Below are 72,089 nucleotides of genomic sequence, written 5' to 3'. Positions count from 1 at the left end.
AAGATGAATTGCTCTAGCATGACATGAACTCTTTCCACAGTAGAATGACTCTGAGAAGACATCGGGGTGTAGTTGTTGAAGAAAAGCTCTTCCTTTTTAGTGACTCAAAAAAGCCATTTCTATTTACAGCACACATTGAATGGGAGCCACTTTGGACTGAATTCACTGAGATTGCTAGAGTTAGCTGACCTTCAAACTTTTTATATTTAATAATATTACTGTAATCTAATGCAGAAGAGAAAATGTATATCTGACCATTTAAATGTTCTTGGATGTGTTATGAGTGTCTTATAAATATATAAGGAGAGAATCACTGCCTACATTCCTAGTCATTCTCCATCCTAAGCCACATCTACCTCTCAACCATCTCATCTGCCTCATCCCTTTCTGTAGCCTGGAAACACTGGTCCTGTTGAATGGAGAAGTTATGGAAATGACTGAGTTCTCTGAAGAAACAGCCAACATTCTCATCCCAGATGAACCCCATTTTAACTTTATTACAAAGGGACCACTCACATGCTAATTTCCACATAGTCCATCAGATAGGGTCTCATGATGCATTGTTTAATGTAGGGTTCACTCACTCTGGATAATAGACCTCAGAATCATGGACCTTGTTCCCAAGAAGATTTCGGTTCTTCCTCTTCTTGGGGACAGCTCTCAGAGGTGAGAAGCTCAGGTATTGAAACATGAAGGTTTGTGGGTGCTTTATTTGTGCACCTGGCTCACTGTCTCTAGGTGCAGCTGCAGGGCTTGAACCAGGCTTGTAAAACCCACAGATGTTGTGCTTCACCTCTTCTGTGTCTAGATTCTCTTAAATCAGCAGTGGGTCGGTGTGCTATGGCGTGGTGAGAGCACAGACTACACTCTTACTCTGATGTCCTGAGTGCACATCCCCATTAACCCCTTTCATAGTCAAGTTCATTGAGCGCTGAGCTCCATTGCTGCACAGGCCATTTTACTATGTATCACTGTGAAAGGAGGTGGGGAGAAAGCAGTGCGATTCCAGAAATCCAGTAAAAATAAGGAATCTCATCTGCAGTATCCTCCATTATGTTCTCATTGTGTATTCTTTGTTTTCTTTAAACATATTTTGTATTATGTTAATTATGATGCTTTCATTTATGAACTGATTATGACCTGACTCCCATTAGACATATTTTCAATGTTTGTGAATATATAGTCAGGGCTCCATTTGTTTTTAACTGTATGCAATCTCCATCACAGATAAAATTAGTGTTTATTAAAAATCCAAAAGGTATCAGATTCCTCTATAAAACAACTTTAAAAAAATTTATGTTTGGGTATGTCTTCCCTTGAGCTAAATCATGATTTTAACTTCCCTGATGCACTTGATGTTATTTTTACTGGATGATGGTTACATTGTGGGAGGGTTTGGGCCATGGGGCATTTCTCTGGTCTCTTGCTGAGCCTCTTTGTGAGGCAGGCATCCTGAACTGGGATCTGAAAAGGTATTGGACTAGAACCTCTGCCTGCCCTTTCCTGTGGGACAGAGCACCTTTTCTTCCAGGTTATTCATTCCCTTGCTACAGAAGGTTTCCACAGTACCTTCAGCTACAACGTTTTATGTTCTTCCTCTTCAAATTGAAGATTGTATGCCTAAACAAAGCAAAGAGCATTGGTTCTGGACACGATGTTAGACTTGTTCTGTTATATGTAGATTTTGATTAATTTATGCCTAGTCTTTTCGTCATTTTGAGTCAGGAGAGGGAGGTCATGTTGCATTTGAGCAGTGAGGACTCTCGTCCTACCCTAGCCACTCAAGGGAAGAGAAGGAAATCTAGTTTTGTTATCGGCATCTTAAGGGAATGCTCTGCTGTAAAACAAGTTTTATCTTAAGTTGGTGCTCCTGCGAAATCCTATTCTCTTTAACACAAGAAAGTTCAAACTATTTATTAAATGTTTCAGGCTAACTTTTGTAAAGTTTAAATGTCAATCAAAGTTAAGACCCTCGTCTTTTTCCTTCTTAATGGCAACTCTCTCTTTCCCAGAATATGATGTTTGGTGTTGTTGTTTTTAATGCTACTAAGTTTACCATTGTTTTGAAGAAAATTTTATAGAATGTCCATGTTTGTTATTGAGATTTAAATATAAGAATGTGAATGCCCTTTTCTCTTCTCTCTTTTTGTTTTTCAATCTGAGTAGTAGTTTCATTATAAAACACCCTGAAATTTTAAAAAAGAATAACACTCTGAATGTCTAAAAACAGATAAATAAATTGCGGCATACATGCATTCATGTTCTAAGATGTTGAGCATTAAAATAAATTCACGCTGGTTAGATATTAATTTATAGGTCTATGCCCACATAAACAAAATTAGTTAAGAGACCTAAGCTAAGCAAATGAGCATACATACTGTCTGAAATCATTTAAATAATAAATAACTTATGATATATGAAATATATGAACAGGACTGTGTTCTGCATATCATGATCACATACCAAGAAATCATTCTCAAATATTATTCCCATCAAATCTTTCTAGGATTTCACTTATGCGTACACTACACATGTCTAAAAACACTGGAGAAATCAAAAAGCTCATCATGACATAGACCTAGAAACATTATGCTGAGTGAAGCGGTCAATCTGAAAAGGGCAAATATTGTATGACATCACTATCAACAAAGACAAAAAGGCATACGCTGACAGCTGTTCTCAGACTATGTAATCATTTATTATGAAACCCCAGGCAATGTTGTGACATGACTTGTTAGTGCTAATGTACTGGTTATCACTTGCTCAGTTGTACATCTTAAAAGAAATACACCTCGTATGGGGACATTTTGTCACTTAGCAGGAAATAGAAAAGACCAAATAACTCCTGTCACTCAACAGCATCTCCAGGTTACCCCAACTTAAAAGACTCCCCTAAAATGCTATTATTAAAGGAACTGAACTATTTTGTTAAACTTAAAGCTGAAACTCCCTGGTAGGGGAGGCATAGATGACTGCTACACCAAACTCATGTCCTTCAGAGTATGATCCACGGATTCCAAATGATAAAGCCAAGATCAATGGAGAGATGGTATTAGAGGTTCAATTCTGTGACTATCAGTGTTGAAGTTCTCTCTTTGCATTTCTTGGCTTTGGACTCCACTCTACCACCACCCCCCATCCCCCAAGACACAAACCCCAAAACCCTTCCCCTGATGTTTGAGCACTCTCAGGTGAAATCCAGGGATTATGATATTCGATTATTGTTTGTTATGAAATGGGACTTTCCTAAAGGGAGGAGTGATTAATCTAATTTTCTGACTTTGCATCCTTTTTACGGGGACATTTTGAACCTATTTCTGGGGTGTGGCCTTAAAAGCATCCATGTTTCTCCCTAAGAGGAAAGCATGGACCCGCGAGAAATGTCTGACCCTCTTCTAGGATATGGCTTTTCTCTCCCTCTCTTTTATATTTTTAAACCTCATCTGTTTTAAACCTCATCTCTCTCCCTCTCTTTATATTTTTAAATCTCAGCTGCAGTAGTTAACCACGTGTGACCATAACTTGCTGTCTATCTATATATGATAAGCAAGACAAACAACCCTGAGGAGAAAACAATGGGACTGACAGTTCCTGGGGGAAGGAGAAAGTTGGGGGAAAAAAAGTGGGGGCAGGAGTCAACAAACCAAAATCAAGGGAACAACAAGAAATCTAAAAAATTGATGGCGCTGATGGTGTGGAATACCTGGTGGGGTTTGATCAAGTGCAATGTAGCAAAGAGGAATTACCGAGAGCCAGATAAAGGTTGAGCATGATAGTGGGATAGGAGTAAAGTATAAGGAAGTAGAGGAAAGAAATAGGAGGACAAAGACAATTATAAAGGTTAAATATAGGCAGGTAGATATATAAATATATAATGATAGGGATACAGGTCTATTCATATATTTATATGCAACATATATTTATATGTTAAGTACTAAGAAAGCAGACAGACATTGGTCCTTTACTCAAGTCCTTCCTCAAAGCAAGAACACTTTGTTCCAATAACCTGGCATTCTACAATGCCCACCTTCCTGACTCAATCGCTGAAGACAAAATGGATGCATAAGCTAATGTGCTGAAGAAAGCTGATGGTGTGTGAGTATTACAAGATATAGCATCTGGGGTCATAAAGGCTTAAAGTTCAACAAGTGGCTATCTAGCAGGGAAGAAACAAGGCCCATATGGAAGAAGCACACAAGCATGTGTGATTATGAAGTGGTGACAGCATCAAATATCAGACACTGAAAGACCCCCAAACAAACAATCATACCTATGAGAACAAGGGGGTTTGGAGTGAAGAGTCAAAGCCCATCTGTAGACAATTGGACATCCCCTCAGAGAAGAGTCACAAGGATGGGACGAGTAAGGCAGGGTGCAGTATAGCACCAATAAAATACACAACACTCCTCTAGTTCTTTAATGCTTCCTCCCCTCCACTATCATGACCCTAGTTCTACCTTACAAATCTTGCTTAGACAGGAGCATGTACACTGATACAGATAAGAGCTCTCAACACACAGAATCCAGGACAGATAAATCCCTCGGGAACAATAATTGAAGTAGGGATACCATAAGGGTAGAGGGAAAGTAGGGGGAGAAAGAAGAGAAAGGGGGAACCTATCACAATGTTTGATGCATAACACACACACACACAAACTGAAACGTGGGTGAAGGGAGACAGCGGACATTGTAAGAGATGAAGATAATAATTTATGATTTATCAAGTGGTCATAGGGATGGGAGGTTGGAAGAGGTATGGTTAAAAAAGGAGCTGATAACAAGGGCTTCTGTAGAAAGAAAATATTTTGAAAATGATGATGGCAACATATATATAAATGTGCTTGCTACAATTAATGTGTGGATTGTTAAAAGAGTTGTAAGAGGCCCTGCTATAGTTTATTGTGCCAGCCTGGCTGATAAACACAAGTGGGATTAACTGAAGGGCAGAAGGATACATGGCTCGGTGAACCTCACCTTGGTTGTTCTGTGCCTCAGTTTAAAGGGGTACACTACCTGTGGGATGCCTAGCCTGTGGAATGTGTCGCTGTAAGTTGAGGTCCCTTTAAGCCCACACGATTGGAATGTTCATCTCTGGAGCTGGGGACTGACAGTTGATGACAGTTGGGGACCTGCCTTGCTGTTTGCTGCCTGGGTATGTATAGCCCAGTTCTCTCTACAGAAGGGGACTGGCAAGTGGGAGCTCTCAAAACTTGAAGGTCTGCTAGTGTCTCAGTGCTTTATAATTTAACTGTTAGTTTCTTGTATTATCTATCTGTATATTAATTAACGGTTTATTTCTTGAATTATATATCTATCTTTATAAATATATTTATATATAATTACTAGCAATCTGGTTTGTCTCTCTAGAGAACCCTGTCCAATACATTTTGGTACCAGGAGTGCTTCTAGAGGAATAATCTATAAATATGGATTTCTTAAATTGATTTTCCAACCTATTTAGTCTTGACGGGGATATGTCTACTACCCGTACTAATCCATGGTGTGAAATACAAATATAATACCTAAAGTAGCACCTAAAGTAGATGACATGCTGGATAAAGGAGATGCTCTAGGCAATCGCATATTTGATATTTTCCAGGAGTTTTGTGATAATGACAAGTATAGGGAAGTTGGTTGGCTGGTCCTTCATACAATGGAAAGTGTTACTAAGGAGAGGGATGATCTCAGAGCCTCAAAAGCACGCCTCAGGCGCAGACTAACAGATTTGAAAACTTCCATCTGTGCTACAAAGGAAAGCCTTCTCTCCTCTAGTAAAAGAGCTGACATTGCTGAGAACCAGGTCCAGAGTCTCATTATATGAGTGGCTGAATTACAACGGCAGCTGAATTGCAGATCTAGAGTAGTGTCTGAAACCAAAGTAAGTGCATTAATTGGGAAAAGTTGGGACCTTGAAACATGGGATGGGAACATATGGGCTGATGATCCAGAAGAAGAGGATATTGAGCCCTTAGAAACACCTGGGCAGATTAGCCAAACTATTCAAGTTGATAGGCCAGGTGGGGCTGCATCAGTAGCATTACCTGAGGAAGATGCCTCGCAATATATTGCTGAGAGCACCCAGGAAACACCCTCACCACCCATTATTTCCGCTAGACCTGTCACTAAAATTAAGTCTCAGAACCCTCCTAAAGGTGAGGTTGAGAGGATTATCCAAGAAGAAGTGCGCTACACACATAAAGACCTGCTTGAGTTCTCAAACACGTACGAGCAAAAGCCTGGAGAATACCCCTGGGAATGGTTACTAAGGGTGTGGGATACTGGTGCACGAAATGTAATATTAGACCTGTCTGAGTTTCTGGATATGGGACCCCTAAGCACAGACTCTTCTCTCAATGTCTCTGCGAGACAGGCTAAAAACGGATCTAAGTCTTCATTTGGCTGGTTCAATGAAGCATGGACTGCCAGATGGACTAGATTAGACCAACTTGAAGTACCTGACCTACCTTGGTACACGGTAGAGGAAGGCATCCAAAAGCTTAGAGAAATTGGTATGTTAGAATGGATCTATCAAGTTAGTCCCATATATCCAAAAAGGGGGTGTCCTGAAGACATACCCTTTACCACAATCATAAGGAACAAGTTTGTGAAGTGGGCCCCAGCATCTCTTAAGACTCCTGTAATTGCTATTTTATGTGCATCAGGATTAACAGTGGGCATTTCCCTAAGCGAACTCTGACATTTGCCCACAATGGGGCTGATTGGTCCCCGTGATGGTAGAGGGCAGGTGTCAGCACTGAATCAACAGAGACAGGGTGGGCATGGTTATAATAGACAATTTTTCAATAATAATCAAAACAACCTGTCTCGTGTGGAATTATGGCATTGGCTACTTAGCCACGGTGTCCCTAGGAATGAAATAGATGGGAAGCCTACTAAATATTTACGTGATCTGTACAGGCAAAAGAATGGTAGATCAGGTGAACAGCAGAATAGACAGTCACGATCACTCAATCAATTCCCAGACCTGAGCCAGTTTACAGACCCACAACCCCTTGAATGAAGGGGAGGCCGGGTGCCTTGTAAGGAGGACCCTGCTATGTCACTGAAGGTTTATACTGTTAGTCTTTCTTCTAGCCTTCCCCAAAGGGACCTGCGGCCTTTCACAAGAGTGACTGTTCATTGGGGGAAAGGAAATAATCAAACTTTTCGGGGATTACTAGACACCGGCTCAGAACTGAAACTAATTCCAGGAGACCCAAAATGTTTCAAAGGCCCACCAATCAGAGTGGGGGCTTATGGAGGTCAAGTTATCAATGGAGTTTAGCTCAAGTACGCCTCACTGTGGGTCCTGTGGGCCCCCGGACCCATCCTGTGGTTTTTTTCCCCCAGTTCCAGAATGCATCATTGGAATAGACATACTTAGTAAATGCAGAACCCCCATATAGGATCCCTAAAATGTGGAATAAGGGCTGTCATGGTAGGAAAGGCCAATTGGACACCATTAGAATTGCCGTTACCTAGGAAAATAGTAAACCAAAAGCAATACCGCATTCCTGGAGGGATTGCAGAGATCAGTGCCACCATCAAAGACTTGAAAGATGCAGGGGTGGTGATTCCTACTACATCCCCATTTAATTCACCAATTTGGCCTGTAAAGAAGACAGATGGATCCTGGAGAATGACAGTGGATTATCATAAACTTAACCAGGTGGTGACTCCAATTGCAGCTGCTGTCCCAGATGCGATTACATTGCTTGAGCAAATTAACACTTCTCCTGGTACATGGTATGCAGCTATTGATCTGGCTAATGCCTTCTTCTCCATACCAGTCTCAAAGGATCACCAGAAGCAGTTTGCCTTCACCTGGCAGGGGCAACAATATACTTTCACAACTCTCCCCCAGGGGTACATCAACTCTTCTGTCCTGTGCCATAATTTAGTCAGAAGGGACCTTGACCACGTGTCTATTCGACAAATGTCACACTGGTCCATTATATTGATGACATTATGCTGATTGGACCCACTAAGGAGGATGTATCAAAGACTCTAGATTCATTGGTACAATATCTGCGTACAAGGGGTTGGGAAATTAACCCAACAAAGATTCAGGTACCCTCAACATCAGTAAAATTTCTAGGGGTCCAGTGGTGTGGGGCATGTCGAGATATTCCTACCAAAGTGAAGGATAAGCTATTACATTTGGCTCCCCCAACGACTAAAAAAGAGGCACAAGGCCTCGTGGGCCACTTCGGATTTTGGAGGCAACATAATCCTCACTTGGGTGCTCTACTTCGTCCTATTTATCAAGTGACACGAAAAGCCTCCATTTTTGAGTGGGGCCCAGAACAAGAAAAGGCTCTTCAGCAAGTTCAGGCTGCCGTGCAAACTGCTTTGCCACTGGGACCATATGATCCAGCTGACCCAATGGTGCTAGAGGTGTCAGTTGTAGATAAAGAGGCAGTGTGGATTCTTTGGCAGACCCCTATTGGTGAATCACAGCGTAGACCATTGGGATTTTGGAGTAAAGTCTTGCCATCCTCTGCAAACAACTACTCCCCATTTGAAAAACAGCTGTTGGCCTGTTACTGGGCCTTGGTGGAGACTGAACGCCTCACCATGGGCCACCAAGTCACCATGAGGCCTGAATTACCTATCATGAACTGGGTATTTTCTGACCCACGTAATCATAAAGTTGGACTTGTGCAGCAACACTCCATTGTTAAATGGAAGTGGTATATACGAGATTGGGCCAAAGCAGGACCTGAAAGAACAAGTAAGCTGCATGAAGAAGTGGCCCAAATTCAAGCAGTCTCCACTCCTGTCACATCGCCTTCTTTCTCCCAGTCTGCACCTATGGCCTCCTGGTGAGTTCCTTACCATACTTTAAGTAAATACCAAAAAAGTCAGGCTTGGTTTACGAATGGCTCTGCACGATATGCAGGTGCCACTCATAAGTGGACAGCAGCAGCACTGCAGCCCCTTGCTGGGATCTCCCTAAAGGACAGTGGTGAAGGGAAATCTTCCCAATGGGCAGAACTTCGAGCAGTGCACCTGTCCGTTCAGTTTGCATATAAGGAAAAATGGTCAGATGTGAGATTATATACTGATTCATGGGCTGTGGCTAATGGCTTGGCTGGATGGTCAGGGAATTGGAAGGATCATGATTGGAAAATAGGTGACAAGGAGGTGTGGGGAAGAGGTATGTGGATAGACTCTCTAAATGGGCCAAGAAAGTAAAGTTAATTGTATCTCACGTGAATGCTCACCAAAGGATTACCTCTGAAGAGGAGGACTTTAATAATCAACTGGATAAGATGACACGTGCTGTGGAGACTGGTCCTCCTCTTTCCTCTGCCACCCCTGTTATCGCCCAATGGGCACATGAACAAAGTGGACATGGTGGCAGGAATGGAGGTTATGCATGGGCACAGCAACATGGACTTCCACTCACCAAGGCTGACTTGGCCACTGCCACTGCTGAGTGTCCCATTTGCCAGCAACAGAAACCAACATTATGTCCAAGATATGGGCCAATTCCTCGGGGAGATCAACCAGCAACTTGGTGGCGGGTTGATTACATAGGACCACTTCCATCATGGAGGGGACAGCGTTTTCTTCTTATTGGAATAGACACCTACTCTGGATATGGATTTACCTTCCCTGCACGTGATGCTTCTGCCAAAACTACTATTCGTGGATTTATAGATGCCTCATCCACCGGCATGGCATCCCACATAGCATGGCTTCAGATCAAGGAACTCACTTCACAGCAAATACAGTGTGGCAATGGTCCCATTCCCATGGAATCCACTGGTTGTATCATGTTTCTCATAATCCTGAAGCTGCTGGCTTGATAGAATGATGGAATGGGCTCCTAAAGACACAATTACGGCGCCAAATAGGTGCAACAACTTGCGGGGCAGGGGCAATGTTCTCCAGGAAGCTGCATATACTCTAAACCAGTGGCCAATATGTGGTGCTGTGTCTCCAATAGCCAGAATCCATGGGTCCAGGAAGCAAGGGGTGGAAGCTGGAGTGGCAGCACTCACTATTCCTCTTAGTCATCCCCTTGCAGCATTTTTGCTTCCTGTCCCAGCAACCCTGTGTTCCTCAGGCCTGGAGGTCCTGGTCCCGAAGAAAGGAACTCTCCCACCTGGAAACACAGCATGGATTCAACTGAAATAGCAGCTGAGTATGCCCCCTGGGCACTTTGGGGTTCTCAGGCCTTTGGATCAACAGGTCAGGAAGAGTGTCACTGTACTGAGTGGTGTGATTGATCCTGATTACCAAGGAGAAATTGGACTGGTACTACATAATGGAGGTAAAGAAGAATATGTCTGGAATCCAGGAGATCCCATAGGCCGACTCTTACTGTTACCATGCCCTCTTATTAAAGTAAGTGGTAAGTTGCAACAACCCAATCCTAAATGGACTTATAATGACCTAGACCCCTCAGGAATGAAGTTTTGGGTCACCCCGCCAGGCCAAAAACCACAGCCAGCTGAGGTGCTTGCTGAGGGCAAAGGTAATACAGAATGGGTAGCAGTAGAAGGAAGTTCTACCTATCAATTACGACCACGTGATCAATTGCAAAAGCGAGGCTTGTAATTGTCAATGTATTTTCTTTGTATGTGATTATTGCGTATATTTCCTTTGTTCAAATATGTTATAACAGATATAATTTGACTCAGTGTGTTTTCATTTATATGTATGATAAATGATTGATGATAAGTATAAGTGTGATTTCATTAATATCTGGAAATTATATAAGTATGTATTGGTAAAGAATTGTGTAGAGGTGCCCGGCTGGCAAGGGGTAGATTGCTATAGTTTATTGTGCCAGCCTGGCAGATAAACACAAGTAAGATTAACTGAAGGACAGAGGGATAAATGGCTCGGTGAGCCTCACCTTGGTTGTTCTGTGCCTCAGTTTAAAGGGGTACACTACCTGTGGGATGCCTAGCCTGTGGAATGTGTCGCTGTAAGTTGAGGTCCCTTTAAGCCCACACGATTGGAATGTTCATCTCTGGAGCTGGGGACTGACAGTTGATGACAGTTGGGGACCTGCCTTGCTGTTTGCTGCCTGGGTATATATAGCCCAGTTCTCTCTACAGAAGGGGACTGGCAAGTGGGAGCTCTCAAAACTTGAAGGTCTGCTAGTGTCTCAGTGCTTTATAATTTAACTGTTAGTTTCTTGTATTATCTATCTGTATATTAATTAACGGTTTATTTCTTGAATTATATATCTATCTTTATAAATATATTTATATATAATTACTAGCAATCTGGTTTGTCTCTCTAGAGAACCCTGTCCAATACAGGCCCCAAATAAAATGATTAATAAATATTAAAAAAGAACTTAAAGAGATACACTTGAAGAGTGTGAAGAGTAGGTTATAAATACTTAAAATATTTTCAAAAACTACAAATTTATCTTTAAAAAAAGAAGAGAAAGAAGATTTACTGTTTTTGAAGATTAAGTCAGTTTGTAAATATCCAGGTTTCCTGATCATGACAAAGAAGGAGGACCAGAATCCCCCCAAACAGAAACCACGTAGGAGGCACCATTCCACAGTGTTTCTGGGCAAGTTTTCTGATCAGCTTCATGCACACTGTTTAAAAATATCCCTGAAATATGGAAATTCCTTGGAAAACAACAACAAACTCTAACAATGGCTCCACATAAGAAACAGGTAACAGAGTCGTCTACTATCACCATGTGTATTTACATCTTCAGGGGAATGAGAGAGGATGCACTGTGAGCTCTCATATGACAAAGATTTTTGTGTATATAATATAAAGTATATAAATTAAAAACTCCATTAAAATATTGATAGTATGTAACAATTAAAGCAATGCTTGACAATAACCTGTTTAAGAGCTCGGTTTTCCTTTGACAGTGCTTGTGTTTCTCTGAGTCTGAGGGAGAACTCTTGCCCATGTTCTCTACTTACTTGCTTCTAAATATCAGGGGACATGCAAATGAACCTCTCTGCCTGCTGATAAACTGGCCACAGCCCATGATGTGGGAGATCTCAGGAAAGTCCCAGTCTCTGGGGTGTCTGCTGTGTCCATTTGTTCTCAGGAGCTAGTCCACAGGACATAGTATGAATTTTGCAACAACCTTGGCTTTCATTTTGTCCATTTTACATTGTAATCATTATAGATCCTCCTGTGTGTGAGTATAATTGTGAGTGCAAGTGTTTGTATATGTGTCATCTAATCATGGTGCCTCTATGTTTGCAGGCGTCCAGTGTGAGGTGCAGCTGGTGGAGTCTGGGGGTGATCTGAGAAAGCCTGAGGGGTCTCTGAGACTTTCCTGTGCAGCCTCTGGATTCACTGTCAGTGCCTACTGGATGATCTGGGTCTGCCAGGCTCCAGGGAAGGGCCTGCAGTGGGTCTCAACTATTAATCCTGATAGTGATGCATACTACACAGGCTCAGTAAAAGGCTGATTTACTATTTCTAAAGGCAACACCAACAACAGACTCTATCTTCAAATGAACTGCCTGAAACCTGAGGACACAGCTGTGTATTACTGTAGGAGAGACACTTTGAGGGGAAATCAGTGAGAGCCAAGACTCAAACCTCTCCTGCAGAGAGGAGACTGGTCTCCAGAGGGCGCTCAAGCCCACGGAGCACAGGACTCAGCCCTAGGAGCAGGTGCAGCTGGAGTTTCAAGGCTGGTTTCCTTTGATGATCAGATGATGCTTCTAAATATGTTTCCCTAAGGAATCTCTCACTAATTTAGAAAATGATTCTGAGCCTGCTCTTGAGATCTCTGAATACAAAAGTTATATTGTAACAGGAGAATATAGTCTGTTACAAAAACAAACAGACTGTGCCTTAAGGACAAGAGGTAATTCTTCCATGGATCCCTGCGGAGTTCTCATGACGCTCAGATAAATACTTCCCAATCAGATTCAGGGGAAATGGGGGCTGGGTAAACATAACTATTAAGTTTTTGACTCTTGGCTCAAGGTTTGAGAGTGTATTTTTCCACCACACTTTGTTAGGTTCTCTGACAATGATTTAGTTACAATCTAAGCAGTCAACCTATTTTTTATTGAATTGTTTCTTCAAATGACACAGATGTTGGTTTTGTCGTTGTTTGTTTGTTTTTTGTTGTTGTTGGTTTATTTAACCATGGTGGCCATGGTTGTATCTGTCTATGCTGCAGAAACGGTAGCCCATGATTGCCAAGACAGACACACACTTATCTGTGTGAATTCAGGATTCAGGGAGATCTCTAGACCCAAATGGGATAATTCAGTTATTCATGCCAGATGTTGTATCTTCACCTTCACAATCCCACAGAAAGTTATCCCACTGATTTCATCTAGGGGTCCTAATTTGTCCTGTTTCCCTGATTATTTGTCATGATGACCTCACCGTATTTCTGCTGGCTTTGCTACTAATTTATTGTATGATATTGGTAACATTTCCAGTATCTAGTGACACACAACCTTATGTGATGAATTACAGATATTTCAGTATAAGGTTTAAGATTGGATGTGAATGACATTATTATTGACAACTTTCTAGATAAGAAATATCTCTCTGTGTCAAAGGTAAATTGCTCTAGTGTGACATATACTCTTTCCACACTGGAATGACTCTTGAGTAGACATAGCAGTGCAGCTGTTGAAGAAAAGTTCTTCCTTTTTATTGGCTCACAAAATCCATTCCAATTTACATCAAACATTGAACTGGAGTCACTTTTGGCTGAATTCAGTGAGATTGCTAGATTTAGCTGATTTTCAAACTTTTGAATATGTAATGTTACCATAATCAAATGCAGAAGAGAAAATGTGAGTCTGACATTTTAAATGTCCTTGGATTGTTGTGAAACTCTTATAAATATACAAATCCATGAGAGTACATGATCACTGCCTTTATTTGTGAAGTCATCCTCCATCCTAATCCATGTCTGCCTCCTCAACCATCTTCCTCATCGCTTTCTGTGGCATGGGAAAACTGGAGCTCGGTCTTGATGAATGGAGAAGTCATGGAGAGGATTGTGTTTTCAGAGGAGACAGTCAACATTCTCATCCAAGATGAACCCCTTTTTAACTTTATTACAAAAGTACCACTCACATCCAATGTTCACATAATAATCAGATAGAGTCTCATGAAGTATTTATTTAAGTTTAGATCTTACTCACTCTGGATAATTCACCTGGGAATCATGGACCTCGTTCCCAAGGCATGTCAGTTTCTTCCTCTTCTTGGGGGTAGTTCTCAGAGGTGAGCAGCTCAGGGATTGAAACATGAAATTTTGATAATGCTTTATCTGAGCACCTGCCTTACTGTCTCCATGTGCAGTTTGCAGGGGTTGATCAAGGACTTGTAGAACTCACAGACATTGTGCCTCACCTTTCCGTCTCTCAATTCTCTTTAACCAGCAGTGGGTATGTATACTATGGAGTGGTGAGAACACAGACTACACTCCTACTCTGATGTTCTGAGTGCACATCCCCAGTGACCGCTTTAGAGTCAAATTCATTGAACACTGAGCTCCATTGCTGCACAGGCCATTGCCATGCATCCCTGTGAAAGGAGGTGGAGAGAAGGCAGTGTGACTCTGAACTCCAGGTGAAGAAAGAGGTCTGAGCTGCAGTCTGCTCCATTATGTTCTCTTCAGTGTATTCTTTGTTTTCCTTAAACATATTTTACAGGATTTTTTAGAAGTGTTCTTTATTTTTCAATTATAATTGTCTCACCAAAATAAATACCCACTTTATGTTTTTCTTTTCATTAGGTCATCTTGTGACCTTGATTTATGACACATTTATTGGCAATTTCCTTTAGATTTTTTTATATAACACTATTTTAGTTCGTTTCATATTTAACCTTATGGTACCCATCTCTGTGTCAAGTGTCAATCTCATATTGATGTTGTATCAGTTACAACCCATTTCTTACTATGTTGTATCACCCATATTTTTTGTGGATAACTGGGCATGTTCAATATGACTGCACATTGTGTTATGTATGAAGTTTTCTCCTGAGGACTGATTGTAACCTAGGTCCTGCTAGACTTTTATGGTCAAGATTTGTGAAATATAGTTAGGGATCCATTTTTAGCAAACGAGAAGCAAAATACATCACAGTTAAAAATGGATTTTTATTTAAAATACTAAAGGTCTCAGATTCCTCTATAATAATTCATTTTAAAGTTTGTTTGGGTTTGTCTTCATTTGCTCTCTCCCTAAAGAGAATATTGATTTTCACTTCCCTGATGCACCCTGGTGTTATTTTTTCTGGATGAGGGCCATTGTGGCAGGTACTGGGCCATGGGCATTCCCCTGGTGTTTTGACTAAGCCTCATTCCACGGGACGCATCCTGAACCTGGCATTGAGATATGGCTTTCTAACTGTTCCGTTTCCCCTGCACAATGTCTATTAGTCTAGAAGCTCTGCCTGCCCTTTCCCATGGGACAGAGTACGTTTCCTTCCAAGTTGTTCACTCCCTTGCTGCAAAGGTTTTCACCAGTACCATCAGCTACTAGTTTTTAATGTTCTTTCTCTTTAGATTGAAGACTTCATGCCTACAAAAAGAAAATAAAAGCAAAGAGAGGTGGTTTGCACATGATCTTAGACTTGTCCTGTTAGATATATTTTTTTAACAACTTTATACTGGCCCTTTCAGTCATTTTCTTCTGTTTAGAGTCAGGAGGGGTAGGTCTGAGGTCGTTTGGGTCAGTGACTACCCTCCTTCTACCGTAGCCACCATCAACGGAATAGAAGGAATTTGGTTTTGTTGATTATCTACATCAGGGGTTCTCAATACATCGATCGCGATCTTCCAGTTGATCGCAAATGTAGTATGGGTAGATGGCATGGCATTTTAAAAAATACATGTAAATCTATCATCAATCCAATCACTTAATTGATATACAGCACAGCTAATCAGATGCAATACTAGGTGTCAAACGCACGCACAAACAACTGCACTAAGTGCAGCAAAACGGGCAAGCGAAGTGATCGCCAATTTTTAGACCTTGTTTTTTTCTCTCTTAAACATAAGAAAGGGTATTAAAATGAGTGGAGGAGCTGGACCCAGTAAGAAGACAAAAACGTATCACTTTCCTATGGAATGGGAGACTTTGGCACTGCAAGCTTATATTCAGCTGAAGTCCAGAGCACGTGAATAGTTCTGAAACTTACTTGCTGAGGGAAAGTACCCAAACTTGGGAAAATGTGCTACCACCTTGACTGCATCATTCGACTACTTATTTATATGAGTCAGCCTTTTCCCTCATAAAGATCATTAAGTCCAAGTACTGTTCCACCATGCCTGATGATTATTTGGAAGTGTGCTTGAGGCTGACTGTCAGCGGCTACTGTCCGGACTTAGCATCCCTGACTCATTTCATTCAGTGCAAGTCATCAGAGTAAACTATGCATATAGTTAATTGTGTTTTTTTGTGCAATATGGACTCAAACAGTTATGCAAAGTACATAAACATACATTGTACATATAAAGGAACCTCAATGAATTTATGAATAAATGTAATAAATAAGTAAATAAAAATAAATATGTGTTTTGCATTTTTGTAATTGGTAGATCACTTTGACTTAATCATTTTATAAGTAGCCCGCAGGCTGAAAAAGTGTGAGCACCCTGATCTACATCTTAAGGGAATGTGCTGCAATAAAGCACCTATTTTCTTAAGTCTGTGCTCCTGGGAGATCCTATTCACTTTAACACAAGAAACTGAACTATTTATTAAACGTTTCAGGCTAACTTTAATACAACTTAAGTCATCATCCAAGACATCTTCTCCAGCAAAGGCAAGAATTTTCTCTTTTTACTTCATAATAACAGCTCTCTCTCTTAAAATTCAATATTTACTGTTTTTTTAATGTTTTAAGTTTACAATTGTGTTTAAGAAAAGTTTACACAATGACCATGTTTGTTATGATGATTTGTGATAATAAGAATGCGAATGACTCTCCCCCCTCCCTTTTTGTTTTCAACTTGAAACTAGAAACCACCGAAATGTCCCCAAACAGATGAATATGACAAATAAATTGTGGTATACAAGTGTTCATGCTCTAAGATGTTGAGCATTAAAATCCATTCATGCTGGATAGCTATAAGTTTATGAGTCTATTCTCACATAAATTATATAATTTGAGTGACATAAGCTAAGAAATTGAACATACATACTATCTTAAATGATTTATATATAAATAACTATGGCATATGAAATAATATGAACATGACTATGCTCTATGTATCATGATCCCATAAAAAATAATTCCCAAATATAATTCTCATCAAATCCTTCTATGACATTCATTTATGTGTATGATATATATGTCTAAAAACACTGGAGAACCACAAAGCTTGTTGAGGTAGTTAGTTTAATGTGCCAACCTGGCTGATAAACACATGTGGGGTTAATTGAAGGGTGGAGGGATAAATAGCTCAGCCAGCCTTGCCTTTCTAGTTTTTGGGTCTCTTGTTTTGTGATGGTCGGAGCAGGGTGCATCTGGCTTAGTCAGTTCCCTGTTTCAGCTGGCAAGGCTCACTTCCTGCAAGACAACCCTGAGAAGAAGCCATATGAACCTGCTCCAATACAGCCCTGGGTGCTGGAGCAGCTGTGTGGAGACCCCTGCCAGTGCTGAGATGCTTACACATTAACTGATTTGGTTTTCCTCCTGCAGTTGATGTCATAGTGTGTGTTTTGTAAGATGAAAGAGGACTTTGTGGATTAGTGTCAGACATATGGGTTAATGTTGGACTTGTGGGCTTGGACAGCCCTGGATTGGGATGTTTTCTTGATGTGAACTTACCCTTTATATAAAACTCTCTCTTGTACATGAGTTTCTGTGGATTTGTTTCTCTATAATACCCAGTTTAACAGACTTGTCATGACATAGATAGACCTAGAGAACCTTATGCTGAGTGAAAGTATGCAATTTCAAAAGGGCATATATTTTGTGACACCACTATCAACCAAAACACAGACAGAGCCTGACACCTGTTCTGAAATTATGAAATCATTTAGTATTATATCCTATGTACTGCTTATCATTTCCTCACTTGTACATCTTAAAAGAAGTAACATTTTCTTATTGGAGACCACATCCCAGACAATTTGGACAATGTGGACAATTTGTCACTTAGCAGGTAATGCAAAAGACCGGATAGCTCTTGGCACTCAGCAACATCTCAAGGTTACCCCAATTTAACAGTATCCTGCAATGGTATCATTAAAAGAACTGACCTATTCCCTTGACCTTAGAGCTGAAACAACCTTGTGTGGGAAGCACAGATGACTGCTCTGCCAAAGCTTTGTCCAAGGATTTCAATGGTAACGCCAAGATAAGAGGAGGGAATAATATTTGAGGTTCAGTTCCATGGATAGCAGTTTTGACATTCTCTCTTTGCTGCTCTTGGCTTTGGACTCCCCAGACCTCATCCCCACCCCACCCCTCAAAAAATAAATCCCCTGATGTTTCAGCACTCTCAGGTGTATTGCAGGGGTCATTATATTTGATCATTGTTTGGTTTTGGGGTGGGGCTTTGTTAAGGGAGGAGTGATTAATTTAATCTGACTGCTCATCCTTCTTAAACAGGCATTTTGAACCTATTTCTGGGGTGTGGCCTTACAAGCAACTTTAGTCTTCCTCAGGGAAATTATAAACCCAGGTGAAATATCTCACTCTCTCAGAGATATAGCTTCTCCTCTCCCTCGTTATATTTTTAACCCTCATCTGTTTCCCCCTGAAACAGTCGTTCACCACGTGTGACCATGACTTCTTGTATGGGTATCATTAGCTTGTACACTTAGGTATTTATATGTTGTGGATGAGAGGGGTTATATTCTAATAAAAATCCTTATGGTTTCATCTGTTCCTCGTTGTCTTGATTGGGTTTCACCAGTAGAGTAAACTTGTATAATAAGAAATAAAGTATATTTTGAAGGTATTATAATCCTCACCTACTTCTCACAAGACACTCATATATACCCCTCGATATCTTTAAACTACATGGGCACACAAGAGAGCCCATTACTCTGCTGTTGAAAACCAGCCTCGCCTAACCATTCCACTCTAGGATAGAAGGCACAGCCATGGGATGCCCAGCTCTGCCCACTCAGTGAGCGGGTATAAACAATGGATAGATAAACAATGGGTATGTGTGATAGTTTCCTGGCCAGGATATCTTTGTGTTGGCAGATGTCCAGGGCAAAGTGCAGCCAGTGGAGTCTGGGAGAGACTTGAGGCAGACTAGGGCATCTCTCAGGCTCTCTTGTCCAGTCTCTGCATTCACCATGGCTCAGTTACTGGTGCTAATGTTGTTGTGTAAAGAAGAAAGGGCATTTTGGAGAGTGCGGGGTAGTGAAGATACCCTGGTGTGCACCTGATGCTTTCCCCAAACTCAATCCTGTCCACTGTGGCACAGGCATACAGGAGGCCATGGAAGAGCAGGAGCAATGAAGGGCTGGAGGAGAGAACACTGAGTTCATAAATCCTTGGCTTTCCTTTGACATTTCCCACACACATCTTAGATTAATATGAACATGATTTCAAAGAGTTACCCTACAATGAGATCAGAAGTTAGAGGGGATTCTAGTCTCTATCATTCTCTGTTTATAAAGATATGACTCCCTCACATGCAAATCAGTCTTTAGACACTAAGGTAAAATTCACGATTGGTCTGGGAAAGCTATCAGTTCTCTTCAGACAGGGCTGTGGGTCCCTTGGGAAAGCAGAACTGTGGTCTAAAGATGCTATTGCTGTGTGTTCTCCTGTGCCTGGTGACAGTTCCCCAAGATTGGAGTATTAGATATCTAATCTGGGTCTATGGAGATGGTTGTGACTTCAAGTGACTGACAGGAACCATCTGTTTTATTTGCAGGGAAACTTTCCCAGGTGCAGCTTCAAGAGTCGGGTCCAGGTCTGGTAAAGCCCTCCCAGAAGATGTCCCTCACCTGCACTGTCTCTGGTTATTCCATCACCACTAATTCCTACTGGAGCTGGATCCGCCAGACCTCAGAAAAGGTACTGCAGTGGATGGGATGCATATGGTATGATGGTGATACAAGGTATAACCCTTCCTTCCAAACCCGACTCTCCATCACCAGAGACACATAGAAAAATCCGTTCTCCCTGCAGCTGAGCTCCGTGACTGTTGAGGACACGGCCATGTATTACTGTGCAAGGAGCACAGTGAGGGGAAGTCAGTGTGAGCCCAGACACAAACCTCCCCTGCAGGGGAGACACTGGGAAGCAGGGGGCGCACAGGACCCACTGAGCATAGACACCCAGCCTTAGACAGGCACAGATGGATGACATGGAGGATTTCCTACTGGAATCTGGCCTCCCTCTCTTAGCTCTCAGCATCCACAGGGACAGTTTGCTTTTCTTTACTTTTTCTTTTTCTTTCTCAATACTGGCTCGTCTCTTCAATCTTGAGAAGGACTAGCATTCTCTGTTTGCAGTTCAAATATTAAAAATGATTCTGACCCTTCAGTATCATCCCATATGACCCCTTTTCCTTCATCAGAAAGAGAGTATCATTCTAATATTATCTGTTACTCAAAATATATTAACAATGCAATACAGGCATGTACAGATTCAGGAGTTAAATGCATGACTTTAAATGTACCGTGGCCATTGATCTATTGCAGCTCAGCGTCTGGTCTCTCAGGAGGTGTCTCTCTGGATTGCTCCCTATGCACTATGGGCAGCAATGGACTGATCTTCTCTGGGTCTGAGAAAATAATGTATAGACTACAGGGGTTAACTTGTGACATGTCCCCAGTGATGTTTCTATTCATTGTCTCCCATGATGCAGAAACTGGGTTTCAGGCATAGAGAGAGCCCTGACTCTGTGAACACATGAACTGGAATGACTCAACTCTGGCTGGAGGACTCGGTTCTGAGATCATTCATTGGGTCACAATGAAGGACACACTCATTGGAAGGACAACTTTGATTCTAAAATAAACAAGTGCACCACAGGGGAGGACACTCCAGGCATGTATCTCTGAGTGTTCTGTGGAATAGAGAATGGTAAATCTCTTCACATATCTTGAACATGTTATCAGGGGCCAATTTCTGGAGACGTACATCCTGTTTGGTAGAGTGTTAGCAAGAAAAAGGAATATGCTCAACTAGATGCTCAGATAGCGTGGGGGGCAAAATGGTCTCAAACATAGAAGTAAGTGCAAGGATGGTTCAGGACTGAGCCATTTTTCTTTCGGTTCTTTTACCTATGCCATCATTACGAGTAAGAACTGAATCAAAGGCAACTAACAACATCTGCTGAAGTGAGGTGCAGAAAATTGAAATTACTTTTTTTCAGCCAAATGCAATTACCTAAAATAATAATATAGTACCCCTATTCTAAATTCATAAAGTGTTAAGATTATTTAACAATTTTAATTCAATAAATATATCGTCCCTACTGAAGGGTGGTGGGGAGGAGATGAGCCAGTCAGGGTGCAGCGTAGCAATGATGAAACATATAACTTTCCTCTAGTTCTTCAATGCTTCCTCCCACCCCCTCCATCACCCCTCCCTCACTATCATGAAACCAATTCTATCTTACAAATCTGGCTACACCAGAGGATGTATATAGGTACAGATAGCAACTGGAAACATAGGGAATCCAGGACAGATGACTCCTTCAGGACCAGTGGTGAGAGTGACTATGCCTGGAGGGTGGAGAGTATGTGGGGTAGAAAGGGGGAACTGATTACAAGAATCTATGTATAGCCTCCTCCCTGGGGGATGGACAGCAGAGAAGAAGGCAGGGGGAGACGTCGGACAGTGTAACATATGACAAAATAATAATAATTTATTAATGATAAAGGGTTCATAGGGTATGGGGAAGTGGGGAGAGAGGGGGAAAATGAGTAGCAGATATTAAGGGCTCAAGGAGAAGGCAGATGCTTTGAGAATGATGATGGCAACAAGTGTACATATGTTATTGACACAATGTATGCATGTATGGATTGTGATAAGAATTCTACGAGCCCCCAATAAAATGATTTATATATATATTCCCAAATTAAGGTATAATTGTATGACTATCAAACAACTAGGAAAGAAAGTGTAATACATAAATAATAAAGACTATGTACAAATAAACACTAGATATAAATTCACTATCCCTAGTGGCATGATGGATACTAAGTGGAAGGTCAGGAGTTTGAAACCACCATTCACCCCAAGGGAGAAAGATGAGGCTGTTTGCTGCCCCCCAAACTTACACTGTCTGAAACCCCAAGGAGCCATTCTACTCTGTCTTATGAGATGCAATTCACTTGGTACCATTGGGTTATAGCAACTGAATTTCTCAATATGTATCTTAATTTGGTTCCTTATCTTCATTAGTTTGTTTTATTCTGTATTTGTTTAATCATATTTAATATTATCATCAGGATCTGTTGTATTTCACCCCATTATTCTGGTCTCCATATAATTTCCTACATCATGTTTTAATAGGCCACCTTTTTCTATGCCATATTTTATGATACCATTTATAATATATTTATTAAGATGTTACTCCTCATAGATGTCAATTATTTTTGTAACTTGCATTTATCCCTATGTTTGTAATCCATGACACAGCAATCCCTGGAGCCACATGTTTAAGACCATGGATGCTATTTGAAAAGTGAGCAATTACCACCCACCAGTTTGTCCCTGTACAAAAACAAAAAAGTAACAATCTGGGTCCAAAAGATTACAGTCTAGGGAGCCCTATGGGGGCAGTTCCAGTCTGTACTATTACCTGAATATAAGTCACTGACAATCATGTCTAGATGTGCCCAGAGGATTTGGGCCTTGGAGGAAGGACAATTCTGACTAGTGACTCAAGTATGATGTGGTCTGGATTCTCCCTAAATATATCACCCACATGTCTCCTCCCTGCTGCTTTGTATTCTGAATTCTAGTCTTAGTCAACCGTTTTGGATAATGATAAGTTTGCTATCTCTGATACTACTTATGTATCATGAATAATTTTCATTTTGTCTTTAAAACTTGACAAAGTTTACTGGGGCATCTGGCTTCAGGCATTACTTTCTTTTCTTTTTTTAAACATTTTATTAGGGGCTCATACAACTCTTATCACAATCCATACATAAACATACATCAATTGTACAAAGCACATCTGTACATTCTTTGCCCTAATCATTTTCAAAGCATTTGCTCTCCACTTAAGCTCTTTGCATCAGGTCCTCTTATTTTTTCCCCTCCCTCCCTGCTCCCCCCTCCCTCATGAACCCTTGATCATTTATAGATTATTATTTTATCATATCTTGCCCTATCTGGCATCTCCTTTCACCCCCTTTTCTGTTGTCCTTCCCCCAGGGAGGAGGTCACATGTAGATCCTTATAATCGGTTCCCCCTTTCCAACCCACTCACCCTCTACTCTCCCAGTATCACCCCTCACACCCCTGGTCCTGAAGGTATCGTCCACCCTAGATTCCCTGTGTCAGGCATCATTTTCATAATGTTTTCTAAATTGATTAATTTATATTTTTATTTGTTTTATTCATTGCTGCATTTGACTTAGGCTTCTCACTCTTTGTTTGCAGATTTCAATGTGTTCTGCAGAGCATTTTGTCCCACGGTCTCCTCTTCTAGGAAGAAGGGCTCTGTTTCATACAGCACTCCATTTCCAGAACCAAGTGTCCTGCGCACTTCTGTCAGAAAATCTACAGCAATTAGCTAAAGAATACTGATTGGTTGAGAGATTGAAAATAATACTTAGTCCATTTTTCAACATAAAATAAAATTTGGAAGCCTTCAATAAGGTTAACGTGCAATACAGCACCGACGAAACACACACCTTCCTCTGGTTCTTTAATGCTTCCTCCCTACCCCCACGCCCCCACTTTCATGATCCCAATTCAATCTTTAAAATCTGGCTAGACTAGAACATGTACACTGGTACAGATAAGAGCTCACACACAGGAATCCAGAGCAGATAAACCCCTCAGTACCAATAAGGGGAGCAGCAATACTAGGAGGGTTAGGGTCGGGGGTGGGGAGTGAGGGGCACGCAACGATCAGCATATGGCCCCTCTCACAGGACAGCAGAAAAGTGGGTGAAATGAGAGAGCAGTAGGTATAGGACATAAATAAAAGAATAATTTATAAGTTATCAAGCATTCATGGGGGAAAGACAGAGGAGGGAAAAAGAGGAGCTGGTGACAGGGCCTCAAATAGAAAGAAAATGTTTTGATAAAAATGATAACAACAGATGTACGGATGTGTTTGACACAATGGGCATATTTATGGATGGATTGTGATAAGAGCTGTAAAATAAGGCAAATGTGTTCATGTGAGGTATCACAATTTGATAAAGATTAAAAAATAACTATGCTGAAAATCAATGACCAAGTGAGATTGACATATTCAGATAAGTGAAAATTTTATCTTACTATTTCCTTGAGGTAGAAACATGTATTTGTCCTAAGAGCTAAGTGTTGTGAGAATCTTTGCAAATCTGGCAGGAGTGAGAATGTATGGATGTTTGCTGTATCTCGTTTTTTTAGTTCCTCAGAGGAGCAGATTGCTGCCTTTCTCCATTGTAACCCGCGGTCATTATGCTGGGCACATGGATGGTGATGAAGTGAGTGCAGGAAGTGTTCTGTGTGATCTTCTGATTGAGCCTGAAACTTGTTTAGGACCTGGGTGGTGGGGCTCTGACCTTCAGGCCTGTGCTGTGGTTTATATTTCCCCTTGTTCGTGTTCTGTTTCTTTAGTGCAGTCTCCCCTTTCTATACATTTGAAATGTTTATACCTGCTGACTTTGGCCCCCACACCCTTAGGTGTCATGGGTAGGAAATGAGGTATGTGGTTGATAGGGGAAAGGTTTCACCTGCAGCTATGAAAAGTCAATGAAATTGACCTTCCTCTGGTGAGAAATCTTTTGAATTGAGAATAGTCTTCCTCTCCAGGGGTAGGAACACGAGGGCTTGTTTTGAATGTTCCCTTGAGAACCGGGGGGTTTAAAGTCAAAGTCCATAGAATGTGGGGCTCCAGTAATGAGTGGTCGCAGTAGTTTCCCATTGTCATGGGAATCAATACTCAGCCTCTAGAAATCTATCACATTTTAATTCATGTATTTGGTCAAATGCAGAGGTTCAGTGGCTTCTGATCAGATAAGATCGCTGCTGTGTCTCTCTTAATGTACCCCTTTTAAGATTTTGGATGGCATTCCGATATGCTAATTCACTTCAGCTCTCTGTTTGGGGCATGCTGTGACTCTCAGCATCAGTGCACCATAGCTCACATTGCAGAATAAGGAGCAGGTGCCTGACTCAGAGGAGGAGACAGGTCAAGAGAGACAGAGCAGGGGTCCTAACTGGAACTGGAGTGGTAGGGGTCCAGAGAGGGCTCAGGGTGGGTACATGGGAGAGAGTTGAGGTAATCTCCATGTGAATGGACATTATAGGGGTGCCTCATGGCCCAGCATCAAGAAACTGTGACCTACCGTATATCAACACTTGTGTTTTGTACCTAGATTCTTCTAGCTGAAAACTGGGAAACCATTGTCCTGGCCTATAAATGAAGAACATCCAAAGGTTAGTTTGTTCTCACGAGCCTTAATCACTTGAGTTGTTTTAGGACCATTTATGAAAGGAAGTATTTTCTTTGAAAACGTGTACTATACAATTGAAAATTTTCTGAGTTTGTAGTGATATATCCTGATGTATAGGCTCTCTTTCTTTTTACAGCACTGATATTATATTTTGAAATTACAACTTACAACTTCTGTTAATCCTGTTAATGCATCTGTAATATATCTTACAAACTAATTTGATGTATTTGGGAAATAATATATCAAATAATGTGGTGATAAATATAATATTTTCTTATATTTTAAAGATTGTATTGCTTGGCTGTGTATGGTTTTTGAAGAGTTCACATATTTTTTTAATTTTTCTTACTCTTTGTTTTGTGGGCTGGCTTTTATGTGAGGATAGGAAATGAGTAAAATGTATGCCTGTTAAAAATACATTAAAAATAATTTTAAATGAATAAGAAAATGTAATCTTGTGGAAGATATAGCTGTCTATACATGTAAACCCATTCATTCTATAAACAGTAATAGTGAGGGGGATACAGTAAAGTGAGTAAGACCCCCCTACACACACACACACACACACACACACACACAGTCAGAAATCACTACACCTCATGACAGACACAGAGAATTGGTCCCCTTGAATGGTAAGTATTAGTTCTTCAGACTTTTATTTTGTCAAATCTCATCTACGCAGTCGTTTGTAAGTGGATGCATCTGTACCAATCATGACAAGCTGTCAGCCCGCTTGGTGAGATACACCCACCAGTAGTCATCAGGCTCGAGACCACATTTCAGATGTGCAGTTCAGCTATCCCAATGTGTGGTTCTTTAGCGTTAACTAGGATTCCTATTATTTATACCCGTTGTAGACCAGAAGTACATTCATGAACGTGGATTGTATGCACATATAAGGGTCCGTTAGAATTGAAAGCTGAAGCCATCTCCCCTGGCACAATATTAAGCAAGGACATTGCATATAGGTTTCACCTAAACCACTGAGACCAAAGTGGGCTGACTATGGAGCTTCATTTTCCCATTGGCTGTTGTAAATTATATTATTTTCTTGATTTCCTTTTCAGAGCTTTCTAGACTGGTATACAGGATTCAAACTCTTTTTCTATATTGACTTATACCCATGAGATTGCTGAACCTTTCATTTCAATGCAATATTTTCTCATAGGTTCTTTGGGGTTTTTAATATTTCAATTGATAGCAGAAGCAATTAGAGCTTTACTTCTTTGCTGCCATTTTGGATGCCTTTATTTTTATTTGTTGATTGATAGCTGCAGTTAAGACTTGCAGCTCTATGTTAAACAAAATTGGTATCAAATGTATCCTTTTCAGGTTCCTATCTGTAAAGGTAATGCTTTCATTACCTCACCATTGAGCAGAATGCTTGTAATAGGCATTGCATTTTGCTAGTTAAGTCCTATTAAGTTATTCCGACTCACAGACACCTTATATAAAGCAGAATGAAACACAGATGAGTCTTGCTTCATCCTCACAGTTGTCAGGTTTGAGCTCTTTGTTTCAGTTACTATGATATTCTATCTTGTGGAAGTACATCCTTTTTGTTTGTTCTTAGTGACCTTATGCTTCACCATGCATGATGTTCTTTTCCAAGAATTGATCTTTCTGATACATGTCCAACATACTTAAAATGAAATACTCATGTTTCCACTATAAGAAGCAGTATAAGTGTACATCTTCCAAGATACAATTGACACACTGTCAAATTATTCACCAGCACTATGATTCAAATACATCATTTCTCCTTTAAACTTTCTCATTCATTGTCCAACATTCAGGAGCATATGAGACAATTGAAAATAAAATATCTTAGGCCTGATCCATATTAGTCTTCAAAGAGACATTGTTTTTAACCTATAGAAGAGGTCTTGTTCATAAGATTTGTCCAAAGAAATGCGTCATAGGTCTCTGTCTTCTGTTAACATTGATTGTAGATCCAAGGAAGGTGAAATCATTGACTGCTTCAATCTTATCTCCATTTTTCATGGTATTTTCTATTGAACCCATGGTAAGGATTTGGGTATTCTGTAGCTCAACATGAAGGAAGCACTCCCTCTTCTTCTTCTTCTTTTAATAATTTAATCTTATCACAATCCATCCATACATCAATTATGTTAAGCACATTTTTACAATCATTGCCCTCATCATTCTCAAAATATTTGATCTCCACTTAAGTCTTTGGTACCAGCTCCTCATTTCCCACCTCCCTCCACACTCCCTGCTCCCTAGCAGTCCCTGATTGTAGTCAATACGTTTTTCAACCATACTGCCTTATATCATGCAGTATCATATCATCTACATACTACAGGTTATTATCAAGGCTTGCTCCAACCTTATTTCAATGATCTTCTTTATTTAGGAAAACTACTTAGATTATTTTCTCAGCACAGCATGATGCACAGAAAGTGTGAAACACAGCAAGTCTGCTCTGGTACAGGCTTCCAGAGGTGCGTGTCTTAGGGATTCAGCCATGAAAGTGAGAAGATGCTCCACTTGAACACATGGCCTTTAAAATTTTCCATTATTCTATAACGTTGTCTTGCACAATTAATATTCAAGGAAGTAACAAACATGAAATCACACTTTGGATTGCACTGAGAATATATGCTAAACATGATTCCTAGAAAGTATTGAAAATGCTTTAAGGAAAACATAGCCACACTGTAACCACCTCTTCTAAGAAAAGGTCTTAGGAAAAAAACATTTCATGTAAACAAACAAACAAAACCAGAGAAGAATAAAAACCCTAAAGTTTGAGTTTCCAGGTGAAAGAGAAAACTGAAGCAGACACAGAAATTTCGAGGGAGCAAGTTTATTCAAAGCGCCCAAGAAAGTGGCAAGTCTTAGGTGGTCCAACAAGGCCATGCTGTATAACTCCTCACCCTGCATTCATTTCCTCAGGATTGAGAGAAAGGGAGAGAGAGAGAGAGAGAGAGAGAGAGAGAGAGAGAGAGAGAGAGAGAGAGAGAGAGAGAGAGAATGAATTCTCTCCTCCATCCCAACATACTGTGGAGGACAGTGGACCATCTTCCTCTACTTCTCTCTGAGAGAGAGCTCACTCAGAGAGAGGGAAACCTGGCTGAACTTATCATGAGAGAGGCTGGAATTCATGAACCCCTGCAGCTTTGCTGATGCTCTTTGGTTCCATTCAGTCAGTTGCTACTCTTGGAGCGCCTGTGTACAACTGAAGAAATGCCATCTGGTCCAGCACGGTCCTCACAATTGTTCTATATTGGATCCCATTGTTGTAGCCAGTGTGTCAATCCATCTTGTTGAGGTTTGTCCTCTTAGTAAATGACCTTATACGGTACCAACAATGACATCTTTCTTGAAGAACTGGTCTCTTATAACAATGCGTTCAACATACATGAGATTAAGTCTCACCAACCTTTGCTTCTAAGGAGAATTCTCGCTGTACTCCTTCCAAGATCGCCCTGGGGTAGCCCACCATCAGTTCCATGTCATAGAGAGAAGCTTACCATTCACCTGGGGCTTTGCTCTGACTTTCATCTGGGGTGAAGATTAAAAGCTTCAGTACCTCCACTGGGACATAGAAGGCAGCTGACTGAATTACAACTGAGGCAGAGCTACCCATTACTGAATGAGAGAAACAGTGAGCGGACTCAGTGTCATCCCACACACAAACTTCACTGCAATAATAGGCTGCACAAAGCACAATGGCCAGGCTTCTTGGGCCAGGGCTATTGGGGAGTCATTGGAGTGAAGAGCTTCTTGATTGCATCTAGATTTTCCTTTCCCTCTAAAATATTTTCTCCATGGATATGCTCCTCCTGAGTATCTGGCACCAAATCTAATAGACTTTATAATATTCATTAATTCATGTTACATGCATATACAAAATTATGCATGTGCATGCATGCACGAGTCCTGGTGGCGTAGTGGTTACTTCCTGGCCTGAAAAACAGAAGCTCAGCAGTTTGAAACCACCAGCTGTTCCACTTTAAAAAGACTCTACTTTCTGCTTCCATAAGGGTACAGTCTCAGAAATCCTCAGGGGCAGTTCTCCCCTGCCCACTAGAGTAGCTCTGTGTCTGCATTCACTCGATGGCACTGGATGAGTGAGTGATGCACACATAGATGTATACAAACAGTATTTGTATCGTTGATAGCTATGACATGGATTGAATGATTTTAACATGCTGATGACTGTACTGTGCTGAATGAAAATAAAAGGAAACACAGAAAACTGGGAGTTTAACTGAGGAAAACTTACAGGGGAATCCATAGCCACAAACATCTGCAAAATATGGAGATATATCTGTGAAATTAATTACCTCAGTTCCATCTAATGAAACTAGAAGAGATGAGTATGCCATAGCATAGGTAGCAGGAGGTAAATAAATAAATAGAAGAAGTCAAATCATTGAAATGGAAGGAACACAATTAGTGAGCTGATTAAATGAAAAGAGACTCTTTGAGAAGAGGAAGTAGTGTGATAAATATCCAGTGTTACCGGTCATGACAACAGAAAGGACACTAGAATCTCCCACATCAGAAACCAGAGACACCATTTAGAATATGTGATGGACGTGCGTTATGAACAATTTCATGACCACAGTTTAAAAATGTCACTGAAAAGAGGAAATTCCTTGGAAGACAGAAAAAAATAATGTTCCCATAAAAGAAACAAATAATAGAGTTGTCCACTATCATCACGTGTATCCACATCTTAGGAGGGGGGAAGAAAGGATAGATGCATGGTGAACTCTCATACCACAAAGATTGTTGTATATGCCACATAAAGCGTATAAATGGAAATCTACTTTAAAAAAAGATAACATAATAATTAAAGAAACACTTAAAACAACCCTGATAGAAGTTCTGTTTCCCTTTGAGAGTGATTGTGTTTCTATGCGTCTGAAGGAGAACTCTGGCCCATATTCTATATTTATCTTCTAAATATCAGGGGACATGCAAATTCAGCTCTTTGCCTGCTGATAAACCAGCCACAGTCCCTGATGTGGGAGATCTCAGAGGACAGCCCATCTCTGGGTCTCAGCTGTTATAATTTTCTGTCCAGGAGCTTGTCCAAGGGACACATAAGGAATACTGCATCAATCTTGGTTTTAATTTCAGCCATTTTACATGGTAATTGTAGACCCTGCTAGGTGTGTGCATAATTGTGAGTACATTTGTTTGTCTGTCTGTCTGTCTATCACGGTGCCTTTGTGTTTACAGGTATTCAGTGTGAGGTTCAGCTGGTGAAGTCTGGGGGCGATCTGAGAATGTCTGGGGGGTCTCTGAGACTCTCCTGTGCAGCCTCTGGATTCACCTTCAGTGACTGTTACATGAGCTGGATCTACCAGGCTTCAGGGAAGGGCCTGCAGTGGGTGGTAGACATAAACTATGATAGTGATGAGTCATGCTGTACAGACTCTGTAATGGGTCGATTCACCATGTCCCGAGACAACCCCAAGAGCACGGTGTGTCTGCAGACTAAGCCTGAAAGTGGAGGAAACGGCCATGTGTTACTGTGCTACTGACACAATGAGAGAATGTCAGTTCCCTACCACAGTTCCCAGACACAAGTCCCCCTGCAGGGAGGAGACTGGTCTCCAGCGGCGCGCAGTACTCACAGAGCACAGGATTCAAGCCAACCACCAGGTGCAGATAATTTCAGGAACGGCTTTCTGCTGTGATTTCCAGGTTGTTTTATAGCTCACCATTCCTTCGTGAATCTCTCCCTGTATTTTAAAAGTAATTGTGTGCCTATCCATGATATCTGGGAATTCAAAAGTTGTATTGCAATAGCAGAAAACTGTCTTACAGCAACAAACAGCCTGTCCCCTAAAGACAGGAAGTGACTCTGCCGGGGGTTCCTCAGTATCAGAGTTCTGATGAAGCTCAGATAAATACTCTGCCATCAGACTCAGGGCAGATGGAGCCCTGAACAAAACTCACTGTGTGTGTGCGTGTGCGTGTGTGTGTGTGTTCTTGCTTTCTTTCTGGAAACATATCTGGAAATACAAGTGCTTACTAATTGTATTTTATTCCCTTGGTGCTAATATTTTGTATCAGTCTTTCCTCCAGGATCTTCAGCCCAGGATGAGTAAAACAGATGCTAACTTATCTATACAAATTCATGTTTCAGGGAGATCTCTAGGGACAAATGGGATCATTCACTTTTACATGCCAGATGCTTTGTCTTTACTTTCACAGTCCCCAAAAATGCACACCCGGTTACAGACTTCACATTTGTCTTTTTAATGAAACCACTCTACTTCTGGGGCTTTGTTATGAGCAAATTCATGCATTGGAATTGTTCCTTATTTCCTTCATTTAATTAGGTTGGATAGTCAATTGGCAGTATGAAGCACTGAAGACTCCATATTTAAAATGAAATAGGAGAAAGGACTCGTAAGGGTCACATAGATCTAAATTTGTCAACATAACACTTTAGGTTAACTCAGCATATGATTCAGTATAAAATTTAAGATTAGGAGAGATGAGTCATTTGAACATCATTATTTTTTTTTTTTAGTTTTATTGGGGGCTCTTACATCTCTTATCACAATCCATACATTCATTCAGTGTGTAAAGCACTTTTGCACATATGCTGCCATCAACACTTTCAAATCATTCTCTTCCCACTTGAGTCCCTGATGTCAACTCCCCATTCCTTCCCCTATTCTCCCCTTCCCAGCCTCCCTCTGAGCCCTTGATAACTTAAATATTATTATTTTCATATTTCACATCATCCTCCATTGCCCCTAACCCACTTGTCTGTTATTCATCCCGCTGGGAAGGGGTAACAGGTGAATCCTTGTGATGGATTCTCCCTTTCTCCCCAACCCTCCTCTAATCCTCCTAGTATCTCTACTCTCCTTCTTGGCCCTGATGGGTTTATCTATCCTGGATTCCCTGTGTTGAGGTTAGGGAGAAGAAGTCAGTGTGATTCCAAGTCTCCAGTTAAGGAAAGGGGTCTGAACTGCACTATGCCCTCAAGGCCACTTAGGAAAGGGTCATGGTGACAAAGATTGGAAAATGGAAGTTCTTACTGGATTTTCTGGTTTCCACTTTCTGCCCAGTGACTCCTTTAGAGACTCTCTACTACATGTTGTTTATAGGTGCCTTTTAGGCAGTTCTGATTCATAGAAACTACATACACAACAAAGGCAAACACTATCTAGTTCTGTACATCCTCACTGTGGAAAACTTACACTGCGGTAAATATGACTAGGACTGTGTTCCCTAAATTAAAGGGAAACTGGAAAGCTAGTATTCCATGGTAGGAAAGTCACCACTTTGGTGAGTTAGAGATAAAGACCAAGTACATTATCCAGGTTTAAATATCATTCCAACAGCTTCTCCCCTAACAGCTATGCTGCCTTAAAGTGAGCACATGGTTGATTCTTTCTCCCCATAGAAGCAGATATTCTTGCTATCTCCTCCCGCCACAGCACCCATCGCCTACATGCCTTCCCAACGCAGGTATTAGGTTTCCTCAACTGTGAGCCCAGGGAATTTACTGTGGTAACCAACACCATGTGATGTATGTAATTACCAAATAGGCTTGTCGTATGGCAACCTATAAATATCCTAAGATAAATATCTCTGCATAAACCTGTCTGCTGAGATCATGGCTTTCCTGGAGGTGAGCATGCTACTAGGAAAGGAAATGTGTCTGATTTTTTTATTTTATCTTCTCTCCTATCTTCCTTGATTTTACTATGATCTTTATATATTATAACCATTCAATTGTGCCTACGGACCCCACAGTTGTCAGAGGCTGGGTTACTCTGACAAATGGTGCCCAACGTATGGCTGTAGGAAAATAACTATTTTGAGTTATACCTCGTGTAACAATTGCATGGTCTCATCAAATGGAGAGGGTGAATTCGGGGAAATTCGAGTGTTTTTTTAGTCCGAGTGAGATATGGGTCAGGCGAAGAGCAAAGGTACTGAATACTGTATCACTCTGAGCAACCTCTTGAAGAAACAAAATGTAGTGGTAACAAATTTTAAAAATGAAAGAATTTCTTCAAATTGTAAAAAAAAAAAAAAATAATTCTTCTTTTCCAGAGTCAGGAAACTTTGATATGGAGATCTGGGGCATAGTCGCTCTTAACTTAGGAAAGGATCACAGTGAAGGACGAAGAACACCCATGGAACCCTCAGCTCTGTGAGTGCAGATTTAACCAGTGCTGGAAGCTCTGTAGGTATAGAAAGCAAAGAAACAAAACCACAGAGCAATAAGCAGCCTATAGGCTACCCAAACTTAAATCTGGTGAAAGGCAGGCAGGCACATTATCAGACAGATGTAAAGGTTTTAGACAGAGCTGAGAAAACTAAGCCTGAATGAGAAGGGGGCATCAGTGTAGAAGCATCTGCCACACCACCAGAATATCGTGTAGAAAAGCCTAGGGGTCATAAGACAATAAAGGAAGCCACTGCAGGAAGGAGAGATGAGATTAGCCCCAAGGAAATGTAAACAAGGAGAGCTAACATAAAAGATGAGGTTTGGGAAGTAGAGTTTAGCAATCTGCCAGTCGAGAAAAACAGCACAAAAAATAGAGGCAACGTGTAGAAAAGCACCTTTAGTTTCAATGGTAGAGGGATTGTGGAAGGCGATTTAGATATTTGGATGACTTTTCCTATTCAAGTCATTAACAGATAGCCTGATGGGCAACACCCGCAAGAAATTCACAGTGTCTTCCCCTTTGAGTTGCTAAAGGATCTCAAGCAGGCGGTCACTGACTATGACTCAGACTCTCATTTTGTAAGGACCATGAAAAGGTATTTGGCAGAGTCTGAAATTTGGATTTCTGCTGACTGAAGATCCATGGCAAAAGCATTCATTTATCTTTCAGAATTCTTATAATATCAGATAAAGTCAATTAAGCAGCCCATGGGCAAGCTCATAAAAGTACTGAGGTTGGAATAAATAAAGGAATTCATCAGTTGTTGGAGGATGAGAATTATATCACAGTTGAATCACAACTACAATTTACTGAACTGGCATTCCCACAGGTACTCGGGGCCTACCTAAGGGCCTGGGGAATAATAATACCATCGGAGAGCCACGGCCCAGTTACACACTTTAAGGCAGCAGAATAATGAGTCCTACATAGACTTTGGGTCCTGATTAGAGGATTCCATACCCAAATGTGTCAGAAATGCACAACAGTGAAAGATATAGTTAACAACCTATCCTATGACTTTTCTAAAGAGGACTGTAAAAATGCTTTACATCCCTTCAGGAAACAGGGCATATTTTAGATTATCTTAGAATATGCAGGAATGTAGGGACAGATGAATATAAAGCAGACCTATTAGCCACCGCTTTGGCCAATGACATCAGGCATAAAGGTAAATGGTGTAGTTGTGTGAAGATAGGTCATTTTCCAAGGGAGTTCAGCACAGGCCAATCAGCCTGGCCACAAAAAACAGCTGTGGCCTGCACGAGAGAATGGGTTAGGACCAACAAGTTGGGTTTAAAAGAACATGGACTTTGCCCCCGCTGTAGAAAGGGAACTCATTGGGTTAGTCAATGTCACTCAAGATTCAGCAATAAGGGATTGCCATGGGCAAATGCTTCCAGGGAGGGAAATAGAGAATGGAGCTTGATCCAGTCCTTGCCCAACAGAGCACAGAAGGCAAGCCTTCTGCCTAACCCAGAAAAAGAGTCTTCAAATGGCAATCACATGTAACACCCAGCTTCACAGCAAGGGACCAGACCTAGCCAAACTTGCAAAAGCCAAGCCTCTGTTCTTCCTGCAATAAATTTGACTAAGCAAGAAAACGCCCAAAATCCCTGGAAGCTCTCTGTTGATACCAAAAAGCAGGAGATGCTGCTATAAATTGATACAGCTCTTATCAGGGAAAATTAACCTAAGTACTCAAGGAATGCAAATTGATACTGGAGTTATTCAGAGTTGTGAGGCAAAGCCAAAAACTGTAATTAAACCAGAAATTATTAAGAGTGGTACCTGGGGTCCACTACATAAAAGAACTACATGACGTTTATTAGGAAGGCCCAACCTAAATTCTCAGTGTTCAGATTGTTACTAGAGTTATTGATCAGGATTTAGGAAGAAGAAATCGGGACAGTGATAAATCTGATATACCATGGTTTATAAATAAAGATAGTTTAAGCCAATTCCTGTTTCCTTGCATTTCTAGAGTTAAAGTTTATACCTACCAGGAAAGAGCATCTTAGAAGTCTGACCACCCTATGAATCAAGGTGTCTTTTGGAATGCTGTTGTGGGGAAACAACAGTGCCCTCACGTGGAATCAGAAATTGAGGGAAAATGTTTTTTCAATTCTGGATATGGGGTCTGTTCCCTAGGGCATTCCTGAGGGTATAAGACCCGCCTACTACCCCTACCCCTAAATCCAGCATAGAGGGAATGAGAAAATTTACCCAAAACAGAATATTGCAAGACTATAAAATACTACAGTGTAAAAAGCTACAGGGACAATATGGTTTATTAGAGGCTGTAGCCTTACTGGCAAACTTATAGAAAAAATGTCTATTAGGTATGTTAGTTCAGAAACAGCTATACAAAATTATTAAGATTCTTTTCAGTCTTTCAAGTTATCCTGAGTATGTTAAGAAGGTCTCACTTCAACTAAGAGCTCTCTTGATTCCCTAAGAGCTAATAGCCGAAGTTCACATAACAATAAGGTCTATCTAACAAGTTTCACTGTCTTGGAACCAGGAGAGTTCTGGGTTTCTTCTCACTCCACATGAAATTGGTGATCAGTTTTTCCAATTCTTTGAAGAAGATTGTTGGTATTTGAATCAGAATAACATTGAACATGTAAAGTGCTTTGGCTAAGATTGTCATCTGTACTATGTTAAGCCTTCTAATCCATGAGCATGGGCTGTTCTTCCATTTGTGGACGTCGCTATTGGTTTCCTGTAGTAGGGTATTGTAGTTTTCCTCATATAGGTCTTTAGTTTTTTTGTTAAATATATTCATAGGTATTTCAGTTTTTTCTCAGCTACTGTGAAGGGTACTACCTTCTTGATCTCCTTTTCCATGGTCCTGTCCAATGTGCATAGCAAACCTACCAAATTCTCTTTGTAGATCTTGTAACCTGCCACTGTTCCATATTCCTCTATAACTGTAAGTACTCCTGTTCTGGAGCTTTTGGGGTTTTCAATGTACAGGATAATGTCATCTGCAAATACCAATAGTTTCACTTCCTCCTCTGCCATTTGGATCCCTTTGATGATTTCTGCTGTCTTATGTTGTTAACTAGAACCTCCAGAATGATATTGAATAAAAGTGGGGACAAGGGGCATCCTTGTCTTGTACCCTTTTTTTCAGTGGGATTGTTTTTGTCTTTTCTCTATTAACTATGATGTTGGCTGTTGGTCTTTAATAGATAACTTATATCAGCTTGAGGTATTACCTTCCATTTCTATCTTCGTGAGTGTCTTAATTAGGAATGGGTGTTGGGTGTTGTCAAATATTTTTCGGCATCTATTGATAGTATCATGTGGTTTTTATCCTGTTTCTTCTCGATGTGGTGTATAATATTGATGGATTTTCAGATGTTAAACCATCCCTGCATCCCTGGCATGCATCCTACCTGGTCGTGGTGGATGATATGTTTTGTATACTTTTGTATTCTGTTGGCCAATATTTTGTTAAGGATATTTGCATCTATGTTCATTAGAGATATCGGTCTGTAATTCTCTCTACCTGTGTGGTCTTTTCCCTGTTTGGATATCAAAGTTAGGCTGGCTTCGTTAAATGAGTTTTGGAGTTTGCCATCCTTTTCTATGCTATGAAATACTTTGTGGAGGATTTGGGTCAACTCTTCCCTGAATGCTTGCTAGAATTCTGCTGTAAAGTCATCTGGCCTGGGGGCTTTTCTTGTTGGTCGCTTCTTGATGACTCTCTCGATTTCTTCTTTCACTATGGGTCTGTTGAAGTTCTTTACCCCTGTCTGAGGTAATCTAGGCAGGGACTGTTTATCCAAGTATTTATCCATGTCTTTCACGTTTCTGAATTCATTTGAATACAGACCTTCATAGTACTTTGTGATTATGCTTTTAATCACATTGGGGTCTGTTGTAATTACTCTTGTTTCATCCCTTATCCTGGCTGTTTATTTTTTGCTCCTTCCAATATTTCATTAGATACACCAGCGGTCTATTTTGTTGATCCTGTTATAGAACCAGCTTTTAGCTGAATTTATCTTTTGCATCTTTCTCTTGTCTCCCCACTGGTTTAATTCTGTCTGATTTTTATTATTTCTTTTCTCTTTCTATTGGAGGGGTTGTACTGATGACTCTGTTTTAGTTGTTGGAGGTTTTGTGATAACGTATCTGTCATAAGCCTCTTTTCTTTTTTCATCTATGCATTTAATGATATCAAGCTACCTGTGATAACTGCCTTTGCAATGTCCTACACATTTTGATGCATTTTTTTCTTGTACTCATTAGTTTCTGGAAACTTCCTAATATCCTCTCTAATCTGGCCCTGTAACCATTCATGTCACAGGAAATCATTTTTCATCCTCCATTGTTTCCCTTGCTTTTCTGGATGTCCTGTTATTAATCTCTAGCTTTATGGCATGGTGATCTGAAAAAGACATCAGAGTAATATCTATGTGTTCGAATTTACTCAGGCTTGATTTGTGTCTCAACATGTGATCTAGTCTTGAAAATGATCAATGTGTGCTTGAGAAGAATTAATTTTTCAGCATTTAATGGAAATTTGTATAAATATCTATGAGGCCCAATTGTCATCTATTGTGGACTTCATCTCCTCTATCATTGCATGCTTATTCTGCATTGCTTCCCTCAGCTCCTGTATTACTGTGAGCAGACTTCTGAAGATTTCCTTCTTTGACGGATCCAGATCTGATTCTTCTATGAGAGACATTAGTTCTGATACTGAGTTTTGTCTCTCTGGATTTTTTTTTGTTGGGAGTGATGTGGTCTGTTGATATTTCCATGATCCTTTTATAGGTCCCATATTTCTGGGAGACCAGGAGGCCCTTCAGGGGGCTTCCGATGGCCCACTATAGCGATGGGTCAGACTGCTGTATAGGCATAATTCCTCGACAGCTTAGTGGTCAACAGTGGTGAGAAGTTTCAGTGACTGGAGTGTGGGCTGGAGCCTCAATGCATGCTCCTAGGCTCCTTTGACCTAGTCTGTCAGGGCACACTTAGATGTCTTTTTTCTTGTTTAATTAAAAAAAATTAGGAAGAAAAAGAAAAAAGAGAGATGGAAGAAAGGAAAGGGAGAAAAGAGGATAAAAAAGTGATAATAATAATGAAAAAAAGGAAAAAGAAAAAAGGGAGAGAAAAGAAAAAACACAACAGAAATTACTTCTCCCCTCCTTTTCCCTCCAATTTCTAGAGATGCCTTATAGAAGGCAGAGGTGGGGGAGGCCTCGCTGCCCGGGAAAGTGGTGTTGATCTAGAACTATGGAGCCAGGCTATGTGTGTGGGAGAATTCACTTCGGATGGAGCATGCACTCTCCTGGTCCCTATAGGCCTGTAGTATTAAGCCGGTAGGCAAAGGCTACACTGGCAGGAGATGCACCTCAGCAGCGAGCCTCCATCGCCTGCTGGAAAAGGTTGGGGCAGCAGGGGTGCTATGGGAGACACCAGCCTCAGAGCTGCCTCCTATGCCATCAGGAAAAGGCTGGGACATGCAGGCTTCGAGCTATGGCAGCTGGCACTGGATACCCCACGCCGCAGCACAGTGGCGTGAGCCAGCCTGCACATACAGAGATGGCTCTGGCAGGAAATGCATAGCCATGTCATTAGCCTTCTTAGTAAGCAAGAATGATTATTTGACTGCCTGGAAACAGAGGGCAAGGGCCCCCACCCTCCACTCTGGGTGGAACAGGCTGTGGCAGATAGGCTTAGCTCTTGGATCTGCAGGTGCTGAGAACCCCACAAAGCTACGGAGTGGCATGGGCTGGCGGAAGCAGACAGAGACAGCCCTGGTGGGAAACAGAAAACCGTGTCGTTAGGCTTCTTAGTAGGCAGGAATGCTTATTTTTCGGCCGCCAGGACACTGGGAGCAATGGCGCTGACCCTTTGCACTGGGAGAAACAGGCTGGGGCAGGCCCGCTTAGCACTCAGGGTTGCGGACACAGGACTCTGCGGTGGCTCAGGGCAGCCTGAAGTGGCTCTGGCAGAAACGCAGGGCAATGGTTAGAAGAGGGATATGCCCTGGTAGTGGGCTCGCACCAGAGGGAAGTGCCCAGCGCTGGCGGCTGAGCGGTGCTGCAGCACAGCCTCCCAGGAAGGAAGCAGGAGTGGGAGCTAAAGTGACAGAAGTGGCGGACAAACGAGGGTGCTGGTGGCAAGGTCCCAGGCAGCAATGGGGATGGATGGTCCCTGTGCAGGTCCCCCAGCCAGACACCGGTAGATTGCAGGTCATTTACCTGGACCCTGGGTGAATGGAAGGAGGGATCTGAGCCCAAGGCTGCCACATGCGGAGAGCTGAAATATAGGAATGGGAAACTTCTTTCCTTTTGGAATGCCACGAATGGGCAGCTGCTATAGCGGTCTCGCCACAGCTGTGCCTCTTGGCAGTGTAGCCAAGCAACTCCTGGCACGGAGGTCCGGTCTGAGGATGGTGTGGGTCTATCGCTAATTGTGCTGGGGTCTCTCAACCTGATGAACTGAGATGCCCCAAGAATCGGATCCTGGATCACTGAGGCCCCAGCTCAGAACAAATGAGTGAAGTGGGGGTGGGGTACTGTCCCAGGTGGATCTTTCACTCACCAGATCCTTTTCATTATGTCCATAGTGTGTTTATACTTTGTATCACTGCTCTCAAATTTGTCCCTATATTTTAATTGTTTGGCTGTGTGGTCTAGGGTTTATATGTAGGTACATGATCTAGCTTAAGTTCTTTTTTGTATATGGTGTGAGGTATGGACTTTGTTCCATTCCTTTGCACTTGGAAATCACGTTTTTCCAATACCATTTGCTGAAAAGAATATCTCCTCTCCATTTAATGTGTTTTAGTCCTTTATCAAAGGACTAAAGGTACTTGGTAGTGTTTCTAGATTCTCAAATCTAATCCATTGATATTCATATATACCATTGTACCATGCTGTTTTAAATATCATGGCTATATAATACATTTTTAAATTGTTTTACATTTAAAATGTTTTATTTATCCTTTGTCTCCTTCCTTTCTATATTAACCTTACTAATTTCAAAGGCTGATATCTATTCCCCAGGGATACTGTGGCAGAAAACCACATCAAACATCTTGAAGGGAGCCTGACTAGGATAGCTTCCTGACACCTGTGTCAGCAATGCAGGTGGAGGGCACAATCAACAGTTTTGGAGCTTATTGGTCAATCTAAAATCTAGTGAAAATGTTTAAAGAGCTGTTTGAAGAACTCTGAGATGGAAGGACATTTTGTGTCTTTGACCTCTTACTTAGCAATTTAGGGATAAGGCATGTAACATTGATAATAAACGAGATCTTTTGAAGGATGTGTTCCTTCTGAATGCAATCCCATGACGCTAATGCTAATACAGAGATCATGTAAAATTATCTGAAAATTATCTAAACTATTTGTCAAGACCAGAATCTATTATTATTATTTCTAATTTGCTGTTATTGTTCTTAACCTAAGACCCACACGCCATGCCATGTCAACACATCTGAAGGTGCCATAGTTCCATGCAGCTTGGACTATGGTAAGTTATAAATGGTTGTGCCTAAAAAGGGTTGTTTGTTTGAAACAAACTAAATAAAAACTAAATACTCCATATATGGTTCAGTTTTACTTTTTCTCTTTATAGTCACTCAGAGTAATGTTTAGCTCTTATGAATAATAAATATGGGGAATTTCTAAGGTGAGCTTTCTGTTAATTCTTTTCACTACGCAGTTTTGGGGGGATAGGGCATGGGTTCCTGTACAGAAAATTTTAAAGAATCTCCCAAGAAAGACATAGAAAAATTTTGCCCCACTAGCCTCCATGTCTGGCTCTCTGGTGCTTATCTTTCTGCCTGTCCACCTGTAAATAGGCTTTTAAATATTGAGTCAAAAAGAAACTACCAATAGGGGTAGTAATAGTTTCTGGGAAATGTAGACCCAAGTCAAGGCTGACTTGTGATTTAATTGAAAGGTGATTGCAGGATTAATTTCACTTCAAAGATTTTATGTGTACTTTGGGCAGTAGCTCTGCCTGTCATTTGACGTTTAATGTTTTGCTGTGTGGTGCTTTGTTGTGCAATTTTCTTCATTCTCTCATGGACCCACTACTATGGGTACAAGGACAGAATGTGTGGTGGGCTCATCAAGTCCTGCCTACTTCTTATACTCTCTGGCTATGTGATTACTCACATTGTTTTTGACATATCTCTTATATGTCAAAATTTCAAAATATATTTTAAGGTATTTTATTAGTCTCAGATACACACTAAGTACAATGAAATTAATAAACATGAATACATATAAATAATCCCCAAACAGTAACAGACTTCATTAGTTCAAAGCTGCATTTTCTACGTGAGAAATTGCTTGGTTGGTGGATTGAAGGGTGGCCATGTCAGAATTTCTGGAGTATGTTAAGGCTTGGATTTCATTAGAAGGTGTAGTTTCATCCACTGGTAGAAGACTGGGTCAGTGCTTCAGAAGTGCAACAGCTGGATTAAGAGCCTAAGATTCTGAGCATCATCCAAAGTTGGCTCAAATTTTTGTGAGAGCTAAAGTTTGGCGGTTTGAATCCACCTCTTCCATTTCCAAAGAAGGACTTGGGAATGTGCCTCCTTAAATATTAGCCCCAAGTCAAACTTTGAAATAGTGGGTCTTGATCATGGCCATGTGGTTGCCTTGTGGTGAGATAGACTGGAAAGCAATGGATTTAAAGATATCTGGCCAGGGTAGTTCTTTTCCAGGACAGCGCCCAAGTCTAGGAAGAATCAAGGGACGGGCGGCAGAATTCTAAAGCTCAATCATAGCCAAGATTAGAGCCCGGGACCTTCGCGGCAAGAAGGAAGTGCTGCTCAAACAGCTCAACGACCTGAAGGTGGAGTTATCGCAGCTGCACATTGCCAAAGTGACTAGCAGTGGACGTCCAAGCTCTCCAAAATCCGAGTTGTCTGCAAATCCATTGCTCGAGTTCTCACCGTCATCAACCAGACTCAAAAGGAGAACCTCAGGAAGTTCTACAAGGGTAAGAAGTACAAGCCCCTGGATCTGCGGCCCAAGAAAACGCGAGCCATGTGCCGCCGCCTCAACAAGCACGAGGAGAGCCTGAAGACCAGGAAGCAGCAGCGGAAGGAGTGGCTGTACCCACTGCGCAAGTACACAGTCAAGGCCTGAGCCTTGCACATCAATAAAACAAACTGACTGAGCGGTTAAAAAAAAAAAAGAATCAAGGGACACACGTATTTCCAGGTGGTCTGAGAGTTCTTAGAACACACAATAGTGCTCGTAGATTTTAGGAGTCCAAAGGTTGAGCAAGTATTAGGCAACCTGTTAATATGACAATTTTGAGGGGCAAACAGATCACTAGAGGAGATTAAAATTTCCTCATTGAAGATTGTCTAGGTGCTTCTGTGTTTCCTGAGGCTGGGGGAGTCCAAGGCACAATCACATTTGACAAGAACTTCAGTTTAGCTAAACTCTCAGCAAGAACACCTTTGCTGGTGACAACCTTCCAGGATTTAGGAAGGGAAGCTCCATGGAGTCCGTCCCCAGTGATCATAGTCTGAGGGCAGGATTTTAGAAGCATAAGAGTGGTCCATAGCAATAGCGTTGAGGAGGTCAGAAGGGACCATTCTGTGCTCAGCAGCATAGCTGGAGAATGTTCTAGAAGTCAAAGACTCGTTGGGAGGACTCATCACAAGCATGTCCAGCAGATTCACTGAGATTTTGTCCAGTGACAGCAGGCAGGGTCCAGGGTGCATTGGAGAATCAGGATTCAGTGGGGGTCCCAAGGGCTGAAGATCAGGGTCACAGCAGCACCCAGATGCTTTAGCAGGATGCTGGATCTCAAAACTAAAAGGGGCAGGGTCATCTATTGATGGACAATCCTCAGGCAGTGGCTGTGTGGGCAGGTGCACAAGTGGGAGTGCTTTGTGCCTCTTGCCTCTGGGTTCCATGGACTGCTGTTGGGCATCCAGGTCCCGGTGATGCCTAGCTGGAGTCTCCTTTGGTGGAGGCTGGAGATACTGGGCAGATGGAACTGAGGTGAGAAGTGGGGAGATGCTGGACTCCGCAGGAATGCTGTCCATGAAGACAGGTGTCTCAGACCGAACTGCAGAGCTGCCCTCCCAGGAGGGGTGTGTGGGACGAGGACACACCCGGGCACAACCCCCGAGCCCACTGTCTGCAGCCAGTGTCCGAGAGCAAGGCCTGGCCCTGCGGGGTTTAACGGACCGGAGATGCCCATGAACCATCACACATGCCCGGGCTTCCTTCCAGGCCATCCACTCTGGGCTGGTTAGTGCTGTGGGCGCCACGTGGTCCACGGAGGTGTGGTCCCTGCCCTGTTTCCACAGCTCATAGTGCCCGGGTTGCAGAATGCGCACAAAGGCGTCCATGGGAAACATGACCCTGGCTTCGCCGCAGCTACATTGAGAAGCCGCTTTACCATAATTAACCCACCGCAGGGTGGCGAAATTGATGGATTCCGCGCAGTTGAACCCGTGATTGAAGCCAGCGTGGTAGCTGTATGGGAATGTGACCATGAACTCGCCTGCTTCCTGCGTGATCCGATCAAAGGGAATGCCGTTCGCCCTGAGGACTCTGGGTGAGATGAGGGCCACCTTGTGCCGTAGAAAGTTCGCACAGCCACTGGAAGTGCCAGGGAAAAGCTCCCTGGCCAGTCTCTCCAGGCAGGCTCCGTGCTCAGGGGGCACCGCATACCACGTTTTGGGGTCCCCGAAGTGCAGGTATTTGATGCTGTACAGATCCATGGCCTCAGTGTGCCAAGTGGAGGTGGTCTTCCAGAGGCCAAAGTACAGAGAGGGGGTGTTGACGCCTTTGATGACAACTCCACACTCCTGTTCCAGCAGATCCTGGATCGTTCCCAGGTGCCTGAGGTTCCAATGCTCAGTCTTTTCACTAAACAAAGAGCCGCATACCCCAGCCCCATAAATGGGAGAATCATACGGGCGTGTCTTCCAATATGTTCGTTCCAAATCCTCAACATCCAGGTGTGTGGGAGTGCGATATCTGTCAGTGTTGGACAAGTGGCGATACTCCTCCACGGTCATGGATTTCTTCGTTTTATGATACTGCAAAAAGACACCTGCCTGCCCCGTAACTACCTGCTGCACCGGACTGGCTATGAGGATGTCATCCACATCATCATAGTTCTGTCTAGCTGTCCACTGCTTGGGTGGGATTACCTTAGCCAAGCCTGCACGGTGGGCACCTTGGGATTCCATATAAACTATGTACTTGTTGAAATCCTTAAATTCTTCCATGGTAGGCTGAAAAGTCATGACTTTAAAACTTGAGTTCTGGCTTCGATAATCCTGAGACTTCATGGCTGCAAAATAAAAAGGGCAGAAAACCTGGTTCTCATGGATGCTCTGTGTATCTTGGAATGCTGTGATCTTGTTTCTTTATCTCTCAGAAAATTTCTTGCAGTGTATTGATTTATCCGTGAGAGCAAATGCACTCTCTCTCCAGGTGTGTTGATTCACCAATAGAATTCTACTATGGCAGACAACTATTGTTTTCCCTCAAAGAGACAGGACTTGTCCACATGGAGTGGGTTTTCCCAGATTGCTCCTGGCTCAGTATGCTGCTCTGGAATTGACTCAATTGGAAGGGTATCTCTATTTTTTAATACTTAATTTCAGTTGCAATCCTAGGCAATTTCCAATTTCACTAACAAGAAGTGTCTCATGGAATTTTTAAAAAGTAAATATAATGACAATAATTCAGAAGCATTCAACAAAAGTCAGGGGTGTCAAACTCAATTAAAGCACGGGCCATTTGGTGCAACAGGCAAGATTGAAGTGGCCACATCACATTTACAAATTTTGGTCAATTTTTATTTTGAAGTGAGGATTTAGGAATATGGATAGGATAATTAAAACCCTATATAAATGTTTTTATTTAAGCATATATTTTATTTAATGCATTTATAAAACGAAAATTATTCTTTTTAACCTGAGACTTGTTAGCGCTGTCCTCCTACTAGTTTTTACTTAGCTCTTATGTTGTGACTGGAAATTATAACAAAGTAACAAATAAAAAACCCAGAATGTTGTACAGCTGAGAAATGTGATGCACAATCATAATGGCTTTCCTTTAAAAATGTTAAGTAGTGCTGCCACTAGGTATGATTCAGAACAGCACAACATAGAGTCCTCTTTTTAACCGTTTTGAAATTGGGATCTGTTTATATTAAGCACTGAGAATGGCAGACATATCGCTTTCAAACTTCACTGGAAGTGAGCATGTTTAGACACATCCACCGGTGCCCACCCAGGAAAGCCACTGGGCCACCTGTATAGTGGTCTTCAGTAGTTAAAAGGTTAAAGAGGGAACTGTGTGTACAGTATTGCCTCAATTTCTCCCAAGCACTATTTTCTTCGTAATAAATTTTTCTGTTTTCATTTTATTTCAGAGCATCATGGGCCACAAAATATTGCCTGAGGAGCTGCATGCAGCCTGCAATCCACCCATTTGACACCCCTGAAATAAGTGAATGTTTTAAGAAGTGCTGGGTAATGTAACTAAGAGGTATAGCTGAAACCCAGGTGGGAACGGAGCATAATAGTGGGACAAAAGGAAAGTCAAGGGAAATGGAGGAAAGAGCTGGGAGTCAAAGGGGATTTATAGAGGTATAGACAAAGACATGTACAAATGCAAATATATTTATATATGCACATATATTCATAGGTTTAGTATTAAGGTGGCATAAGGATATAGGGCCTTCAGTCAAGTACTCCCTCATGCAAGAATACCTTCTTCTATTAAAATGGCATTCTATGATGCTTACCCTCCCGACACAATTGCTGAAGACAAAGCGGGTGAACAAGCAAATGTGGTGAAGAAAGCTGATGGTACCGGCTATCAAAAGAGATAGCATCTGGGGTCTTAAAGGCCTTGAAGGTAAACAAGTGGCTATCTAGCTCAGAAGCAACAAAACCCTCATGGAAGAATACACCAGCCTGTGTGATCACGTGGTCCCGAAGGGATCAGTTATCAGGCATCAAAGAACAAAAAATCACATCATTGGGTGTGAACCTCCAGGATATGATCGCTGAAGACAAACGGGTGCATAAGCAAATGTGGTGAAGAAAACTGATGGTGCTCAGCTATCAAAAGATATAATGTCTGGGGTATTAAAGGCTTGAAGATAAACAAACGGCCATCTAGCTCAGAAGCAACAAAGCCCACATGAAAGAAGCACACCAGCCTGTGCGATCACAAGATGTCGAAGGGAGCAGGTAAAAGGCATCATCAGAAAAAAAGAAATCTTCCATAGTGAATGAAGGGGGGAATTCAGAGTGGAGACCCAAAGCCCATTTGTCGGCCACTGGAGATCCCCTTGGCAGAGGGTTCTAGGGGAGGAGATGAGTCAGGCAGGGTGCAATGTAGCACCAATGAAGAATACAGCTTTCTTCCAGTTCCTAAATGCTTCCTCCTCCCCCTACCCCCAACTATCATGATCCGAAATCTACCTTGCAATTCTGGATAGAGCAGAGGATGTACACTGGTGCAGATAGGAGCTTGAGGCACAGGGAATCCAGGGCGATTGATACCTTCAGGACCAGGGGTGTGAGTGGCTATACTGGGTGAGTAGAGGGAGAGTGAGTTGGAAAGAGGGAACCGATTAGAAGGATCTACATGTGACCTCCTCCCTGGGGGGTGGACAACAGAAATGGGGGTGAAGGGAGATGTCAGACAGGGCAAGACATGAGAAAATAATTTATAAATTACCAAGGGCTCATGAGGGAGGGGGATGCGGGGAGGGAGGAAAAATAAAGAGGAGCTGATGCAAAGAGTTTTAGTGGGGAGCAAATGCTTTGAAAATGATGAGGTCAAAGAATGTACAGATGTGCTTTACACAATTGATGTATGTATGGATTGTGATAAGAGTTGTATGAGCCTCTAATAAAATGTTAAAAAAAATAAGTGCTAGTAAAGGGTCAAGTAAAGAAAATAGCATGACGATGCTAATATCAACAATAATACTTACCGTATATACTCGTATAAGCTGAGTTTTTCAGCACAAAAAAAATGTGCTGGAAACGGGTTAGCCTTATACATGGGTCAGTGATACCCCAGCGAGGTGTAACACCTTGCTGTGGCTCCCTGAGGTAACGGGGCAAGCGCTGTTATCTCGTGGGTGATTTCCATTTCTCCACGGTTCATTCAAAGCCCCGCTGACACTGCAGGCCTTTGAATGTTTATTTACTCACATCTAACCTATGGGAGCTATCCTATGGTGTGGGTGGCTCCAATTTGCAGAAGCACCCATAGTGATTCACATACTCCAGCAGCTGAACTGGTAAGGATGTGTCTGTGGCTGTGCTCCATCTCTCCTCTCCGGTCTCTATGTTAATTCACATCCTGCATCCCCAGCCTGCACGCACTCCCCCGCCTCCTCCCGGCTAACATGTTGAGGGTATGTTGGGGGGGGGGGGCATTACCATGGAAGTTCCTTTTCAAAGTCTTGTTTTTTTTATCCTGTTAACCTGTTAGAAATGGCTACTCTTGAACCAAAACAAAAACACCGGTCATATGAGGCTGGGTTCAAAATGAAGGTTGTGTCAAGAGCAGAAGAGAGCAATAACAGTATTGCAAGTAGGGAATTCTGTGTTGACGAAAAGCAAGTGAGGGAGTGGTGGAAAATAAAGGCTGACTTGGAACAGATTCTTAAAACTAAAAAAGCTCGTCATGGTTTAATGTCTTTTTATTGGGCTCTAGAGAGTGAATTGCATAAATGGGTTATGGAGTGTCGTCAAAATGATTACTGCATAACACACATGGGAACCCGCATACGTGCTCTACAAATGGCTAAGGATGACAAATATAAAGCACCAGGCATTGAAAATTTTGTGTGTTAGCAGAATGGTGTACCCATTTCATGAATAGGTTTGACCGACTATGTCTGAGATAAAGAACAAAGATTTCCCAGAAACTGCCACAAGACCTTGAAGAAAAAATTATGTCATTCCAGTGATTTATTATAAAATAAAGAAGGATTTTTAATTGAGACCTAGCAGATATTGGGAATATGGGATGAAACTGCCATGACTTTTGATCTCCCAATCAACAGAACTGTGGCAAGTTTAGGGAAAAACAAAACAAAACATTTTTCTCAAAAACTACAGGAAATGGAAAAAAAACAACACTTACAGCTGTTCTATTATGTTTGGCTAATGGAATTAAACTGCACCCTGTCATTTTTTAAAAGGAAGTACCTTGCCTAAAAAGATCAATTTCCCACCGAGAATTATTGTGCGTGCACATTTTAAAAGCTTGATGGATGAAGACGTAACAAAAAAAAATTGCTGGAAGAAATTTGGAACCGACGACCAGGAGCAGCCTTAAAGAAAAACCCATCATTACTTGTTTGGGATATGTTCAGAGCCCACCTATCGGATGACATTAAAAAAATTGGCAAAATCTAGTAAAGTTACTTTAGCTTTTATTCCAGGTGGGCTTATAACTGTACTGCAGCCTCTGGATGTATCTTTGAATAAGCCTTTTGAAGACTGTGTGAGAAAGATGTGACATGAATGGATGTCAGCTGGTCTAGCCCGACTAACAAAAGGAGGAAATGTCATGAAGTGGATTCGAGATTCATGGGAAGACATTCCAGAAGACATGGTGTGACATGCCTTCTAGAAATGTAGTATTCGTAATGCTATGGATGTCAGTGATGGCATCAGTTCGGCCCTATAGGACATAGCGGAGATGTCTTTGTGTTTTTCTCAGGCTCTAACCCTTGATAAGTGTTAAAAGCCTTGTCTTTCTCCATGGAGCACCTGGTCACTGGAACTGCTGGGTTGGCAACCCAATGGGGCTCCCACAGGGCTCCACTATGGGACAGAAAAAGTGAAGATTTCAGTGAACTTAATAGGAAAAATAAAATTTACGTAGAATTACTTCAACACTCAATTTATGATGAATTATCTTAAAAAAAATTAAGCAACACAAAACAGATAATTCATCAAGCACTTAAAGAGAAACATACAATAGCCATCCTGATTAAAGCTAAAAGCTGAACCTTGGAAAAACCAGTAGAACTACAGAAAACATTAGCTTTGAAAGATGTTTTTGTAACCCTATGTGTTAGACATAACCTGACAGTAGTGTAAGCTCTCTAATATTATGTGGCCATTGCATCTTAAGTACATAGTATTTACAAATAATGACCAGGAGATGTGAAACTCAGTATTAACCATCATAGGCAGTCCTATCCAGTTCTGTCTTTCTCATCCTGCCCACCCCCACGCCTCTTGCTATAAGCTCAAAAGTAACACAAAAAATGGGTGAAACAAAACAATTCAGAAGTTGTGAAATCTGTGTTATATTATAATTTTAGTCCAATTCCTAAGTTATACCACCTTTAGAGATATTTTATATATCCAATTCTCTTTATAAAAGTGAAAGCATAACTTAAGGAGCCCTGAGTGGGATGGAGGTCAATGATCCACAGCTTCATATGTAACACAGAACCTGGCAGTTCAAACTCCGCTTAAGTTGCATCATTGAAAAATACACTCACCTCATTTTACTAAGACAAGCAAGGTAACGCTATCACAAAATAAACACCCCATAGAATACAGTAGCACTACACCAGAGCATTATCTTTAAGGCTGTAAACTCTATGGAGTCTGACTGTGCTATTTATCTCTAGGCATACCTTTCTAAGTTTCTCCAAGAAACAACTGGTGAGGTTGAACCAATGACTTTTATTTTTCATCTAAGAGCTTAAAATCATTGCCTCTCCTGATTCCATATGCATGAGAATCAGAAAATTGAAACAGAAAGCCAAACATGTTTATGTCACAAATAATTTGCATCGTGGATGCATTTATCCTCAGTAGGTGAACATTAGAGAGAGTCAAATTAAAATTTAATTATGACTTGCAATCAGAGGCAAACTATATTTCACTGAACTCAAACTAAAAGCTTTTCTTAGAGAAAACAAACAAAAAAAACTGGTTACTGATGTGAAATTATATTGTTATGGTTACTGATGTGGAATTATATTGTTTTACTATTTTATTATTTGAAGGAAAAAATATCAAGGAAATGGCATTGACCTCTACTAGACTAACATATCAGTCCTTGGAAAATAACAGGCTTGGTAAATACAAGGTTCAGAGAAATTATAGGAAAATGTTCACTTATATGAATTGTCATGGTAAGTGCAGGAAGCAGCTGCAACATAACAATTGTGAGGATGACCATGGATTGGACAAAATTTATTCCATGTTGATATAGACTAACTATGAGTCAGACCTGAGGGTGAGTATGAGTCAGAACCAATTCCAGGGCCTTTAACAGCCTACAACAGCCTGTCAAAGAAAGACATTTTAGGATCCATAAATATAATTTAATTCATGAATTATAAATCCCAGTGAAATATTCTCAAAAAAGAAATGCAAATCTCCCAACACAATTCTCATTGGGTTAGCCCCACCCTGATTCTACCATGAAATTCCTGTTACAATCTTCCATTTATTACCAGGTCACCTCCATCCACTTACTAACTGATGTGGTCTTATGCCATACCTAGCAATCCTCTCAGAGAAACAGCAAACTAAGAATTTTACCCAAAGCCAAGTAAAACAAAATAAATACAAACCCAAATTCTTCAGAAAAGTTATTTAAATATGTAAATGTGCTATAATCCCCAAAGATATATAAACATCACAATGTGTCATTTTCCTCTATGAATAAATGTAAAATTTATAGTAATTCTTTGAACTTGAAGTCCTTAAGAGACGCAGATAGTTAATATGGTTAGCAACTAACAGAAAATTTGTCTTCCTTGAGAGACAGGCTTGGTGACCTACCTTAGAAAAATCAGACCTTGAAAATTCGATGAGGCTTTTTCTAGGGAGACAAAGAGTCTCCCTAAATTAAGATGCACTGAAAAGCAAGTGCTCTCTTAAACTTCTTCAAACCTGAATGTTAATAGTGCTTGGCTATCAAAAGACATGGCATCTGGGATCTTAAAGCAGGAGTCCTCAAACTTTTTAAATAGGGGGCCAGTTCACTGTCCCTCAGACAATTGGAGGACCGGACTATAGTTTAGAAAAAAAAAAAAAGATGAACTATGAACAAATTCCTATGCACCCTGCACTTTTTTTAAAGGGTGGAGACAGACCCAGTCATGGACATGGCAGCCTGCTGGGTCTCCTTGTTTATTAATTTACAGCCAATCAGTTCAGAAAGCTGGAGAGAGTGAAGCGGGAAATGGTGAGGATGCCACCAGGAGCTCTGGACATACTCTTCTGGGGCAAGCTTGGCAGGTACAGACTGTCGACAAGACCTCCCAGGCCCCACCAGGGACTGGTAGGAAGACCATGGATCAGTGGCTGCTCTCTCACACAGATGGAGACCTGGAATTCAGGGGTGGTGCCATGGGCCTGCATGCCCCAGCAGGTCATAGACCATCAGTGTCCTGGTGAGCCTAGAAGGATTTGACCAGAGTGATTCATGGGGTGACTGGGATGGAGCCCCCGAATGGGACATGGCCTTGTACTGGTTGCAACTGCTCACACAACTTAGGGGTCAGCATGGGCCCTGGTGAGGGCTGGAGCCCTTTGGGGAATTGGGGCTCATAAAGGTGAGACCAGACAGGCAGGGAGGGGGGCTGCCAGGCTGAGGAGAGAAGTCAAGGGTGTTATGTCTTTCAAGACACAGACACCCTAAAAGCAGAGTCTCAGCCTCCAGCCTCGGAGGCCAAGATGAACTAGCCCTTGGCCCCATCCTGGCACAGGGCGTAGTGTCATCAGGAAACACCGTTCCCCACCACCCCATCCAGCCCTCTCTGCCTGAAGGTCTGTAGGCTGTAGTTCTAAAGGAGGGTGACCAATACCTGTGGCTGTTGTGGGGGTTGGAGGTTGGGCTGCACGTTTACTTCCTCTGGGAGGCAGATTTGTTGCCTTCAGAGATGTACTTCAGGGAGCTGCTGAATATTCAGAAGTGGGATTGCCCATGCTTGGGGACATCATTGAGCAACTCGTGGCCGAGCAACTCGTGGCCAAGCCCGTGGCCAGCCTCATTTACCGCAGGGCATCTTAAAGGCATCAGGCTGATTGCGCTTGGGCCGCTTGGCCACGCTATCATTGTGGATGGTCTCTGTGAAGGCTGGCCACGGCAGCAAGTGCTCCTACTTGGAGCCCATGGAGAACAGCTCGTAGCCGGACTTGGCACACACATTGTGGGTTATTCTGGAAAACCTCGCCCCCAGAGAAGCTTCAGAAAGACAAAGTGCTACCGGGTTCCTATCCTGCTCTCACACTCTGACAGCTCCAAGTGCACTGACCCCATCAGACATATCTTATTTTGAAGTAAAAAAAAAAAAAAAAACACCCGGCGGGCCAGATAAATGCCTTTGGCTGGCTGCATGTGGCCCGCGATAATTTCTTTGAAGAACATGTAATTGAACCAGATGAAAGGTTAGATGAAATTACGATAATTTCTGTGAAAGAACACTTGCACATGCTTGCAGATGAAATTTTCTAGTGCTTTCCAAATCTACCTGACACCCCATTTACACTTCCCAGAAGCCCATTCACAGTCAAAGTTGAAGATGCTCTTGAGACAGCACAAGAGGAGTTCATTGAACTTATTAACAGTAATGCAGCAAGAACTGATTTCTCTACAATGTCAGTTATAAAATTCTGGATCATGTGTGTGCAGTCATATCCTATTCGGTCTGAGACTGTGTTGCACCTTTTTCTTTCATTTCCAACATCATATCTTTGTGAAACAGGGTTTTCCAGCTTGTTGGTTATCAAGTCTAAATACATAAGTACACTTGTTATGAAAGATGATCTTTATTGGACTCTTGCAAAGACTGCCTGAGAATTTCTGATCTGGTGAGAGAGAAGCTATCTCCACCTTCACACTTACAGTTGGCTTTTTATGCACACTGTCGCTAAATGTAACAATGTCATTTACTGTTGTTATATTAAGACTGTTACCAATGCTACACCATGCTTCAAGACAAAATTTCATTTATTTGTAATTAGAAATAAATATTTCACAATACATTAAAAAATAACTTCAAACTTACACTATGAAAGCAACTGTCACTCACAAGGTAAAGTTACGGTGAAGTAAATCTATTTTTGTGCACCAAGCAATATCTTGATTCCACAGGGGACTTTTCAATCCCAGAGAGTGTATCCTGCTATCCACCAATAAAGCCTCACACCTTTAGGCTTTAGATTTCATATTCTGACAGTATTCTAGTCCAATCAGCCTTCGTGTGGTAGGATACATTGTTTCATAGAATCTGAATATGTCTTCCGGTGAGACCAGTCTTGAATAGAACATCTTGCTAGGTTAAGCATAAGACCCAAAGGAGGCGCATCCACACAGTGACTGCAACAACAGGCTAAAGCATAACCACTGTGAGGACCTTATAGCATATCTGTGTGTCCTAAAGGAGGGCCAATATTATGCAGACCAATTTGAGAGCCTCTAATAACACCAAAATAAGGGATCATGACCCCCCTCAAAAAATCATATTTTGGGGAAGAGACAAGAAACATCACAGGATTGGCATGAGAGAAGGTCCAGTAAATGTCATGAGTGGGTCATGCCTATGTCAGACAGAAAGATCATGCCCAGGAAAATAACTTACTGGCGGAAGGAAGGGATAAAAGATGTCTTGATACAAGGCATCAAGTAGAGAGATCATATTTGCAAAATAATGATGGCAGCATGTGTACAATTTTGCTTAATGTAGTTGACATGGATTGTTGCAATATGTGTAAGAGCCCACATTAAATTATTTTTTTTAAAGAAAAAGAACTTACCAGTAACAGCAGTTGGCAGGTTCTAAATCCTTGAATCAGACTTCAGGGGATTCACCAGTCTAGAGTTGGCACCCTGGGAAGCAATCCGACTGCAGGACCTAAAATGATTAGAATCCAGATATGAAAACCTGTCTGGGCACAGCCTGATGCCACGCTCTCTCAGTTACATTATGAGGCAAATTTATCAGGTTTGTAATGGGGTGTGCTACATAACCTTTATATAATTATTTCAATGTAATTTTCACTGGATTTTAGAAGAAACCAATCTAGTTCTAAAGCTAATCCTGTAAATGTGGAAGATAGAAGAATCAATCCATTTGAATTGTGGTGCCAGCCAAGAATTTGAAGGTACCATAAACTGCCAATAGAACACCCACTGTCTTGAAAGTAGGAAGACCCATATGCCTTTAGAGACAAGCAAAGCCAACATGGGCATATCATCAAAAGAGATTAGTCTCTGGAGAGCACAGCATATTTGACAGAGTGAAGGGTCTGGAGAAAAGTGAAAAGCTCCCAACATGATGGAATGCACACACAACAAGATGGATGGACACAGTGGCTGCAACAATGGAATCAAGCAAAATAAGTGTGAGGCTGGCACAGGACTGGGCAGCATTACGTCTTGTTTTATCTGGAGTTACTATGCTTCAGAACACACTCAATGACACCTAGTAACAACACAAAGATGCATCGAGGGCCAAGCACAAAACTGTAAAAGTGTGGACAGCTAGGAGATAGTTTATAGCCAAATTTCATGATTCCGGGAATTGGGTTTCATATAGTGAATTGCATATTTAAGATGAAAATATCAAGTTGAATGATTACATCAATGGTTTTATAGCACTGATTAGTATAAACATTTATTTGAGCAGGATTGACATGGTAACTGCAGCAAGGATCTCCAATATAACAACTGTGAGAATGGCCATGGATTGTGCAGTATTCCCTCCATTTTGACATAGAATAACTATGAGTCAGTCCTGAGGGTAAGTATGAACCAGGAACAATTCCATAGCCCTTAAGAACAACAGCCTCAGACTTACAGTCAAAGTCAGACATTTTAGGATCCATAAATAGATTTTATGAATTTTGCATCTAAAAGCCTCAACACAGAAAAGCAAATCTCCCAGCACAATTCTTAATGGGTTAGACCTACCCAGATTCCAATGTGAAAATCCTATCGCAGTCTCTAATTTAGGCCTGTGTTATCTCCACCTGATTTCTAATTGATCCACTCTTATGCCACGCCTAGTAATCAACTCAGAAACACCAGTAGCAGCAAACTAACTGCAATGCCCCTTTTTCCTAAAAGCTTGGAGAATTTTACTAAAAAATGAAACAAAACAAATATGAATGTCAACCTAAAAATCTTAAATGGAAGAATTAGGAAAAATTCTTTAAAACCTCCAAAATAAAAACATCACCGTGTGCCATTTTTCTCCTTGAATAAATGTGAAATTCATGGTAACTTCTTTAAAGTTGGAACTCCTAATAATTCAAACAGATAAAATGATTAGCAGCTAACTTAGAAGATAGTTGGTTTCTCCTCAGAGACACTTTAAGAGCGAGGCCTGGTGACTTACTTTTGAAAAAGCAATCTCTGAAAACACTATGAGGCACAGTTCTTCTCCGGAAAACACGGGCCACCATAAATTAAAAACAACCAATTATCACATGTTATCTAAATACTCTTGAAACTTAGAATATGAAGACAACTGCCTCTCACAAGCAAAAGATGTCCTGTGAGATTGTCACTAGAACAACCAGGGGCAGCGAGATGAAGGGCCAGCTCTCCACCATGATTTTCACTGTCTCTCGATATATCTGGGCAACAGCTGCCAAGAACAATGGTGGGGAAATTTCTATTTTAGAGAGGCCATCGGTGAAACCTCACTTAGCAACAAACTCTGGATGGAAAACTCCAAAATACTGTGTGAGTCCCTGAGCTCATTCTGATCAATCTGCTCCAAAAGGCATCCTGGACTATGAATGATAAGTCATCTGCTCAAACCTCAGGGAGAGCCCAGCCCTCCACATCCTTCGTCCCAGAACCCTTACTCACTGGAAGGTATAGAGTCAATGCTGACTCCTAGAGATCCTATAGGAAAGGGGAGAATTTCTCTTGTGGAGTTTCCAAGATTATGCACTGTACTAGATTGGGAAGTCCAGTTTTTCTCCCATCCTGCCACCTGTGTCAGAAATAGTTAGAAAACATTCTAGTCATACTACTCACCTTTTCAATTCACAGTTGTAGAGGCTGGCAAGGCTCAGATATCAGTCTGGACCCTTCTCTTGACTCAAGTAGGTCAAATGCACGATGAAATAAGAAGGGAAGGTCAGATGGTAGGCTCCTTCCTCATGGCTGTGCAGATTGATGAATCCAAGCTATATATGAAATATGTCAAGATGCTCTCTCACATCTGGAGATCCACACGTCTAGGAAGTCCCCAGACCTGGACAAAAGCTGCAGATAGAATGTACTTGAATTTATACGGGGAAAACCACACCCAACAGGATAACACCTCCCACTACTTGGCTGCTGACAGCAAATCTCTTCATGGAAGTGATGGCATTATATCGAACACTGTCACCTAAGCTCATTCATAATTCCTAAACTTCTGAGAATCCTGGCCCAGCCAAGTCAGCATAAAACCACAGCCATTAAATATTATCCACTGTGCCACCAACCCAAGTGATTTCAGTAACAGAAAAGTGTGAAAGGGAAGGAGGAACGAGCAAAACCCTTCCAGAAATAGCTTCATCAAACTGGATCTCTTATACGCCATAAGATTTTGACATTTTGAAAAGTCAACTCTGACTCTGGCGCTTAGCACAAATTCACTACCATGATGCCTATTGCTACGTAGAGCAGCTTTATAGAAAATAGGGGAAGTTCCCCTTTGACTTAACAAGCAGACTCAGACTCACTGCTTTCCATTCAGTTCTCAGGCCAGACAACCTCATAGGAGGAATGGCGCCTGTGGGATTCTGAGACTGTAATTCTTTTTATTTATTTATTTATTTTTTATTTTTAAACGTTTTATTAGGGGCTCATACAACTCTTATCACAGTCCATACATATACATACATCAATTGTATAAAGCACATCTGTACATTCTTTGCCCTAATCATTTTCTTTTCTTTCTTTTTTTTTCCCTTTTCTTTTTTTACATTTTATTAGGGACTCATACAACTCTTATCACAATCCATAATATACATACATCAATTGTATAAAGCACATCCATACATTCCCCGCCCCAATCATTCTCAAAGCATTTGCTCTCCGCTTAAGCCCTTTGCATCAGGTCCTCTTTTTTTTCCCCCTCCCTCCCCGCTGCCCTCTCCCTCATGTGCTCTTTGTAATTTATACATCATTATTTTGTCATATCTTGCTCTATCCGGAATATCCCTTCCCCCCCTTCTCTGTCGTCCCTCTCCCAGGGAGGAGGTCACATGTGGATCCCTGTAATCAGTTCCCCCTTTCCAACCCACTCACCCTACGCTCTCCCAGCATCGCCCCTCACACCCCTGGTCCTGAAGGTATCGTCCACCCTGGATTCCCTGTGCCTCCAGCCCTCATATGTACCAGTGTACAACCTCTGCCCTATCCAGCCCTGCAAGGTAGAATTCGGATCATGGTAGTTGGGGGGATGAAGCATCCAGGAACTGGGGAGAAGCTGTGCTCTTCATCGGTACTACCTTGCACCCTGACTGACCCATCTCCTCTCCTAAGCCCCTCTATGAGGGGATCTCCAGTGGCCGACACTTGGGCCTTGGGTCTCCAATCGGCACTTCCCCCTTCATTCAATGTGGTATATATAAAAATATATACATATATATATATATATATATATACACTTACACACACACACATATTCTTTTTTTTTTTTGCATGATGCCTTATACTTGGTCCCTTTGGCACCTCGTGATCGCACTGGCTGGTGTGCTTCTTCCATGTGGGCTTTTTTGCTTCTGAGCTAGATGGCCGCTTGTTTATATTCAAGCCTTTAAGACCCCAGACACTATCTCTTTTGATAGCCGGGCACCATCAGCTTTCCTCGCCACATTTGCTTATGCACCCTTTTGTCTTCAGTGATCCTATCATGGAGGTGTGCAGTCAATGCTTTGTTTTCCTCTGTCTTGTTTTCGTGCATGTTAGTGTCTCCATAGGTCTGTCTGAATAGGACAGGCTGGATGAACTATCTGGAGGAAAAACAATAGGACAGACAGTTCCTGGGGGACAGACACATCCGGGTGGGGGAGGGGGAGAAGGGTAAGGAAGTGGTGTTAATAAACACAGGGACAAGGGAACAACATGGAACCCAAAATGGTAGTGAGGAGGGAGTGGCCAGACGGGGAACGATCAAGGGTAAGGTTGCGTAGAGAAGAGGTATAGCTGTAGCCCAAGTGGGGATGGAGCATGGTGGTGGGGCAGGAGGAAAGTCAAGGGAGAGGGAGGAAGGAGCTGGGAGTCAAGGGACATTTATGGAGGTCTAGACAAAGACGTGTACATGCAAACATATATATGAGGATGAGGAAATAGATCTAATTATCTACATTTATAGGTTTTTTGTTTGTTTGTTTTTTAATTAATTAATTAATTAATTAGCTTTTAATTTATTTATTTATTTATTTATTTACTTTTTATTAGGGGCTCATACAACTCTTATCACAATCCATACATATACATATACATACATCAATTGTATAAAGCACATCCGTACATTCTTTGCCCTAATCTTTCTTTTTTTTAAAAATCTTTTTATTGGGGCTCATAAGGCTCTTATCACAATCTGTGCATACATCAAATGAGCAAAGCACCCTTATACATTCGTTGCACTCATCACTCTCATAATTCACCTTCCACTTGGGTTCCTGGAATCAGCTCGGTTTCCCTTTTTTTCCCCATCCCCCTCCCTACCCGATCCCACCCCTGGTCCCTTGATAGTTTATAAATAATTATTATATCTTATCTTACACTCCCCGGTGTCTCCCCTCACCCGCCTCCCCCTTGACAATCTCCCAGAGAGGAGGTTACACATAGATCTCCGAGATCGGTTCTCCCTTTCTACACCCCCTTCCCTCCTGGTGTTGCCACTCCCACCGCTGGTGTTGAAGGGTTCGTCTGTCCTAGATTCCCTGTGCCTTCAGATCCCCACTGCACCGCTGTACAACCTCTGGTACAACCAGGTCCGCAAGGCAAGGTAGGATTGGGGTCATGATGATTGGGAGGGGAGGAAGCGTTCAGGAACTAGAGGAATGTTTTGAGTTTCATTGTTGTTACACTGAACCCTGTGTGGCCCATCTCCTCCTCCCTACCCCTCTGGAAGGGGTGTTCAGCTCTCTACAGGTGGGCATTGGGTCCCCATCATGCACTCCCCCTCTTTCACGGTGATGTGATTCTCACCACCACCCCACCTTTGATATTGGAGACCTGGTCTCCTCTGTCCTTCATGGTCACCTATGTTGGTGTGCTGCTTCCGTGTGGGCTTGGTTGCTTCTGGGCTAGATGGCCGCTTGTTTGCTTTCAAGCCTTTAAGTCCCCAGACGCTATATCTCTCAGTAGCCGGGCACCATCCGCCTTCTTCACCACACTTGCTTATGCACACTTTCGTCTTTAGCCATTATGTGAGGAAGGTGATCACACAATGATTGTTTTTGTTCCTTTGTATCTGCTACATGGTCCATTCAACACCTTGTGTTCGCTTAGGCCGTGTGCTTCTTCTCTGTGGGCTTTGTTGCTTCTGAGCTAGATGGCCGCTTACTTGCCTTCAAGGCTTTAAGACCCCAGACACTATATCTTTTCTTGATAGCCGGGCACCATCAGCTTTCTTCACCACATTTGTTTACACACACGTCTGTCTTCAGTGATCATGTCGGGAAGATGGGTATCCTGCAATGGCTGCTTAGCAGGGCGAGGTGCTATTGTATTGGGGGATTATGCATGAGGAGGCCCAATGTCCATCTGCTACCCTACTACTGAACCTATAAACATATGCATATAAATCTATTGCCCCCATAAACATAAATATATTTACATATGTACATGTCTGTATTTAGGCTTCTCTGTATGCACTTTGCCTCCTACTCCTTTCCTCTATTTCCTTTCGCTTTCCTCCCGACCCATTACCATGTTTGGCCTTCATTCTGGATTCAGTAGTTCCTTTCAGTTACCTTGTTCTTGGTCACTCCCTTCCAGTCCTCCCCTCCCCTCCCTCCTCTGGTTTAGAACCATTCGCTGTTCCCTTGTTTCTGTGTTGGGTGACACCTCCTCCCTTCCCCGACCTCCCACGCTCTCATGTCCCTCCAGGACCGTTGGTCCTGTTGTTTTCTTCTCTCATTATTTGTCCAGCTTATCTTGTCTAGGTGGACCTGCTGACATAGTAATATGTGCATACAAATGGATATGACTTTGACTGTACCCAAGTGGCCCATAAGAACATGGCTTTGACAGAAGCAACATCGACACGCTGATAAGCAGAAAAGCCACTAACATACAAAATTTACAAGGTAAAAAACAAAACATATTAAAAAAGACTAAGCAAAAAGATAGCAAATATTAAAAGAAAAATTGCTAGTAGTTCAAGGTCCTTTCGTTGGCCTGTAGACCATCCTTTATACTCCCTCGGGCTCCCTGTGCTCTGCTTCCTCCGCTGCTCCATTGCACGCCCCCAGTGTTTGCCTCAGTGTGGCGGGGTCAGCTCAGTCGTCCATCCCCCATTGTGTCTCAGGTGCTGTCCCATGTAGGGCCATGTGTTGGTGCAGGATGTCGTATCTCGTAGTGTGGTCAGCTGAATGGTCCTCTCTGTATGACGGGCCCTTCTAGCTGGTCTATCGACTTTGGGCTTGGTGGACCCAGGTGTACTCCACTATGTCCTTTCTCCTTCTTTTGTTTCAGGTTCCTTCTGGATGTGGTGTGGTGGGTCAGTCCTTTCCCACTCCAGACGATCTATTTTTGTTTTCTGTGGTATTCCCTTCGAGTGTGGGGGTCGGCCTAATTCTGGTTTGGGCCGGCTTGTCGTCCAGCCTCTTTGTGTAGACCTCTGTACTTTGCGTTGCCCTCCTTGTTTGGTGTGTCGTGTTGGGTTCCGTATGCATGTTCCAGATCTGTGGGGACACAACCGATACTCTCCCCGGGTGGGTTAGTACCCTGCCCCCCCCATCCCATCCATTCAGATTCTCCCCCCGCCGGTTCTCCCTCTCTCTACCCCACTACTCCTTTATGCTGGGCTCTCATGTACCTCCCTAGGTGTGGCCTGTCCTCCCTCCAACTATCTATGCTTCCTCCCATTTATTGTGGGATGGATGTTTATTCTTCTATTTCTGTCATGCTGATTGTACTTACCTCAGGGGACTCATGTTGTACCTGTCCCTTTGGGTCTGGCTTACCTCGCTTAACATAATTCCTTCCAGCTCTTCCCATGAAATAACGTGTTTCATGTGCTCATCGGTGCTTTTCAGTGCTGCATAATACTCCATTGTGTGTATGTGCCAAAGTTTGCTAATCCACTCGTCTATCGATGGAAACTTAGACTGTTTCCAAGTCTTTGCTATTGTGAATTGTGCCGCAATAAACATTGGAGCGCATATGACTGGTCTTGTTTTATTTGCTGCTTCAACCGGGTATATGCCCAGTAGAGGGATGGCTGGGTCGTAAGGTAGATCAATTTCCATTTTCTTTAGGTATCGCCAGATTGCTTTCCACAGTGTCTGTACAAATCTGCACGACCACCAGCAGTGAAGGAGGGTTCCTACTTCACCACAGCCCCTCTAACATTTGTTGCTCTCTGATTTACTGATCTGGGCTAGCCTCAGGGGTTTTAGGTGGTATCTCATGGTTGTTTTGATTTGCATTTCTCTTATGGCAAGGGACTTCGAGCACTTTCTCATATATTTATTGGCCATATTGATCTCCTCTCTAGTGAAATTTCTTCTCATTTCTTTTGCCCACTTCCTTAGGGGGTTAACTGTTTTCCTCTTTTTGCAGGTCATGATGGTGTTGTAGATTTTAGTAATGAGCCCTTTGTCTGACGTGTCATTACTAAAAATCTTCTCCCAGTCTGTGGGTTGCCTTGTCACCCTCTTGGCAAAGTCTTTCGAGGTGCACAGGTGTTTTATTCTTATTAGATCCCATTTGTCGATTTCCAGATCACCTGTGTGTGTCCCCTTCCCTGTTGCAGTGACCTATGTGGTCCCTGGGCCAGTGCTCTGAGATTAGTCCCGATTCCCTCCTTAATGGTCTTGATGGTTTGGGGTTTGACTTCTAGATCTGTGATCCACCTTGAGTGTATTCTTGTGCATGGAGTGAGGTAGACGTCTTGTTTCAACTTTCTACATGTGGATATCCATTGTTTCCAGCACCACTTATTAAAGAGGGCACCTGCTTCCCACTTGATGTTTTTGGGACCCTTGTCGAAGATTAGTTGTCTATATGCTGATGATTTTACTCCTGGGCTTTCTATTCTTTTCCACTGGTCTGAGTGTCTATCATTGTGCCAGTACCATGCTGTTTTGACCACTGTAGCTGTGTAGTAGGCATTAAAATCAGGTAGGGCGAGTCCTCCAATTGTGTCCTTCTTCTTGAGGAGTTCTCTGCTAATTCTGGGTTTCTTCCCTCTCCATATGAAGTTGGTGGTCAGTTTTTCCAATTCTTTGAAGAAGGTTGATGGTAATTGGATTGGTATAGCATTGAACTTGTAGAGTGCTTTAGGAAGAACTGTCATCTTTACTACTTTCAGCCTACCTAACCATGAGCAGGGGAGGGTCATCCATTTGTGAAGGTCACTTTTGGTTTCCTGTAATAGGGTTTTATAATTATGCTTATAAAGGTCTTTAGTATTTTTTGTTAAATATATTCCTAGGTATTTCAGTTTGTTCTTGGCTACTGTGAAGGGTACTTCCCTCTTAATCGCCTCTTCCCTGGCCCTGTCCGATGTGTATAGAAACCCTACCGACTTCTGTTTATTGATCTTGTATCCTGCTACTCTTCCGTATTCCTCTGTTGCTGTAAGTATTCCAACTGTGGAGTTTTGGGGGTCTTCAATGTATAGGATCATGTCATCTGCAAATAACGATAGTTTCACCTCCTCCTCTCCCAACTGGATCCCTTTGATGTCCTTCCGCTGTCTTATGTTGTTAGCCAGAACCTCCAAAACGATATTGAATAGAAGAGGGGACAGGGGGCATCCTTGTCTTGTACCCTTTTTCAGTGGGATTGTTCTTGTCTTTTCTCCATTGACTATGATGTTGGTCTTTCATAGATAGCTTGTATGAGCTTGAGGAACTTACCTTCCAATCCTATCTTCATGAGTGTTTTGATTAGGAATGGGTGCTGGATGTTGTCAAATGCTTTTTCTGCATCTATGGATATTATCATATGGTTTTTATCCTTTTTCTTCTCGATGTGGTGTATGATATTGATGGATTTTCGGATGTTAAACCATCCCTGAATCGCTGGGATGAATCTTACTTGGTCGTGGTGAATGATATGTTTGATGTTCCTTTGTATTCTATTGGCCAATATTTTGTTAAGGATTTTTGCATCTATGTTCATTAGAGATATTGGTCTATAATTCTCTACACCTGTGGGGTCTTTTCCCTGTTTGGGTATCAAAGTAATGCTGGCTTTGTAAAATGAGTTTGGGAGCTTACCGTTCTTTTCTATGTTATGGAATACTTTGTGGAGGATCGGTGTCAGCTCTTCCCTGAATGTTTGGTAAAATTCTGCTGTGTAGCCATCTGGCCCTGGGGCCTTTTTCCTTGGTAGGTTTTTGATGACACTCTCTATTTCTTCCTTCGCTATGTGTTTGTTGAGGTTCTTGATCTCTGTCTCAGATAATCTAGGGATAGATTGTTTTTCTAAATATTTATCCATGTCTTCCAGGTTTCTGAATTCATTAGAATACAAACCTTCATAGTACTTTGTGATTATCCTTTTTATCTCATTGGGGTCTGTTGTTATTGCCCCCGATTCATCCCTCATCCTGGCTATTGATGATTGCTCCCTTCTATCCTTGGTAAGCTTTGCCAGGGGAGTGTCAATTTTATTAATTCGTTCATAAAACCAGCTTCTAGTTGCGTTAATCCTTTGCATTGTTCTTTTGTCTTCCCACTGGTTTAACTCCGCCCTGATTTTTATTATTTCTTTTCTCTTGCTATTGGAGGGGTAGTTCTGTTGACTCTGTTCTAGTTGTTGGAGGTTTTGTGTTAAAATATCTGTCATACGCCTTTCTTCTTTTTTCATGTATGCATTCAGTGATATCAAGCTACCTCTGATAACTGCCTTTGCAGTGTCCCATAAGTTTTGATATGTTGTATGCTCGTTCTCATTAGTTTCTAGAAACTTCCTGATATCCTCTCTGATCTGGACCTTAACCCATTCATGTCGCAGGAGATCATTGTTTATTCTCCAATTGGTGGCCCTTGCTTTTCTGGGTGCCCTCCTATTAATCTCCAGCTTTATGGCATGGTGGTCTGAGAAAGACGTCTGGATAATATCTATGTGTTTGAATTTACTCAGGCTGGCCTTGTGTCCCAGCATGTGATCTATTCTTGAGAAAGATCCGTGTGGATTGGAGAAGAATGTGAAACCTTTTGCTTTTGGATGAAAGGCTCTATAGATGTCTATCAGGCCCTGTTGCCTAATTACATTGTTTAGCTCTCTGGCCTCTTTGCTGAGCTTCTTTCCCTGTGACCTGTCTTTCTCTGATAGTGGAGTGTTGAAGTCCCCCACTATTATTGTTGTTTCCGTGATTTCTTCTGTCATTTTTTTAATAGTTTGTTTGACGAAATTTGCTGCGCAATTATTAGGTGCGTAAATATTCAGTATGCTAAGTGCTTCCTGGTTTACCGAGCCTTTGAGCATTATGTAATGTCCCTCTTTGTCTCTTTTTATGTTTTGGATCTTGAGATCCATTTTGTCGGAGATTAAGATAGCCACTCCTGCCTTCTTGGAGTTACCATTTGCTTGGTAAACTTTCTGCCAGCCCTTTATTCTCAGCATATGCTTGTCTGCTCATTTAAGGTGTGTCTCTTGCAGGCAGCAGATTGATGGGTTATGTTTTCTAATCCAATCCTCCAGCCTCTTTCTTTTAACATATGAATTGAGCCCATTTGTATTCAGAGTGATTATTACAATCTCTGGCTTCATGGTTGCCATATTCTGTTTTGTGTTTTGGGTCTTTGCCTATCTTCCTTCATATCAGTGTACTGCGTTTGAGTGGAGGGTTTCTATCCTGTCCTCTTTTCCATCTGAGAGCGTGTTGTCCTGGTACGTGTTGCTGGCATGTTGGCTTCTAGATGGAGATGGGCTATATGGTGGTCTCCTGGTGGTTCTAGTTGGAGCTTGATCTTCTGGCCATAGTGAGTCAGCCAGTATGTTCTGCAGGGTCGGGTGACTTGCAGTATATTTTTGAGTTCTTCCTTGTCCTGGAAGACCCTTATCTTACCCTCTATCTTAATGGATAACTTGGCAGGGTATAGGAATCTGGGGGAGGCATTTTTATCTTTCAGTTTTTGGAAGATGTGGCTCCATTCTCTCCTCCTCTTCATGGTTTCTGTTGATAAGTCTGAGCATATTCTTACCTGCGCTCCTTTGTATGTGACTGTCTTCCTTTCTCTTGATGCTCGTAAAATTTTCTCTTTTTCCTCTAAGTTGGATAATTTTACAATTATATGTCTTGGCGTGTTCTTCTTGGTGTTTAGCTTAGCCGGCTTCCTCTCTGCTTCCTGTATGAGAGTCGGATTTTCCTTTGTTAGGTTGGGGAAATTTTCTTCCAGAAATTCCTTTGCTATCTTGTCAGTCGATTTGTGTGTTATGTTGTGTTCCGGTAGACCGATTATTCGAATATTATTCCTCTTCATAGCATCTGTCATTGATCTCAGGCTGTCTTCTGTTTCTTTAATTTTCCTGTCTGATTGTTTTTCTCGCTTGCTTCGTTTGGTTTGAGTGTCCTCGAGTTCACTGATACGGTTCTCAGCCTCCTCAAGCCTAGATATAGCTTCTGTGACCTTTTGTGTGGCCTCTGCTACCTCCTCTGTTAGTTTCTGCAGTTCCTTTTGGTGGATAGTATTCATCCCCTCTATTGTGCATTTCATCCCCTCTATCGTTGCATCCTTATTTTGGTTTGCTTCTCTAAGCTCCTGTATTACTGCAAGCAGAGTTCTGAAGATTTCCTTTTGTGGCTGATCTATATCTGTTTCTTCTATGAGTGACGTTAGGTCTGTTAAAGTGCCTGGTTTCTCTGAATTTTTTGTTGGGAGTGATGTGGTCTGTTGATTTTTCCTTGATCCTTTCATAGGCCCCATGCTTCTGGGAGACAGGAGTAACCTTATTGTGTGGAGGCTCAGGCCACTGTGCCGTCTCCTGGGATGGCTGGGGCGGGCTGCGGCAGGCTTAGGGCTGGCACTGGGGACCCCACAGGGCCCCCAGGTGGTGAGAGCTGGCTGGAGCTCACTGACGGCTCCTCAGGGACTGCAAAGCCGAGTCCCAGGCTCCACTGCAGGTGGAATGTTTGATCTGCCCGGGCTGTGAGCGGGCGCAGGGAGGCCCCTCAGACAGCTGCGCAGACAGCTGCGCGACACTGCAGGGAACAATGGTGTTCGCTCTCCGCCCTGCTCTGAGCTCAGAACCCCGTGGACCTTAGTGGCTTGGCGCGAAACCGCAGGGGGTAATGGCGCCGGCAAAGGATGCTTGGCGCGAAACCGTAGGGGGCAATGGCGCCCTTCCTCCTCTCAGGCTCAGAGTCGCCACCGCCGGGGTCCCCGCAGCACCCTGGGGAGGGCACCTACTCTTGTGCCTTGCGCAGGGAGGGGCCCTTGGTGGGCAGACTCAGCAGCGCAGGCCGTGGCGCTCCGCGGAAGCTCAGGGTCCGGGACAGGCGCGGGTTGGGCTATGGCTCCCGTCAGCGGGAAGTGCTCAGCGCAGGGTCCCGGCCAGGAGTGGAGCTGGCGCTAGGCTGCCAGGGGCGGGCGGGGGCGGGCGGGGGTGGGAGGCCGGCGCACGGAGGGCAGGTGGAGAGGTCCGCGGCAGCAGTGCGGGTGGATGGTCCCCCGTGGGGGTCGCCAGACAACCCGCGGGTCCGCTCCCCGGCGCTTGGATGAATGGAGGGAGGGACGCGGGCCCAAGGGCAGATCGTTGCCCTGCGGGGAGAGGGGAACCGCGGGAGAGTAAACCTTCTCTCCCAGTGGGGATCCGCAAGTGGGCCGCTGGTGCAGGGGAGCATGACCTGCTGCGCCTGTCTAGGCAGGGCAGGCAAGCGGCTCTGGGCTGGGGTCCGGTTTGGGGATGGAGCCTAGGCCGGTCGCCAGTGAGCTCACGGCAGCTTAGTGACCAGAGATGTCCCACGAGTCCGGTCCTCTTTCACCAAGACCCCTGCTCAGGACAAATACGTGGGGTGGGACTGGGGTGCTGTCCCTGGGGGATATTTCACTCACCAGACTCTTACTATTCAGCTACCTGGTCGCCAATCCCACTTTGTTTGGAGGAGCTCTCAGAGTATGCGGGTGTCCATGTCGGCCATCTTCCCGGACTCCCATTTATAGGTTTAATATTAAGGTGGCGGAAGGACCTTGGGCCTCTACTCAAGCACTCCCTCAAAGCATGAATACTTTCGTTTATTAAATTGGTACTCTATGATGCTCACTCTCCCGACACAACTGCTGAAGCCAAAGTAGGTGAACAAGTAAATGTGGTGACGAAAACTGATGGTGCCCGGCTATCAAAAGAGAAAGTGACTGGGGTCTTAAAGGCTTGAAGACAAACAAGCGGCCATCTAGCTCAGAAGTAACAAAGCCCACATGGAAGAACACATCAGCCTGAGTGAGCGAGTGATCCCAAAGGGATCAATTATCAGGCATCAGAGACTGTAATTCTTTACAGGCTCAGATAGCACTGTCTTTCACCCTTGGGACAGCAGGCTGTTGGGAACTGTAGACCTCGGGGTACACAGCCCACATGTTAACCACTCTGCCACGAGGGCTACTGTTGGTCTTATGATATTGTAAATCATTCCAGGAGTATATGACCCCATATCTGCCCTGGGTATTGGCTGGTAAATTCAAAGCACTGACCTTGTGATTAATAACCCAATACCTAATCAACTCTGCCTTGACTGTGTATTAAAAGCCCAATACCTAATGAAAAGAGCTCCATCTCTCTATAGTACAGTAACCATTACTGCATCCCAAACCAGATGTGTTTAGATTATTGATCTCTGGAGAAGATTCCAGCACATTTCCTTAGTTATTAAGTGTGTTTATGAAGGAAGCATCATTAACTGTTTTTTTTTTTCATTCAAAATTAACTTTCTTATAGATTAGGTGGGTCGACTTTCATATCTTTTGTTACATATCCCATCAGTCATAGGATAAGGCTCTCTTATTCTGTTGTGTCTGGGCAAGGTCCTTGTCTGCTTGCAATGTCTGTGGGCTTAATCTGCCCCAGACAGCACCGTAGATGTATGCTTCAGCATTACCTTGAATCTGGGAGGTTCACTGCATAGAGACTGCTAGTCCACAGAGCTCTGATCCAGGTCTCCTTTCTTTCTGTAATCAGATCAGAGATGAAATGTTCTGGAGCCACACCTCAGGAAAATCCCCTTACATCTAGGTCAGAAAAGATTATGAAGCCATAAAGGATTTGCTATCATAGCCTGAATCCTTTTACCACGGAATGTGATCATACATGATCCCATCCCAACTGATCCATTCTCTGAGGCCACATTATACCAGAAATGTAAAATAAACTAAAACCTAGTAATATGGTGTCCATTCTCCCTCACAGTCAACCTATGAACAGATTAGAACCGTTCCCTAGAACTAGTGCTGTCAATCATATGCTCCCAAACTTAGTGGCCCTTTTGCATGCCCCCTAGCAGGAAAATGGAAAAATTACCCACATCCTTGCTGACTATTGAAAACGTTTTTACTATAGCCCATAATCCAGAATAAAGTATTACAAAAAATCTCACTGCCCCTTGTCGGAGCATACTAATAGTGACTATTTAGGACAGGGTAGAACTGCCCTTGAGTTTCTAAGTTTGTAATTCCTTATGGGAACCACATATTTCTCCCATAAAATACACGTGCACCATTCCATTTCCCCTCAAGGGGCAGTATCAGGTCCTTCAGTAAACACTGCACTATGCCTTTGTAGGAGCAGACTTCTTATCTTTCTCAATTAGAGACCTACTCAATTTGAAGCTGTCAACTCTGGATTAATAGACAAACTCTGCCCACTACTCGACCAGACTTCAAAATTGACACAATTACAAAACTTTCACACCACTGAGAATTATGATCCCAGCAAGTTGATACAGTTAATGTATCTCTGTAAATCAGTAAGATATTAAAACACACCGAGGACCCAGAAAAGGTATTGAGATGTGAAAGAGATAGAGGGTGAAAATACATCCGAATCTGCTTGCCCTGTTTATATTGAATAGAGCAATAAATCCATATCTTCAAAATCCAATATAGAACACACTCAATTCACGCAAAAACAGACTTGCATATCTTATGTTACTTATGCTCATTATTCAAGAAATAAATACAACATATATAATGCTTTCACATGCAAAAAATGTCTATTCCAATTTTGGTGGGTAGAAAGATAAAGTTTTAGGTGACTGGCTGTAAGGGATGGCATTATCTGTTTGCTGTCCCTGAGACAAGGTCCTTGTCTCTATTGCACATTTAGAGTCTTAGTTTTCATCTTCCTGGTCCCTAAAGAAATGTGTCAAGTCCAAGATATTTCCAGAGAATCTGAGACATCTCAGAGAAACCATCTGGCCCAAATAATGAGAATGCCGTTTGAGGTTGAGCAGATTTCAGCTGAAATCCACCACCACTTCTAGGACATACCCAATTTTTTCAGACATACACATCAGTGGGAGGTTAGGAAACAATAAATTTCAGCTACCTACAACACAGGAGCCATGTGGTTTAGAACAAACTCTGGATGGCCTTGGGAAGAATGGGCATTAGAGAACACTCCATTGCACCCAAGAGGAACCTGTCCGTGGATCAAGAGGCTGCTGTGCAAACAGAACAAGGGAATACAGAATGGTTTAAAATCAGGAAAGTATGTTACAAGAATTTTTTAAAATAATTTTATTGGCAGTTCTTACAGCTTAAAGATAATCCATACATACATCCATTGTGTCAAGCACATTTGTGTATATGTTGCCATCTTCATTTTCAAAATATTTTCTTTCTACTGGAACCCTTGGTATCAGCTTCTCATTTCTCCTTTCCCCGCCCTCCTTCTCTCATGAAACCTTGATTATTTATAAATTATTACTTTTTGCATGACTTGCACCAACCGCTGTCTCCCTTCACCCACTTTTCTGTTGGTCCTCCCCCTGGGAGAGGTTTACATGTACATCACTGTGATCGTTTTCCCCTTTCTACTCCCACCTTCCCCTTCCCCTCCTGGTATAGCTACCATCATTATGGGTCCTAAGGGGTTATCTGTCCTGGATCCCTGTGTTTCGAGCTCTTATCTGTATCGTGTACATGCTTTTGTCTAGCTGGATTTGTAAGGTAGAATTGGGGTCCTGATAATGGGGAGGAGGAGAAGAAGCACTGAATAACTAGAGGAAAGTAGTATGTTTCATTGGTGCTATATTTCACCCTGACTGGCTCATCTCTTACTTGTGACCCTTCTGTGAGGGGGTGTCCAATTGTCTACAGATGGCCTTGGGTTTCACAGTGATATGTTTTTTTTTCTGGGTCTTTGATGCCTGATAGTTGATTCCATTGACACAACATGATCACACAGGCTGGTGTGCTCCTTCCATGTGGGCTTTGTTGCTTCTCAGCTAAATGGACACTTTTAAAATTTTCAAGCCTTCCTGACCCTAGATGCTATATCTTTTGATATCTGGGCAGCATCTGCTTTCTTCATCACATTTTTTAATGTGCCCATTTTGCCTTCAGTGATTGAGTCAGGAAGGTGAGCACCAAAGAATGGCAAGTTATTAGAACAAACTATTTTTGCATTGAGGGAGTACTTGAATAGATCTATTTACTGATCATTATATATAAATACATACCTCTATTTAGACCTCTCTACGTGTCCTTTACCTCATAGTTCTTTTCCCTATTTCCTTTTACTTTCCTCTTGTCCCACTATCATTTTCAACCTTCATTTGGTTTTCAGTAATTCCTCTTGGATACATTGCACTTGATCAAACGCCATCAGGCCTCCTGCGCCTTCCTCACCATCAAGTTTACATCACTTGTTGCTCTCCTATCCTGCTTTTGTTGGCTCCCCCTTTCTTTCCCCTGCCTCCCCATCTCCTGTGTCCCTTCCGGAACCATCAGTCCTGTTGTTTTCTCCTCAGGATTGTTTACCCCGCCTACCTTATCTACAAAGACATGCAAGAACAATATTAAGTACAAAAAGAAAACAACAAAAGAAACCAACAGCAAAAAAGAAAAGTCTATAAACAGTTCCCGGTTTGTTTGTTGACTTTTATGAGTGTTTGCCAGTTGAGTCTCATGGGATGTTACACCCTGGCTCCAAAGTCAATTTTTTGGATTCCTCAGGGACTTCATTGCTTTACTCCCCTTTTTGTTCTG

The 72,089-nt window shown here is 42.2% G+C and overlaps 1 protein-coding gene and 1 pseudogene across 1 annotated transcript; one reads left to right on the top strand and one right to left on the bottom strand.

The window, feature by feature from the left end:
• Positions 1 to 18,078: 18,078 nt before the first annotated feature.
• LOC142442250 (large ribosomal subunit protein uL29-like) lies at positions 18,079 to 42,849 on the top strand (annotated as a pseudogene).
• Positions 42,850 to 43,193: 344 nt separating this feature from the next.
• Positions 43,194 to 45,023, bottom strand: LOC142442249 (lysine-specific demethylase 4D-like). Its single transcript, XM_075543516.1, has one exon. It carries the CDS (start codon positions 45,021 to 45,023, stop codon positions 43,194 to 43,196), a length of 1,830 nt encoding a protein of 609 aa, XP_075399631.1.
• Positions 45,024 to 72,089: the final 27,066 nt, after the last annotated feature.

Source organism: Tenrec ecaudatus, chromosome 3 (assembly GCF_050624435.1).
Source record: "Tenrec ecaudatus isolate mTenEca1 chromosome 3, mTenEca1.hap1, whole genome shotgun sequence".
NCBI lineage: Eukaryota > Metazoa > Chordata > Mammalia > Afrosoricida > Tenrecidae > Tenrec > Tenrec ecaudatus.
This window is presented reverse-complemented; position numbering and strand designations above follow the sequence as displayed.

Bases quoted from the DNA above. Each gene is read 5' to 3' on its own strand.
- LOC142442249 (XM_075543516.1), bottom strand. From the start codon at position 45,023: ATGAAGTCTCAGGATTATCGAAGCCAGAACTCAAGTTTTAAAGTCATG.